The sequence below is a fragment of the Schistocerca americana genome, unplaced genomic scaffold (genome assembly GCF_021461395.2).
Source record: "Schistocerca americana isolate TAMUIC-IGC-003095 unplaced genomic scaffold, iqSchAmer2.1 HiC_scaffold_36, whole genome shotgun sequence".
Taxonomy (NCBI): Eukaryota; Metazoa; Arthropoda; class Insecta; order Orthoptera; family Acrididae; genus Schistocerca; species Schistocerca americana.
Window position 1 is genome coordinate 3904595 of NW_025726082.1, and position 72089 is coordinate 3976683.

Sequence of the window (72089 nt, forward strand, 5' to 3'; positions counted from 1 at the left end):
CTCTTAAGCCAGTAAAGTGCAGCTCTATAGCATACTGTTATGTCTATAGGGCAGGTCCCCATCACAATGCAAAGTGCCTCTAGTGACGTGGTGTTAAAGGCTCTGCTCATTCTCAGGAGTACACTATGTTGACCTTGTCTTACAGTTGTCTTGTTAATCTGTATATTCAGTCTGTGAGCCCAAGCACTTGTGGCGAAGCATGAGATCAATTCAGATATCACAATATGGTAGGTCCTTATCATCTTAATAGGTAATTTGTAGTGAGTTGTGTAGAGTCTTGCTAGTTTGTGCATAATTTTCAAGGCTTTGTGAGTTTTCAATTTGATATGATGGTTGAAAATCTGTTTTTCATCAAGATGCAGTCCTAGATACCGTGTGGCTTGCTTCCTCTGTATGCTTGTATTGTCTAATTTTAGAATTGGATTCCTCTGTAGTGTCCCTCTGAGCAGTAAATATACAGTTTTGTTGGGAGCTATTTTTAATTTATTTTCTTTGCACCAATTGTTAATTTTCTGAAGCAGTTGCGTGCCTTTTGTCTCTAGTGCTGTTCTCAAGTTGGCTGACACCACTACGAGCAGGTCATCTGCATACACCACCACACCTATTACCCTGTCGTCATTGTCCAGAGTGTTCAGCAAGGCCTCAATTGTGATGTCCCAGAATATTGGTCTGCAGATCGAGCCCTGTGGACATCCCTTTGTTATTCTCTTGACAACCATTAGTGTACCAGCCCTCCACTCTGCCACTCTGCCTCTGCAGTAGTCAAGGAGGCTATTGTAGAAGAAGCTGATAGCTTAATTTCCCTTGACCTGACAAAGAGGGTGGCCACCACATGTCATCAAAAGCCCCAGCTATGTCGATTAATATGGCAGTCACATATTTGTTGCTGATTCAATTTATAACTGTCAGTCCTTGGTTGACTATGTCTTCTATTGATCTACCTTCCCTGAAGCTAAATTGATGGGACGTTAGGCCGAGGAGGCATCTGTGCAATTGTAAACAGCCACACAGGGGCCTTTCATGTACCTTGCTGAGAGTGTTTAAGAGACAGATCGGTCAGTACATTTTGGAGTTGGTTGGCTCTTTGTCTTGTGAATTTCTGATTATTGCTACATTAGCAGTTTTCCAGAGGTTTGGAATTCTGCCTGTTAGTAGTGCCTCGTTGAACATGTTACTAAGAAAAGGTGTGATTTGTGTTACTGATTGTTTTGATGTTTCTGAAAGTATTTTGTCTGGCTGGGTGCTTTTCAGTTTTTAAGCCTCCGCATATGGCATGGTTACACTGTCACTGATGTATGGCTGCCTCATTCTCTCTCTTAGGTGAGCGCAGTGTTGCTCGTCTTGTGTATGGTCATCATCTGGGAGGAGCCTGTTCAGGAGATATCCGCTGTGCTTCTCCATCCTCTGGTCGTTGTGCCATCAACTTGTTTTAGGGTTGACAGAACTGTCGGTGTCTTAACTCATTCTGTTTCTATCTTGAATGTTTGTCCCCAGATGTCCTTCGGTAGCTGGGTTTTGACAAAACTGGTCCAGTAGTCTCGTCTTGTTGTCTCTAGTTGTTTTTTGTATTTCTGTTTAGCATCACAATACAGGTCAAGTCTTATTTGTCTTTCAGGAGCTGTCTCTGCTCAATGGCAACTCATTTTTGGGTATTGGCAGGGAGATTGAGCATATATTTCAGCTTCAATTGACAGCAAACAACGATGTACAGAAAAGTTCTTTTCCGTGTGCTTGAGCATAAGGTGTGGGCCTGAATACTGAAGGCAGTGCATTGGCTGGCATCCACCCAGAGATGTGTGTATGTGCAGAGGTCTTGATGCACAATGTACCTGCACTGACGGTGGTCTTGCAGGGGCACCAAGAGTAGGCACACAATAAAGTTGTGCAGCTGCTGTACGAAGGCCAGAGTGCAGGTGGGGCCAGCAAGGGCTGCGGCTTGATGAATTCACCTGGGATGGTGAGCAATTGCTCATACACAACTCTGGTGGCCGACACACCCAGGTCAGTTTTTTGGGCCACCCACGAGCCTAGGAGAACTAGTGGTAGAGCGGGAGACCAAATTATGGATTGAAAGGGAAGGGTAATTTTTAGGGTCCTGGGGAATCTCTCCATCATGCCGTTAGCAGCAGGGTGTTAACTAGTTGTGAAATCGATAAGCGTACTGCGAGTTTCAGTGAGAGTTTTAAACAAGCAAAATGTGAACTGTCATTCACAGTCTGCTGTCACACAGTGGAAGCAGCCAAAACGTGAAACCCAGGTGTCTGCGAAAGCCTTGGCCACTGAATATGCTGTGATGTCAGCCAGCAGCATGGGCTCCAGCCACCAAATGAACCTGTTGATGGTGGTGAGGATGTACGAGTGGCCATTTTATGATGGGCCTACAATATTAATATGGACATGGGAAAATGATGGTCTACCTGGAGGAAAGAAGTGATAGGGGCATGCGCATGGTGCCCTACCTTGTTGCACTGGCACAGGAGTCAGGTGAGCGTCCAGTTTGTGCAGTCCTGCTCAATACCAGGTCAGACAAAATGCTCCTGCTTGAGGGCCACAGATGCACAGGCATCACATTGGAACAGACCATGGAGCTGTTTGAAAGCTACCTTGCAGAAGTTGAGGGAGGGTAGGGGGAAAGGTAGGGGCAGATGCACTCCCTGAAGTAACCTGAGTGGCCGGGACTTGCACAAACGTCACACCAGACATGTAAGTCCACACCAAGTAGTGTGAACAGTATGAGGTTGTGGCTGGTTTTTGGATCACTGAAGGGGGGGGAGAGGCTGGGCACAAGAGCAGCTGACACAGTTGACAACAATAGTCTTGATGTCTACCATGTATCGTTAAGTCAGTTATGAACTACACTATGTATTTCCACTGACTGAACTGCTTAGGGAAAATCTGTGTGTCTTAATTTCAACAAAACCCTGTCATAAGAGGGCAATGGTTGGTGAGACCATGAAAGGGCATTCTTCCACTGAAGGGCAGAAAGACTTCAATGCCTCATATACAATGAGGAGCTCTCGGATGCACACAGTCCAACTCCGCTACAGCATAGAGAGCTTCATGGAAAAGAATGCCAGCAGCTTCAAGGAACCTTCAGTATGTCGTTGAACGACAATGCCTAGCACAGCAGGGCAGTTGGATGGGGATGAGGCAGGAGGTCTGGATACAAGAGGTCACGTTTTGTTTGTGCACAACTCTGTGTCATTTTTGCCATCTAGAGAATGTGCCTGATGCCATTAGTGCAGTTGCCTTGGAGTGCTGCCGTGAGTGTTGCTTGCTTGCTTGCAGCATTCTCCAGTTGGTGCAGGAAAAAAATTTCCATTCTGAGAGTTGTGGGGCGTAGAAATTCAGCAATGGCCTGGCCTTTCTGGTCCAGCAGGAGGGAGCCCATGATTAATATCCTGTGTCCAAGGAAGTCAATCCTCATATCCTTGAAAACATACTTCTCCACGTTGGTGATAACCTCCTGGAGGTGACGGCAGTACTCTTTGCGGGGCCAAAGCCCACCAGCAGTAGTGGCTACCTCTGTTTCAGTCTGTGCTGCTCTTCATTTACCCTGCAGTGAGGGTTGGGAGCATGATGCGGGCAGTACATGTGGGAGACTGTGCAAAGGAATATTGTGACACTGCAGAGCAGCAGCAATGGTGTGCAGTTCAAGGAACTCAAAGACCCTGTCCACCATGTCAGCTGCCATGTCAACATTCATACAGTCATGCACAGCTAACACCATGTGGACTGCAGTGAGCAGATGTACAAGCCAACTTGCCAGTAGCAGTGTTTTGTAAATGGTCACAGGCTCGGCAACTGAACAGACGTGCTGTAGGAGTTGCAAGGCAGCATGTCAGAGCATTCCTCTGATGAAAATACTGCACACTTCCACTGCATTTCTCAAATGGCCAGCCGTGCTATCTGATGGTCTTTCAGGGTACTGAATCTGCCAGACTGTGGCTCACTTGTGATGATATCATGTGCCATCACAGCAATTGAAGGCTCAAGCTGCAGAACTGGTAGGGAAAATTGTGTTGAGTCGCTGGTATTTGAGAAGCCTGAAAATATTGCCACTGCAGAAGCAGCCCACAGCTGAGGATTTGGGGAGCTGAAAGTTAGCAGCTGGGTGGCGGTACAGGCCAAGCTGAGGGGTGGGAGGGATGGTATTCGCCAGGTCACTGTGAGCTGTGCAGTGGCTAAGGAAAGTGTGAAACCCAGCAATATGCACTTGTAGATTTGGAGGGTGTGGTAGGGTTTGTTTATCAGCTAGGCCCAAATTCAAAGTTAGCAGTAAGCCAGAATCAGAGTTGCCATCTGATGTGACACTTCACTTGCAGTATTGCCACTGGAGTGGTGGATTAGAGTGGTGTGCTACAAACGCACCTTGGTGTGGTGAGTGCTATCCAGGTGGTGGGGGAACATGTACTGGCAGTCATTCAGTGCATGTGAACATGATCCAGTGTGGCATGAGTTAGCTGGATGGTTGGGTAACATGATGTCAGCAGCCACTCGGTGCAGATGGCTGTGGTGCAGAGCTTAGCCTGCAGGAGTGAGTTAGGTTGGGATCACTAGTGTGGGAATTGTGTTCCTCACTGAACACGACAGGCAAATATCATGTGTTTGCTAGGCATGAATGGTTAAACAGACAATTAATGCATGGGAACAATGTAACAAATAGATGTTAACAGGCCCATTTGATTACAGAATACATTCACAAAGGCAGATTGTCACAAAAATGTCTATGAACAAAAACTCTCAATCTAGTCAGTCCAGTAATCTCCACCTGTCATGAAGGTATTACAAGTACACATGAGCGATCCCCACCATCTGTGTATGGGGAATCAATTTACACAATTTCTTTTTAGACAACAAGAGAAACATTGTTAATGTTATTGAGGTATGGTAAATGGGGCTAATCTAACACAGTGATGAAGGAAATATTCAGATGCAAATAAATAACTTGGTGGTACTGTGAGTGTATCTAACCTAACACAGTGATCAAAGCAAAATAGAAGTACAAATAGATGAACTTATGGTGCCGTGGGTGAAGCTAATCTAACACAATGATCAAACCAAAATACAACATATAACAAATGAACTTAATGTACCTTAAGTGGAGCTAATTTAGCACAGTGACTAAAGCAAATACAAAATACAAACAAACTTGACACACCATAGGTGAAGCTAATCTAGCACAGTTGTGGATTTCAGTCTCTAATGGCTGCACATGTGGCACCGTAGTGGTTTGCATGTAGTTCACAAAAAGAGGTTGGGTCTTGCCACACTTGTTATATTTTAACAGGCTCTGTGAAGCAGGTACTCCACACTCAGGACATGAGACTTTGAGGTCGATGCTAAATAATGTTGCCCTGAAGTATGGTATCAATCTCACCTACTAGTTCTCCATAGGTGTCATGGGAGTCTGCAATGCTGTTTGCTTTATAGACACACAAAATTGACTCACCTTTGAGGTCTTCATGGGTCATGCAGCTATCTGGTAGCACGACAGCAAGAGTTGGGTTGATTTGGTGGAAGAGACCAAACAGCGAGGTCATCAGTTCATTATATTATAGAAGGACAGGGAAGGATGTCGGCAGTGCCCTTCCAAAGGAACCATCCTGGCATTTGCCTGAAGCAATTTGGGGAAATCATGGAAAACCTAAATCAGGATGGCCGGACACAGAATTGAAACATCATCCTCCTGAATGCAAGTCCAGTGTGCTAACCACTCCACCACCTCGCTTGATCCACAGCCAGCCGTTAAGTTGAATGCAATAACTTTAACATAAACTTAATACCAAAGAAACATTAAATCACTGCACTCATCATGTAGACATTTTGGCATCCACGCAGAAAGTGATCGGAGTCTGGGATGCTTCCCATAGCATGCTTTTGGGAGAAACCTCACATGCTTCAGCAAAGAGTCACATGACAGAGAAAACTTTTGTCCTCAGACGCATACAGTTTGTGATGCAGTTTTTGCCAGGCAGTGCATCATCTGCTACAGTGCAAGAGCATCTGCTAGAGCAGACAGGTGGTAGGCATGAACACATAGTAATGCATTGCCGCAGAGGCATTGACAGGCACACGAAAAGAACACTCACACACACACACACACACACACACACACACACACACACACACACACACAGAGAGAGAGAGAGAGAGAGAGAGAGAGAGAGAGAGAGAGAGAGAGAGAGAGAGAGAGGGAGAGACATTCAGCTAATCTGTACCAACTGAATATACTGGGTGATCAAAAAGTCAGTATAAATTTGAAAAGTGAATAAATCATGGAATAATGTAGATAGAGAGGTACAAATTGACACACATGCTTGGAATGACATGGGGTTTTGTTAGAATAAAAAAAATACAAAAGTTCAAAAAATGTCCGACAGATGACGCTTCATCTGATCTGAATAGCAATGATTTGCATAACAAAGTAAGACAAAGCAAAGATGATGTTCTTTACAGGAAATGCTCAATATGTCCACCATCATTCCTCAACAATAGCTGTAGTCGAGGAACAATGTTGTGAACAACACTGTAAAGCATGTACGGAGTTATGGTGAGGCACTGGCGTCGGATGTTGTCTTTCAGCATCCCTAGAGATGTCGGTCGATCACGATACACTTGCGACTTCAGGTAACCCCAAAGCCAATAATCACATGGACTGAGGTCTGGGGACCTGGGAGCAAGCATGATGGGACCAAGCATGATGAAAGTGGTGGCTGAGCACACGATCATCACCAAACGACGATCGCAAGAGATCTTTCATGCGTCTAGCAATATGGGGTGGAGCGCCATCCTGTATAAACATCATACATTCCAGTAGGTGTTTATCAGCCAGGCTGGGGATGATGTGATTCTGTAACATATCGGCATACCTCTCACCTGCCACGGTAGCAGTTACAAAACCAGAATCACGCATTTCCTCGAAGAAAAAAGGCCCCATAATGGTAGATGTGGTAAATCCCACCCATACCGAGACTTTCTCGTCATGCAATGGAGTTTCCACAACAGTTCTAGGATTTTTGGTAGCCCAAATTCTGCAGTTGTGGGCGTTGACAGACCCTTGGAGCGTGAAATGAGCTTCGTCGGTCCACAACACATTACTCAACCAATCGTCATCTTCCGCCATCTTTTGAAACGCCCATACCACAAATGCCGTCCACTTCACTAAATCACCAGGTAACAGTTCATCATGCCGATGGATTTTGTACGGATAGCATCGGAGGGTACACCTCAGTGCCAACCAAACAGTAGCGTATGGAATGCCGGTGCGACATGAGACTGTACGAGCGCTGACTTCCCCGTGCATAGACAAACCCGTTACAGTCTCAATTTCTCCCTGAACTGTCTCAGCAGCATTACGCCTTGTGCTCAGTTGGCCACTACAGAGTCTATCGTCTAGACAACCCGTGCTTTCGAGCTTCAAAATCATTCTCGCCACAGCTGCATTTGTCAATGGACTTTTACCCGTTCGAATCCCCTTCCTATGGCGATAGGATCATAACGCTGAACAAGCACATTCCCCATTCTGATAATACAGCTTCACTAAAAGTGCCTTGTCAGGTAACATCAACATGCTGCGACTGCTGGTGCATCTGACTCTCTCTCTCATTACACCTCCTTTTATACATGATTGTCATGCGCAGACACTGACATTTTGCTGTCCAGCATCATCTGTCGGACATTTTGTGAACTTTGTTTTTTTTCATTGTTCTAATGAAACCCTTTGTCATTCCAAGCATGTGTGTCAATTTTTACCTCTCTATCTACATTATTCCGTGGTTTATTACGTTTTCAAATGTATACTGACTTTTTGATCACCCAGTACATTATTAAGCCTGCAGTTCAGGAAGTAGACTGGGGTGAGTTTTTATTTCGGATAGAGAGGGAGAGGCAGCAGGTGTCTGGGATAGGAATGCAACACATAGTTGACAGCTTAGCCAGTGATTTCACGCAGTGTGTGATTGAATTGAATTGAATTGAATTTTATTTGATCCTGTAAGATTACATTGTGTATAGTAAATGTACGTGTAATATAGGACATGTCAAAGTATTAAAATTCTTTATCAATTATTTTTCTACACCTTTAGCTTACATTTTTACATCACTGATAATGAGTAACAATATATACAAATTTAATGGCATAAGTATTCTGCAACACTGTAAAACTCTTTTTCAATGACATAGTCTTTAAGTTTCTTTGTAAATTCATTGTGAAGTACACTATCTTGCAGGGTTTTGGGCAGACTTCTTAGTAGTCTGATACCAGAGTACTGGGCTCCTTTTTCTAGCATTGCCAGTTGGTGGGGTATGTTTCGTACTTCATTCTTCTTTCTTGTATTGTGGGTGTGTACACTAGCATTTGTAATCCTGTGCTCACTACCTTTTGTGATGTACATTATTGTTTTGTATATATACAACGATGAAAAAGTTAAGATACCTAAATTCTTGAAACAGTTTCTGCATGTTTCGGAGGTCTTTCTTCTTAAAATGGTCCTAATTGCTTTTTTTTGTAATGTGAACACTCGTTTTGTCTCTCGTTTGTTTGAGTTTCCCCACACCGTCACTCCATACTGTAAGTATGGTTCGAAAAGTCCATGATACACTGTACACAGAAGGTTCTTGTCTGAATACTGTGATAGCTGCATCATTAAGAATATGACAGAGCTCAGTTTCTTACAGACATTATTCATATGTTTTTTCCATTTCAGTTCATTATCCACAAGAATACCTAAGAATCTAGCAGATTCTACTTCTTCCAGCCTTGTTCCGTCAACCTCTAAATCCATGTCTACAGCCTTTTCCTTGTTTTTAAACACTGCATACATAGTCTTTTTTAGATTTATAACCAGTTCATTTTCCAACAGCCATTGAGCTGTGACATTTGCAGATATGTATGCTCTTCTCTCAAGCTGTTCCATATTTTGGTCACTATTTAGTATTGTCATGTCATCAGCATACAATATTTTCTTTTCTTCCTCCTCAACACCTATATCATTAACAAATACATTAAATAACAATGGCCCCATTACCGAACCCTGCGGCACTCCATATTTGATGGATTTGGTTTCTGATTGGTACGAGTTTCCTAATGATACATACTGCTTGCGGTTGCACAAGTATGATTTTATCCATTCACCTGGTTGCCCCCAAATGCCATAGTTGCTTAATTTTTGTATCAGCATTTCATGGTCAATGGTGTCAAATGCCTTTGAAAGATCCAGAAACATTGCAGAGACAACCTTTTTCTCATCTAAGGACTGTAAAATGTATTCTGTTAGACTGACAATTGCTGATTCTGTAGATTTACCCTGTCTGAAACCATGTTGTGAGGTCATGAGAATGTTATGTTTGTCCAAATAGTTAACTAATCTGGTATACATAAGCATTTCTAGGATTTTTGAGAAACCTGATATCAGTGAAACTGGTCTGTAGTTGTTGGGATCATCCTTACACCCATTCTTGTACACTGGCACTACGTTCGTTATCTTCAGTTTTTCTGGAAAAATTGCATCTCTGAAAGAACAATTTGCTATGTTCAGCAGTGGTGTTATTATCTCCTCACATACCAGCTTTATTACATGATTTGATATTTCATCATCACCAGCTGATTTCTTGGACTTCAGTTTCTGTATAGTTTTCCGCAATTCATCTTCCGTGACTGGTCTTAAGAACATAGTACTGCATGATTTTTTTGGTACCTTAATACCCTTCTGTTTTTGACTATTTCTTTCCAATTTTAGGTTTTCTACTACACTGATATAGTTATTATTCAGTATGTTTGCTATTTCCATACCATCTGTGACCACTGTGTTGTCTACTTTAATTGACCTAATACCTTCTTCTTTGTTTGACCCATCTTTTTCCTTTCTTTTCTGCTTAATGTGAATCTTTGTGTTGCTGAATGTGTGTGATGTATTCTACATTTCCGGCATTGTGATCGTGTAAGTGTATTGAGTGCTTCTAGGTCTGAGTTACTCCATTTCACTACTCCAGATGAATAGGTCAATATTGGTATAGCGTAAGTATTTATAGCTTTTGTCTTGTTTTTTGCTGTCAATTCTGTTTTCAGTATTTTTGTTAGTCTTTGTCTATATTTTTCTTTTAGTTATTCTTTAATATTTCTATTATCTATTCCTATTTTTTGTATGTATCCTAGATATTTATAGGCATCTGTTTTTTCCATCGCTTCTATGCAGTTGCTGTAGTTATCCAATATGTAATCTTCTTGTTTAGTGTGTTTTCCCTTAACTGTGCTATTTTTCTAACATTTGTCTGTTCCAAAAGCCATATTTATATCATTGCTGAATACTTCTGTTATCTTTAGTAATTGGTTGAGTTGTTGATTTGTTGTTGCCAGTAGTTTTAGGTCATCCATGTATAGCAAATGTGTGATTTTGTGTTGTTATGTTCCAGTAATATTATATCCATAATTTGTATTATTTAGCATGTTGGATAGTGGGTTCAGAGCAAGGCAGAACCAGAAAGGACTTAATGAGTCACCTTGGTATATTCCACACTTAATCTGTATTGGCTGTGATGTGATATTATTTGAATTTGTTTGGATATTAAGTGTGTTTTTCCAATTTTTCATTACTATGTCTAGGAACTGTATCAATTTAGGATCTACTTTGTATATTTCCAATATTTGTAGTAACCACAACAGGGGTACACTATCAAAAGCTTTTTGGTAATCAATGTATGCATAGTGTAGTGACATCCTTTAGTTTTAGCTTGATACGTCACCTCTGCATCTATTATCAGTTGCTCTTTACATCCTCGTGCTCCTTTGCAGCAGCCTTTTTGTTCTTCATTTATAATTTTGTTCTGTGTTGTATGTGTCATTAATTTCTGCATAATGACTGAAGTTAATATTTTGTATACTGTGGGTAGGCATGTTATTGGGCGATATTTTGCTGGGTTTGCTGTGTCTGCTTGATCTTTAGGTTTCAGGTAAGTTATTCCTTGTGTAAGTGTATGGGTCTGCAATGTAACTGTTAAATAATTTAGTTAGATGTGAATGTGTTAAGGTGAACATCTTTAGCCATAAATTTGCTACTTTATCTTTTCCAGGGGCTTTCCAATTGTGCGTAGAATTAATTGCTCGGGTGACTGCATGTTGCAAAATTATAACATCAGGCATTTGTGGTATCATCTAGTATGTGTCTGTTTCTGCTTGTATCCATGTCTGTTATGTTGTACCGGGTTTGACCATATGTTGCTCCAGAAATGTTCCATGTCTGTTATGTTTGGTGGATTGTCTATTTTAATGTGTGTGTTATCTATTGTCTGGTAAAATTTCTTTTGGCTTGTGTTGAATGTTTGGTTTTGTTTCCTTCCTTCCTTCCTTTTTTTTCAATGCTTGTAATTTCTGTTTATTTTAATCTAATTGCTCTGTCGCTTCTTGTTGTGAGATTTTACCTAACCTTTTTCGTTTTTTGTCTGATATTTCATTTCTTATAAATTGTGTTAGCTGTCTGATGTCTTTTCTCATTTTTTCTATTCTGATATGTAGCCTGTGTTGCCATGCTGGTTTTGTGGGTTTCATCTGTGTGTTGGTTGGTTCTGATCTTTGCCTAGTGTGTATATTTAGTGTAGTGAGTGCTCCTATATAAACCAATAGTTGTAACTCTTCCATAGTTGTATTTTCATTTATTTTGTTGTGTATGATTGTGTTGATAGTTGTTATCGTTGTTTCAACTTGCGGGTTATTTGAGGGTCTATGCAAGAATGGTCTAATGTCTGTAATTGTGTCTTTGTATTCTATATATGTCAGCTGAAATTTTTCTTCTATATCTAACATGTGTGTCACTTCGTGTTCTCTTTGTGCTTGGTCTGGTGGCTGTCTTAAGATTTCGTTTTCCTCTGATTATTTAATTGATGCGTGTTGTTCTTTGTTTGTTTGCTCTGGGATGTTTGAGTCCATTACTGTATTTTCTTCTTCTTCTGATTGCACATTATTTTGTTCCAGTATTTGTTGTACTTGTTGTTTGATGTTTTCTAATTCTGACTTGGGTATCCTGTTATTTTTGATTATTAACGGATTTGATCAGCTAGTTGTTGTTCTGTTAAAAATTTTAATTCTGGGTGTCTGGTAATAAATGTTGTGTATATTTGTAATCTGTATCCAGTTGTGTTGGTTCCTAAGTTTGTTGCTTGGTAATAACAGAACATGAGGTGTCGGTTAACTTCATCTGACCATCTCATCCTCTGTCTTTGTTTTCCTTCTAGAGTGGTTGGAGGAAGCATATCCTGCAAAACACCTCTATTTGGATTTAAATCATTTTCCATGTGGCTAGCAGTGTCGTTACCATTGTGGACGGGCATAGGGTTCAAGCATCATCCCGGACCATGACAGCGCTTGTCCGAGGCTTCATTAGTTCTGTCCTGAACCAACTAATCACACTAAAAAGGGGGTTAGCACTATTAGTGGTTTGTTCTTTTCGTCGCCTTTTACGACTGGCAGAACATACAGGAGGCCTATTCTTTTCTCAGGCCTCCACGGTGCTTATTATTATTATTATTATTATTATTATTATTATTATACACGATTAATTATTGCTATTATCAATTAATAGAAACATTTTGCTGTATTCCTGTTATCTACTGCCAGGTATCTCCATTCAGAGTATCCTTCTTTTGTATGATGCACTGCTCCATTATTTCACTCATATGATATTTTTAAGAACATTATGGTCTGCCACATTTCCATCTGCTAGGAGATTTCTAAAGAATCCCCCATAGGCAGAACTGAAGTCACTAATTTTCCACAAATATAGTGTATTGCAAAAAAAAAAGTACAGTCATCTGCTCCAATGAACCAGACACATTTAACACTCAAAAATAACTGACAGACTGAAGGCATTAGTTCAACAACTCAAAGTCTCATATTTACACAAAGTTCTACTGCACACAGAAACGAAGCTCCACAAGAGTTTACTTTCGTTACATGTACAGTCGTATAGATCCTTGGAAAAACAGAATACAGTAAATATTCTACCAAAGTTAGAGAACCAGATTATGACATCCAATCACAAAGAATGGACTGTCAGTAGAGCTGCAGAAGCCAGGCAGTGTCCATCGAGGAGGCAACTAGTCAGCAGCAGGCAATGGCATCATAATGGAGCAGATGTCCATCTGTAGGTCTGGCTTGACATGAACTGTCTCTACATAGCAGTGTGCAGGCTTAAGTACTGTCATGCGGCGGAGTATCGCAGGAAATGTTTTGTGTCACATTGGTCACGGATGTAAAAAGGTCCCCCTCTCACTCCTCCTGGACTACAACCCCTGGTGGTACCACTGGGTCTGCCTAGTGGAACTGCTGTAGAACTATTTTGTGGTGCAGAGTTGTTCTGTGGCATGCAGGCAACCAACGACATTGTTTTGCCAGATGGGTTGCCAGAAACAGGTGTAACACTGCAAAAAGTCAGTTTCAATTGAAAAATTTTCTTTTACCACTGATAATCTGGAATTCTCAACAAATTTCCACACCAAGTTAATGATTATCTTTCAATCCGATAGGAATAGGTTTCCAGATATTTGAGTGATTCAAAGACTTCTTGAGTATAAGAATCCAGTATGTTGTCCTTGATGGTGAGTATTCATGAGAGAAAAAGGTACTGTGAGGAGTGTACCAGGGAAGTGTGATAGAAACACTGTTATTCTCTATTCATTCTAGTTCATACTTCATCATTAGTTTTTTCTCAATTCTTGATATTCTCGCATTCCTTCATTGCAAATTAATTTCAACAATTATCAGCATTCTTTTGAGGACAGCATGTAAAACTCATAAGTCTGATCCACAATATAGGACAGATTCAACCATTAGCCACCTCACCAAAAAGAATCATAGAACCTTTTTCTTTTCTGCTTTGTGATATTCCACATTTTACTTCTGAATGAATTAGTCCACTTTTGGCACTATATGCCTCTAGATATTTAAATTATTCTAACTGTATCACAGCTTCTCTGTCACTGATGTGTACTTGTGTCACTATTCACTACCAGATACTCGGTGTTTGTTAGAGCCATCTGTAGATCCCATCTGTCATATTTGTGATAAAAATTTCAGATCACACAGTCAATAGCCTATTCATCTTGTGCCAAAATAACTTGAATATTACCAAAACTTAATGAAAACAGCTATACATCAATAACAATGATTCCAATTTCTCCACAGCTGGTTTCCGATCTTCAGAGGCCCACTTTGAGGAAAAATTGAATGAGATGGGTGACATACTGCAATCTTTCCTCAGCCATTTTGTGACATTAATAGGTTCTGATAACTTGGGTCTGCAAAATTACAGACCAATATCCTAACTTCAGTTTGCTGCATAATTCTTGAACCTATTCTCATTTGAATATAATAAATTTCCTTGAGACAGAAGAGTTTGTGTCCACAAATCAGCATGGATTTAGAAGGCTTCACTCGTGTGAAACTCAGCTTGCCCTTTCATCACATGACATCCTATGACGCAGTGCCTGACTGCAAACTGTTAACAAAAGTACAAGCATATGGAATAGGTTTCCAGATATTTGAGTGATTCAAAGACTTCTTGAGTATAAGAATCCAGTATGTTGTCCTTGATGGTGAGTATTCATGAGAGAAAAAGGTACTGTGAGGAGTGTACCAGGGAAGTGTGATAGAAACACTGTTATTCTCTATATACATGAATGATCTGCAGACAGGATGAGCAGCAATCTGCAGTTGTTTGCTGACGATACTCTGGTGTACAGGAAGGTTTCATCATTTAATGACTGTGGGAGGATACAAGATGACCTACACAAAATTTCTAGTTGCTGTGTTGAATGGCAGCTTGTTCTGAATATACAATAATGTAAGTTAATGCAGATGAGTAGGAAAAATAATCACATAATGTTGAACTATAGCAGTAGTAGTCCACTACTTGATACAGTCACATAGATTAAACATGCAGGAGTAACATAGCAAAGAGGTATCAAATGGAATGCACCCATAAGGATGTTGATAAGGAAGGTAAATTGTTGACTTCAGTTTATTGGGAGCATTTTTGGAAAGTGCTGTTCATCTGTCAAGGAAACCACATATAGAACACAAGTATGACCCATTCTTGAGTACTGATTGAGTGTTTGGGATTCCGAGCAGGTTCGATTAAGAGGAAGACCTTGAAGTAACTCAGAGGTAGACTGCTAGATCAACACATGAGTATTACAGAGAGATGGCTCATCAACTCATGTGTTCTTTTTGCAGAATGTAACTGAGAAAATTTAGAGAACCAGCATTTGAAGCTGACTGCAGAAAAATTCTATTGCCACCAACATAAATTTTGCTTAAGGCCCATGAACACAATGTAAGATAAATTAGGACTCATACAGAGGCATATAGACAGTCGATTTTCCCTTACTCTATTTGTGTGCCAAAGTGGAAAGAAAATGACTAGTACTAGTACAAGTTACCCTCAACCACACACCATACAGTGGCTTGTGGAGTATGCATGTAGATGTCAATGTATCTTATTACAATCTATAAATTTCAATAATAATCTGTAAAAATGGTCATACATATCTATATATTTAAGAGCCTTCCACAGTTTTGTTCTTGGATCCGTGTCATAATCTTTTGCTAAATCTGCAGATTCAGTATGTAGCTCTTTCTCTGCCACTACAAATTTCTGTGTTAGCTGTTGTGAAATAAATAGATTATCTGTACATGATTTGTTGTGTTCAAACTCACTCTGGTCTTCCCAAAAATGGAGGCCAAAACTGTGCCTTATTTCCTTATACATAATATCTCCAAATAAAAAGCTCATTGTGCAACTCATATTAATGACTCTGGAGCAGTTAATATCTATTCTATTCCCCTAGTTAAAAATGGAAAGCATATATGATATTTTTCACTCTGATGATATTTAAATCTATTGACAAGTTTTCCATAAGGTGTGTTATTCTTTTCTTCAGGTACTGCTTTCCAGCTTTCAAAAATTCATAGGTAAATTTCCAGGGCCAAATGATGACCAGATTTTAGTTTTAGTTAACTAACTGTTCACCTCCTCTATCATAACGGTCATATTTCAAACAGTTTCTTTAGTCTCACTTATTTCAAACAGTTTCTTTAGTCTCACATTCTTCTTGTTTTGGGTAATGAGGTCTAGCTTCAATTACAAAATCTGTATAAAGCTTTTTTCATTCCGTTAGAGGAATTATGTTGTCTACTCCTCTTTTACTGGTTTTTTTCCTCATACCTGTAGTTTTCCTCCTCTCTTCTGTAGCTTGTGATTCACCTATTAAACTCTCAATCTGAATGCATTTCTGTTTCTACATATTGTTCCTTTTTTCATTTAATTCTGTCCCTTGATTCCTGGTTTAGTTTCTGGTAATTATTTCTAAATTGTGGTCATTTAGTTGATAAGCATTTTTTATATGCATTCTACTTTTACATATCTACTTGTTTAGATTATCCAGGATCCATTAAGGATCCTGTTTGTCTACACTCACTCTCTCAGTCCCAGTATGTGTCCATGACAATTTTCCTAATTTCTCGTTTAATATTCTCATGTTTTTTAAACAGTGTTATCTACTAGTATCATTTTTAGTTTGCACTCTAATCTTCATTGAAGTAAATCCTTTATGCTGAACTGCTTCAGAAAAATGAGGTTCAATTGTGTCTGCTTCAGTTCTCCTCAGGGTTCTGGTTAGCAACTTGTCCATTAGTTGGTGATTTTCTCCTAAACAGATATATCACCTGCGATGAAACTAACTAGTGATTGATTTACTGTGCCCCCCCCCCCCCTTCCCCCCAATGACTCTACAGTCTTGAATTACCGTTTTGATCTTTGCTTAGTGACAGCAAACAGACTCTTATGAAGATGGTATTTGTTCTTTCGGACATGTCCGAAAGAACAGATACCATTGGTGATCTTGCAGCTCTCGAAGAATGAAATTACAATGAAATCTAGACCATTATCTGCTTACACCTGCATTGATAAATAGCAACAGGGACAGTTGACATTGTGTGCCCTAACTGGGACTCAAACCTGGAATCTCCTGCTTACATGGCAGACACTCTATCCGACTGAGCCATTGAGGACACAGAAGATGGTGCAACTGCAGTGACTTATCTCTGGCACACTCCCTCGAAGACCCAGATTTCCAACTTACTGGATGGTCTGGATATCATTGTTAATTTCATTCTTCAAGAGCTATAAGATTACCAGTGGTATCTGTTCTTGTGGACATGTCTGAAAGAACATATACTATCTTCATATAGATAAGGCTTAGTGATCAATGATCTTCTTTAGTGTGGATGCACTCACATTGCTCAAACTCTTATGGGATTCGGTGGGTAGACTGCTGGGAGTAATGAGTATAGTGGGCAGGGGCACTACAAATGCAATGTGTGGACAGTAAGTTGGAAATGTGGGTCTCACGGGGAGCATGCCAGAGATAAGTCCCTGGAGTTGCACTATCCTCTGTGAACTTGATGGCTCAGTCAGATAGATTGTCTGTAATGTAAGCAAGAGATCCCAGGTTTGAGTCCCAGCCGGGGCACACGTTTGTAGCTCTCCCTGTTCATATTTATCAATGCCTGTAAGCAGCTATTGGTCTGGATTTCATGTAATTCCAAACAGACTTCCACCAGTGGCAAGACACAGTCACTAGCAATGGTAATGTTATCACTGACAGTGCCACCAAACTGGAGTCACTAAACACAGTTTTCTGATATCTCATCACCAAAGTACACAAAGTAAATATTCCAAAATTCAAATTGAGGACAGCTGCAAAAATGAGACACTTTGAACTTGATATCCTCAGTGCAGTGAAGCAATTTAAATCACTTCATAGAGGCAATCCTACCAATTTATATTGTATAGCAATTATTTTCCTTTCAGAGTATACTGATATAATAGCTCCATACTTAGCAATCACTTACAACCACATGCTTGATGAAAGGCTGGAAAATTTTGCAACTCATAGAAATACACAGGAAAGGAAATAGAAGTAATCTATTGAATTGCAGACCCTTATCACCTGATGTTTACATGTAGTAGAATTTGGAACATATACTACATTCACACATAATGAATTACCTTGAAGAAAACAATGTATACACACATAGTCAGCACTGATTCAGAAAATATTGATCTTGTGAAACATAACTAACTCTTTACTGACATGTCATAATGAGTGCTGTCAACAGGGGATCTCAAGTCGATTCCATATTTCTAGATTTCCAGAAGGATTTTGACACTGTTCCTCACAGTGGCTTCTAATTGAACTGCATGCCTCTCGAGCTTTGTCTCAGTTGTGAGACTAGATTTGTGATTTCCTGTCAGAAAGGCTGCAGTTCAATGTAACTGATGGAAAATCATCAAGTAAAATGGAAGTGCTTATCTTAAGCATGGAAAGTTCTGGTTGAAAATTATGAATTATCTAGAAGTGAAGGAGATAACTCACTGAATACCAGAAGTGCTGTGTCACCGACAGGTACACAAACAAAAAGTATGGAGCTTGGCTAGCTTTCAGAATACACTTCCTTTTTCTAGTTGTAGGAAAACCATGCACATAGACACACACACACTTACTCACATACACATGCTTGTCTCCCAACATTGTGCTCAGTCAACTGCCAGCTCTTTACTAGCCCACAGTGAGTGTACTGGAGTGAGGTGGGGGTGTGGGGTGGAGTGAGGTGAGGGATAGAGAGAGGTGGGAGGCAGGGAGAGGGTTGTGGGAAAGCATCTAGCAGCTTGTGGGAGAGTGGGGAGCCATCTGTGGGCTAGGTGGGTGTGCAGATAGAGGCATCAGGTGGCAGACAGCTCAGCACATGATTCCATAGACTAGAGCGTGAGATAACAGCTCGTAACTAGCTGATGTGGGGATACAAATTGGGCAGGGATACTGGGGCAGGGGATGGTGTACACACACACACACACACACACACACACACACACACACACACACACACACACACTATCAAGCAGGTGGGTGGGAGGCAGTGAGTTAAGGCTAAGAAGGTTACGGGTGTGTGAATGATGTGCTATAAGAATAGCTCCCATCTGCACAGCTCAGAAAAGCTGGTGGTGGTGGAGAGGATCCAGATGGCACAGGTTGTGAAGCAGCCATTGAAATCTCACATGTGTGCTTTGCTGCATGTTGTGCCACTGGGTGGTCCACCTTGTTTTTGGCAACAGTTAGGTGGTGGCCATTTCTTCTAATTGACAGCTGACTAATTGTCATACTGTGCAGTGGTTGCAGCAGAGTTGGTTTATAACATGGCTGCTTTCACATGTGGCCTGGCCTCCGATAGGGCAGGATAAGCCTGTGATGGGACTGGAGTATGTGGTTCTGGGTGGGTGCATTGGGCAGGTCTTGCATCTGGATCTTCTACAGGAGTATGGTCCCTGTGGCCTGGGGATTGAGGTGGGATTGATATGGGGATGGACTAGGATGATGTGGAGGTTTGGTGGGTAGTGGAACACCACTTTGGGAGAGGTTGGAAGTATCCAGGGTAGGAGGACTCTCATTTCAGGGTACGATGATAGATAATCAAAACTCTGTTGAAGGGCGTCATATCTCGTGTTCCCCAAGAAGTGTTATAGGCCCTCTACTGTTCTACATCTATATAAATGATTTGGGAGACAATCTGAGAACCACTCTTAGATTCTTTGCAGATGATGTTGTCATTTACCATCTTGTAAAGTCACCAGATGGTAAAACCAATTGCAAAATTATTTAGACAAATTATCTATGTGGTGCAGAAAGTGGCAATTGACCTTAAATAATGAAAAGTGCGAGGTCATCCACATCAGTGCTAAAATAAATCTATTAAATTTTGGTCATACAATAAACCATATAAATCCTTTTTGACTATATACCTAGGTATTATAATTACAAACAACTTAAATTTGAATGATCACATAGAAGCTCTTGTGGGGAAGGTGAACCAAAGAATGCATTTTATTAGAAGAACACTCAGAAGATGCAACAGATCTCCTAAAGAGACTGACTTCACCACATTTGTCCAGTCTTTCCTGGAGTATTGCTGCATAGTATGTCATCCTTACCAGACAGGATTCATGGAGGACACCAATAAGTTCAAAACAGGACAAGCTCATTTTGTATTACCACAAAATAGGGGAGAGGGTAGCATGGATTTATGGATATGATACATGAGTTGGGGATGGTAATCATTAAAACAAAGGCTTTTTTAACTACTGCAAGATCTCAACACGTAATTTCAATCACCAACTTTCTCCTCTAAATGCAAAAACATTTTGTTGATACTCACCTATGTAGGCAGAAATGATCACTGTAGTGTCACTTGTCGATACCATCCCATGGGCATCACGAAATTGGCAATGGAATTGCAAGTTTCTGTCAGATGCCAACAGCACTTGCATAACATCCAGTGGACCCAATGGTGCACACTCACTGAGCCACACCTCCAATGGCTCTGTATCACAAGTCCCTTTTGCTACCACAATATGGGATGGCCAGTGGCAGCCACTCAGCCCCAATCTCACTTGGAACCTCTTCACAATGTGATACTACGCAGGCACCTCCTAGTCACAGCTTCAGCCTCACTTAGTACAGAAAGCCTCATCCTTGTTGACACTGAGAGCTGGACTTTATTTATTGCTGTAATATTTGTAATGAGTCTTTGTTCACTTAGAGAAGTACAAGTTAAGTAAATCTTCTGTTTACTGGAATAACTTGTTTGCTAATCATTTCTGTTCCTGTCCAGCTTTCCTATGATGACAGTTGCCACACGACTCTGCAGTCCATCTGTCCTTATCATTGTGTACAAAGTCATATACAAAAATCATAATAATAAAATGAGACAAATCTGTGCTTGCACAGAAAGAGTTAAGTGGTTGTTTTTCCCGTGCACTGTTCAAGAGTGTGATGGCAGAGAAACAGTGTGAAAATGGTTCAATGAACCCTCTGCCAGACACAAGTGTGAACTGCAGATGAGTCCTGTATTGTTGCCTGGGGAGTGTCTCATGGGATGGTCAGGAGACTTCTATCCTTCATTATAGCAGCCACTGAGCAGCTCTCTCCTCTCCCAAAAATCCTCCTGATGTCTCCCATATGAATGTACTTCCAGTGGAACAGTTTATGGTGGGAAGATTTAAGTATTCATTTTTCCTGTACACCATTTGGGAGTGGAATGGTAGAGAAGTAGTCTGAAGATGGGCTGATGAATGCACTGTGGGCAGTTACGAGCGAATTGCAGAGCAATCATATAGATGTAATGTTGTAACAAATTAATGATTTCGGCTATAATGAGGGTCTTTCCCCCATATATTTCTCAATACATTTATGCAAATAATGTTTGTTCAGATTACTCAAGTTATACGGCTTACAGAATTCTGTAAGACTTTCTCCAGAGCTGTTAACAACATTTTCTCCATATCTTCACACTACTGTGCCATTTACTTGTGAACCTATTCCTGCACTTAAATCTCTTGCTATTATTACTTCTTGGTGGATTTTAACTTTGTTGAGAAGATGGTCTAACTTCTGACAGAAATGATCTTTGGTTTTCTGTTGCATATTTGCTGCATATACACCAGTTATAACTGTTTCATTTCCATACAACTTGATGATGATGAGACAATTCCTTCACATACAAATATGTAGTCTTTGAAGGAAGTGCTTACAGCTTTGCTAATTAGAATGGAAACACCTGCTTTTACCCATTTATATCCATCAACCCCAGACTAAAACTCAATTAAATTTAGAAATTTCTCATTTCCTTGTCCCTTTCTTTTGGTTTCAGGCAAAATAATTATGTTCATTTTTGGTCATTCAATTCATTCTGTATTTCAGTTTATTTACTTTTAATCCATTGAACATCCATGTGTCAACTCTGAAAATCTTTTTCCTTGTCAATGATTGCCATAATGATTTTCTATCCAATTGCTGAAGCTTCACTTTAGATTCTTGAGCCTTAGAAAGTTTTTATGGAGAATGAGGCACTGGCCCATTGACCCTGCCCACAATGAGGATGACCACAATTTGAGATCAGGATTTACTCCCCTAGGAGGGTCGGCTTCACTGCCCTCAAAGAGACCCCCTTACCCTAGGTGGGACACATATCATTTGTGTCCTCTGTTGAGGCCAATCCAGTTTTGGTTCCCCTACTGGTAGCTGCACTACTGCCAGCATAGCCCTCAGCTTCACTGAAACACAAAAACCCTCCTGCATGGTACTGAAGGTACCTTTGATAAGGCAGTGTCTCCAGGGATCAATTTGATTGTTAAAATTTGACATCATTACACACTGTCTGGGAAGTGCTTTACAGAACTTTTGGGCCATATTATATGTGTGCTGGACAAATTGATTCTTCTTCTTCTTCTTCTTCTTCTTCTTCTTCTTCCTCTTCTTTTCCTGTTTCTTTAGCATTTGTCGCTCCTGGTGACAGGATCCGCTGAGTGGATTCACTGTCTCCATTTTGTTTGATCATGAGACATGTCTAGATGAAGATTTTCGGCCTTCAGGTCATTGTGTGGTATCGGCCCATCACTGACTTGGTCATCCCTTGGGTCCACTATGTATGCTGCCATCTGGATACAGCATATGTCCAAACCATTGCAGATGGCTTTATCACTTCTGGACTGTTGCAACCCCAAAATACTTCCTGTTAGTGTTATTCAAAACGTGATCCAGCCAAGTGATGACACCTCTCAATCTAAGACCTCTTAGTTCTCCCTAATCCCCATTCATCATTCTGTCTCCTTTGTGGCTGGTCAGTACTCAGTTCCATAGAGAACAATGGGATGAATGATAGTCTGGCAGCTGTTTTACTTCAGATGATCCTTTATCCAATGATCACAGGTAACTCCTGTTGTCATTCGTAATTTCATCTAGGGCACCTGTGTCCTTGTGTTGATGTCATCTGTAAACTGGCCATTTCTAGAGAGTATAGAACCAAGATACTTAAATTTTGTTACTTGTGGCAGATCCTTGCTATCAATGTTGATGGTCCCAACTTTTCATGGATCTGATGTCATGCACTGGGGCAATATCGTGCAAGTCAGTCATTCCAGTCTTGTGTTTGGCACTGGAGATCAAACTTGTTCTCTGCAGCCAACATGACAGCATCAACACAGAGAAGTAACCATTGTAGTGGCATCTGCAGGTCTAACATGACAGTGTCCATGACAAGAATGAACAGCAGTGGTGATAAGGCTGAGCCTTCATGGACTCCTACCATTATGTAAAAGTCATTGGATGCCCCTACAGCTGCTTGAATAAACTGATTGTGAAGTAAATTTTGTCATTGACTTATAAAGTGTCCAACTTTGTTAAATTTAAACCGATGGACCATCATAGTGACTCCTTATGATAAATATTCAGTTTCTGTTACTTTGATTAATACATTGCAGAAAGTGCAGAAGAAAGAGAACAATTGCAATTAAAATATATTTGCTCAGTGCATTTGGTGCAAGTAATATATCACAAGCAGCGACAAAAGTCTCATGTTAATTGCCAGCTGGTGGTGAAAAGTGTTGGTCTAACACCTAAGTTCTCTCTCGCACCAGCAGCCAGATAGCTATGGTGTGATAACCAGAGGAAAGAATGCTTCTTTTGAGATAATGATCCTTTCAAATTTTCTACTTTGCCTCCCTGTCCATGACCATTTGAAACATATATCACTAGATTCATTTTCATTTTTTTGCTTGCCAGTTTTTGATACTCTCTGTCCTGATGCACGTATCTTTGTATGTTTGCACAGTATGACAATATTTTGCATAGGTCTGGATTTTCTTCATAAAAGAGTATGCTGCAGCTGGGTGTGTATCACCTTGATCTACTATGACTGTGAGGGTGCCTGAGAAGTTTTACTTTCATGATAAAAAGGTCCACTGGATAAAACTTGATGAAGGGAGCACACTATTCTCTCTTGATTTAACAGCATGAAACTGAGAAACACTTGAAGGGCTATCCCTTTTATTTATATTTGATCCCGTGGAAGCTTAGCAGTACAACTGGCAACTTCACTGGCACAAGAAGTTGAAAGTGTTCTTATTACTTCTCCCTTTTCTCATGTGTTTGTTATTACAATATTTTTGTACAATCTGAAGTTCAATTTCTTGTCCAGGTGTAGTCAGTTATTTGTGTAATCACTTCTTTCTAAAAAATAAATTTACATTAACTACATCCACCTGAGCAAACTAGAATGATATTTACATAACATATCTAATGTACTTATCCACAGTTTATTTGACTTGTAATTTGTCATAAGAGTATGAAGTGCTATATAACACTATTTTTATATGATGAAGTCCTGAAGACAAATTTTGTATACCAGCATTAAAGTTAATTATTTGCCTCACCCCTAAGTGTAAGCATCTGCAGTGTGTCTGACTGCCATGTGGATAACAAGAGTTGGATTCCTAGTATCCCCAGCAATTTTTCCTTGATGGAAGAACTGGAACAGGGTTCACTCAGCTGCTTGGGACCAACTGAGCAGCTAATTAAACAAAAATAGTGGGATAGCAGAAAGTTGACACCATGCCCCTCCATACCACATTCAAATTATGCCATTCAGTAGATGACAGCATGGCAGCAAATTAGCATTGCATGGTACTGATCATGGAGGTACTTCTTTTTACTCATTTTTTAGTGGAGTTTTGTTGTACTTTAGTGATGGCTGTATTTCTTATGTCTTGGGAGAACTAAACTGTTTTACCAATTCCATCGAATAGGGCATTAAAATGGTTGCTTGCGTTAGCATGGTTTCAGTTCTGATACATAGTTATCTTGCCATCAAACTCTTGTCTTAAATACAAAATTCACTTTGTTGCTTTTGGTGCAAAATACTTCTCATATTTGGTTTTGATATTTATATTTCTTGTGACAAAACTAAAATTATTTCATCCTTACTATCTTTATTGTTTAGTTTAGTGATAATTCTTGTCCACATACATGATTATCACATATTCAGATCTTTTGTTTTTTTTTTCTTTGGTCGACGTATTCAAAGCTATATAAGTAAACAACTTTACATTGAAAACATACACTCTAACAGAAAAAACAGTGCACCATGAAGGAATAATCCAAATGGAATGGAAATTGGTAGGTGTGATGTACATGTATAGACAAACAAATGTTAACAATTTCAGAAAAATTGGATGATTTATTCAAGAGAAAGAACTCCACAGATTGAGCAAGACAATAACAAGTTGGTCCACCTCTAGCCATTATGCAATCAGTTATTCAACTTGCTGTTGATTGACAGAGTTGTTGGATGTCCTCCTGGGAGATATCATGCCAAATTCTGTTCAACTGGCATGTTAGATCATGAAAATCCCACTATGGTTCAGAGGCCTGCTCATAACACTCCAAACATTCTCTGTTGGGAAGAGATCCAGTGACCTTGCTGGGCAAGATACAGTTTGGCAAGCACAAAGACAAAGGGTAGAAATTCTCACATAGTGCAGGTCAAAACATAAGCTCAGGATGGATTGCCACTAGGGGCAACAAAAAAGGGCATAGAATATTGTCGGCATAACTGCTGTTTTTTAAGGGTGCCATGGATGACAATCAAAGAGGTCCTGCTATGAAAATAAATGGCACCCCACGCCATTGATCCTCATTGTCAGGCCGTATGGTGGGCAACAGTCAGGTTAGTATCTTACCGCTGTCCAGAGTATCTCTAGACGCATCTCTGGCCTGTAGTCTCACTGACTGGAGTAGAATTGTCTTCAGTGATGAGTCCCACTTAGAACTGAGCCCTGATGACCAGCAAAACTGTGTCCAGAGATGCCCTGGAAAGTGGTAGGATACCAAGCTGACTTTCACCCACCATACGGCTCAATAACCAGGACTGATGGTTTAGGGTGTCATTTCTTTTCATAGCAGGACTCTCATGGCTGTCATCCATGGCACTCTTGTGGCACAGCAGTATGTTGACAATATTCAGTGCCTTATTCTGTTGCCCTTGATGGCAACCCATCCGGGGCTTACATTCACCAAGATAATGCCTGTTTGCACATGGTGTGAGTTTCTACTGCTTGTCTCAGTGCTTGCCAAAGCCTACCTTGTCCAGCATAGTCGCTAGATCTCCCCAGTTCAGAAGGTTTGAGGCATTATGGACAGGGCCTTCCATCCAGCTCAGGATTTTGTTGATCTAAGATGTTTACATCTACATCTACATACATACTCCGCAATACACCATACGGTGCATGGCGGAGGGTACCTCGTACCACAGCTAGCATCTTCTCTCCCTGTTCCACTCCCAAACAGAATGAGGGAAAAATGACTGCCTATATGCCTCTGTACGAGCCCTAATCTCTCTTATGTTATCTTTGTGGTCTTTCCGCGAAATATAAGTTGGCGGCAGTAAAATTGTACTGCAATCAGCTTCAAATGCTGGTTCTCTAAATTTCCTCAGTAGCGATTCATGAAAAGAACGCCTCCTTTCCTCCAGAGACTCCCACCCGAGTTCCTGAAGCATTTCCGTAACACTTGCGTGATGATCAGACCTACCAGTAACAAATCTAGCAGCCTGCCTCTGAATTGCTTCTATGTCCTCCCTCAATCCGACCTTATAGGGATCCCAAATGCTCGAGCAGTACTTAAGAATAGGTCGTATTAGTGTTTATAAGTGGTTTTCTTTACAGATGAATCACATCTTCCCCAAATTCTACCAATGAACCAAAGACAACTATCCGCCTTCGCCACAACTGCCATTACATGCTTGTCCCACTTCAAATCGCTCTGCAATGTTACGCCCAAATATTTAATCAACGTGACTGTGTCAAACATTACACTGCTAATGGAGTATTCAAACATTACAGGATTCTTTTTCCTATTCATCTGCATTAATTTACATTTATCTATATTTAGAGTTAGCTGCCATTCTTTACACCAATCACAAATCCTGTCGAAGTCATCTTGTATCCCCCTACAGTCACTCAATGACGACACCTTCCCGTACACCATAGCATCATTAGCAAACAGCCACACATTGCTATCCACCTTATCCAAAGGTTATTTATGTAGATAGAAAACAACAGCGGAACTACCACACTTCCCTGGGGCACTCAAGATGATACCCTCACCTCTGATGAACACTCACCATCGAGGGCAACGTACTGGGTTCTATTACTTAAGAAGTCTTCAAGCCACTCACATATTTGGAAACCAATCCCATATGCTCGTGCCTTAGTTAGGAGTCTGCAGTGGGGCACTGAGTCAAATGCTTTCTGCAAGTCAAGGAATATGGCATCCGTCTGATACCCTTCATCCATGGTTCGCAAGATATCGTGTGAAAAAAGGGCGAGTTACGTTTCGCAGGAGCGATTCTTTCTAAAGCTGTGCTGATGCATGGACAGCAACTTCTCTGTCTCAGGGAAATTCATTATATTCGAACTGAAAATATGTTTGAGAATCCTGCAACAAACCAATGTTAAGGATATTGGTCTGTAATTTTGTGGATCCATCCTTCTGATATACAGACATCACCTGCACTTTTTTCCAGTTGCTCAGGACTTTACGTTGGGCAAGAGATTCACGATAAATGCAAGTTAAGTAAGGAGCCATTGCAGTAGAGCACTCTCTGTAAAACCAGTTTGGAATCCCATCAGGATCTGGCGATTTATTTATTTTCAACCCATTCAGCTGCTTCACAACCCCAGGGATGTCTATCACTATGTCCTCCATACAGGAATCTGTACGAGACTCAAACGGCGGTATGTTTGTACGATCCTCCTGCGTGAAAGATTTCTCAAATGCTAAATTTAAAACTTCAGCTTTAGTTTTGCTGTCTTCCATTGCCAGGCCAGACTGATCAGTGAGTGACTGAATGGAAGCCTTCAACCCACTTACCGATTTTACGTAAGACCAGAATTTCCTTGGGTTTTCAGCAAGATCTTTTGCTAAGGTATGACGGTGGTAGTGGTTGTATGCATCGCGCATTGCTCTTTTTACAGCAGCACAAATCTCTACTAACTTTCTCCTGTCCTCATTCTCCCGATCTTTCTTGTATCGCGAGTGCAACTGTCTTTGCTTCCTGAGCGTTCTCTGAATTGCGCTGTTAAACCATGGTTGGTCTTTTCCATCTGTAACCCACTTTTTCGGCACATACTTGTCCAATGCGTGATTTACAATGCGTTTAAAATTTGCCTATAATTCTTCCACGTCCATCATACCGGACGTAAATGAAGTCGATTCATTTACTAAGTGGGATGCTAACAATGGCTTATCTGCTCTTTCTAGTAAGAATACTTTCCTAGCCTTCTTGACCGACTTTTTAACTTTTGTAACCATAGTCGTAATGACAACATCATGATCACTAATCCCTGTCTCAACACTGACACCGTCAATGAGGTCAGGTCTGTTTGTGGCTACCAGATCTAAAATATTTCCATTACACATATGCTGTCGATTTAGCTACTCAAGACAGTTTTTGGATAATGTGTTCAAAAGTAATTCACACAACGGCTTGTCTGTACCACCTGTAATGAATCCATAGATATCCCAGTCTATACTAGGTAGGTTGAAGTCACCTCCGACTAGTATATCATGATCTGGGTACTTCTGCGATACAAAGTGTAGACTCCCTTTGAATGACTCTAGAACTGTCACGGTGGAACCTGGTGGCTGGTAACACCACCCAACAATTAACTTTATTTCTCCTAGCCCTGTTAAATGTGTCTAGATAATTTCACAATCACACTCTACTTCGACCTCAGTAGACACAATATTTTTGTCAAGTGCAATGAAGACACCACCTCCTACCGTGTCTAATCTGTCTTTCCGATGCACGTTCCAACCCTCACTAAATATTTCAGAACTTCTTATCTCAGGGTTCAGCCAGGTCTCAGTCCCAAGAATAATTTGCGCACCACACGCTTCCTGGAGGGCAGTAAATTCAGGAACTTTATTCCGACACTCTGAAAATATACTACTAATATCTTGATAGCTGAAGTGTCTTTACAATGAGCACGTACTGATTTCCTTGCCTGCACGTCGACTGGTGAGTGTTCATCAGGACACCTCGCACTACTGCCTAGCCTAAAAAAACCCCATGTGCACACCACAAGTACTCTGCTACCCGAGTAGCCATGTCCTTTGTGTAGTGCACCCATGACCTATCTAGGGGCATACTACAATTCCCCACCCAATAGCGCAAGTCTAGAAATCTGCAGCCAAGACCATCACAGAGTCGACGAAGCCTCTGGTTGAGACCCTCCACTCGGCTCCAAACAAGGACCCCAATCCACTCTGGGAACAATGCTGCAAATAGAGAGCTCTGCTTGCACCCCGCGTGCAAGGCCAGAGGTCTTCACCAAATCTGCCAGCCGCCTGTACTAACTGAGGATCACCTCAGAACCCAAGTGACAGTCATCATTAGTGCTGACGTGAGCAACTACTTGCAGACAACTGCACCCCGTACGCTCGATAGATGCAGGCAAGGCCGCCTCCACATCTTGGATGAGGCCCTCCGGCAGACAAATCGAGTGCACATTGGAATTCATTCCAGCCCTGTGCGCTATTTCCCTAAGGGGCTCCATCACCCGCCTAATGTTGGAGCTCCCAATAACCAGCAAGCCTTTGCCCCCGTGTGCCTGTTCGGACCCTGCTGAATGAGCGGCCACCTGCCCACTGACAGGATGAACGGGCAAGGCCAGCCGGCCAATCTCCACATTGACCCTCCGCCTCAAGCGACGCAAACACATTACAGTCCACCACTCACCATGAGGTGAGGGCGGCCGCAATGCACCGGGTACACTAGAAGGTGCCTCGGCGGCTGAGTCAGCGGATGCAGCAACCAACACCTGGGGTGTGTCAAGTGTCGCGCCAGACCCTCCAGCGTCGCTGCACCTCAAGGCAGCAGCCTGAAGGTGGCTGACCATGGCCAACAGCACGCTCAGCTGCTCACAAACCATGGCCAGCTCCTCCTGCGCCCGCACACAGCATGCACACACCCTATCCTTCCCACTGCTAATATCTGGACGTATAGAGTTGCGACAAATAAAACAGCAATATGAGACTGCACAGTTGCGTCACCAGCCCCAGATTGAGCTGTGATATATGAACAATTACTTACAAACTAAGCAATGAAATGACCATGACTATGCCACTATACAGATATTACAAGGCGATCCTACCCCTGTCTTAGTACAAATAACAACTGCCTACGCGATGTTACACTCTACCATTATTAAAATTTGATACTGCCCCTTTCTAATTCGAAAATATGCAAAGATCCAAAATATTTCACCACACAAGCACACAAACACACAAAGTAATTTGAATTAAACCTGCGGAACTAATATGAAAAATTGAATATACGACTAGTTTCTGCTACTGCTGTTCGTACACGTCACTCTGTAAGCACAGATGAAACTGCACTGGCCTCTGTCTGCTGCTAACTGACTCTACGAAATAAACAGAAAGCACTGGCTGTCCAAAACAAACAACTGACTAACGACTCCACAAATTTATACTTTACAGCTATCAATAAGCAATATAACTCCTCTCAAATACGAGAATACGCAAGGATTTTATGTAATTAAATATGTAAGTGCACAAACACTTGGAAATAAATTACGGATCAAACTACAAAACAAATATGAAAGCTAAATATTCAACTCCCTACTGCACTGCTGCTGCACTGATATATCACCAGCGGCTGCTCAAGGCTCACTGCACTGCATCAAAAGCCAGCTGGACAGAATTTGGCATGTTATCCCTCAAGAGGACATTCAGAAAAATTGGATGATTTATTCAAGAGAAAGAGCTCCACAGATTGAGCAAGACACTAACAAGTTGGTCCACCTCTAGCCGTTATGCAATCAGTTATTCAACTTGGCGTTGATCGGCAGAGTTATTGGATGTCCTCCTGATATACATCATGCCAAATTCTCTTCAACTGGCATGTTAGATCATGAATATCCCACTACGGTTCAAAGGACCTGCTCATAACACTCCAAAAATTCTCTGTTGGGAAGAGATCCAGTGACCTTGCTGGGCAAGATACAGTTTGGCAAGCACAAAGACAAAGGGTAGAAATTCTCACACAGTGCAGGTCAAAACGTAAGCTCAGGATGGATTGCCACAAGGGGCAACAAAACAGGGCATAGAATATTATCGACATAACTGCTGTGCTTTAAGGGTGCCATGGATGACACTCAAAGAGGTCCTGCTATGAAAATAAATGACACCCCACACCATTGATCCTCGTTGTCAGGCTGTATGGTGGGCAACAGTCAGGTTAGTATCTTACCGCTGTCCAGACTATCTCCAGACACATCTTTGGTCTGTAATCTCATTGACTGGAGTAGAATTGTCTTCAGTAATGAGTCCCACTTAGAACTGAGCCCTGATGACCAGCAAAAATGTGTCCAGAGATGCCCTGGAAAGTGGTAGGATACCAAGCTGACTTTTACCCACCATACGGCTCAATAACCAATACTGATGGTTTAGGGTGTCATTTCTTTTCATAGCAGGACCCTCATGGCTGTCATCCACAGCACTTTTGTGGCACAGCAGTATGTTGACAATATTCAGTGCCTTATTCTGTTGCCCTTGATGGCAACCCATCCTGGACTTACATTCACCAAGATAATGCCTGTTTGCACATGGTGTGAGTTTCTACTGCTTGTCTCAGTGCTTGCCAAACCCTACCTTGTCCAGCATAGTCGCTAGATCTCCCCAGTTCAGAAGGTTTGAGGCATTATGGGCAGGGCCTTCCATCCAGCTCAGGATTTTGATGATCTAAGATGACAGCTGGACAGAATTTGGCATGATATCCCTCCAGAGGACATCCAACAACTCTATCAATCAATGCCAAGTCAAATAACTGCTTGCATAATACCCAGAGGGGAACCAACACATTACTGATTTGCTCAATTTATGAAGCTCTTTCTCTTGAATAAATCATTCAATATTTCTGAAATTATAATCATTTGTTTGTCTGTACATTTACACCACATCTACCAGAATGATACCAACAACCTCTTTTGTACAATGATATTATTCTTGAGCTATTGCTTTTTCATGTGCAGTTTTGTTGCTATGTGACAAAGTTAATGTTACCCAGTTAAAATCTTTTCATGTTATTTTACACATATGGTGTTTCATTCAGTTGCTTTATCAGTTATATTACATAACATGTACTTTCTGTCTCAAAATAAATCATCCATTTTACACTGCACATGCCATATATTTATTCAGGTCTTTTCTTTTATTCGCAAAGCTTAGTCCTTTAGTTCGTGTGGTGTCATCTTGGTACACTCTCTAAAACACGCATGCAAATCATGTTGGACTACTGTTCAAGTGTGTGGGTCCCTTGATAAATAGGACTATCAGAGAATATTGAATGTATACAAATAAGGGCAGCACAAGTGTTCAAAGATTTGTTTAACCTGTGGCAGGGCATCAGAGAAATGCTGAAAAATCTGAAAAGGTAGATGCCTGAAGATAGACATAAACTATCCAACAAGGGCCCACTTACAATGTTTTAAGAACCAGTATTAAATGAGGACACTGCCCCTCTCTCCAGCATAGGCTTAAAATGCATGATTATGTTAATTACAGCAGGCACAGAGGCATTCATGTAATCATTCTTACTGCACTCTGTATATGAATGGAACAGGAAGATGTTACATTGTGAAGTATCCTCTGCCAAGCACTTTGTAGTGGTTTGCACAGTTTGGATGTTAATGCAGATGTTGATGGTTGTCTAGTTAGGCTTTACATCTTCTCATGTGGAAGGTATCAATTGCACTGATTCCTCAAAGAAACCCTACAAAAAACATCAAATACTTTCACACACATGGCTGCAGTTTTGTGGTACAGCTAAAACTATATACAGAATAAATATTTACAGCAATTTACTGCAGCATCTGTCACCAATAACATGGTAGACACTAAATTTGGTATGGGTGTTCAGCTAATAGCATAAATTCAACAACTCATCAATGCAGTAAATTGTCATCTGTTGTGAACAACAGACTTTATGTTCCAAATAGTAACAAAAAATATAAAGACAAGAGCTACACATTCCTATGTACCAGTAAGACATGAACTATGATGCTGATAGTTTTATCTTGGCAATAACAAAAGTATAAATGCATGTCTTCATTTTCTGATGTACCAATAAAACTTGAATTGTAATCTCTATTACTTTGTCTGTCTTACAATTTTCTTTTATATGCCAGGCGCTGAAAATGAATTACACTATATTTTGGACCTTAATAGTATTGATCCAAGTGATTGAATAAGATATCATTTTCTTTAGATTCCCCCCAGTGCCACATATTTATTCAGATTCTTCTAACACCTATGTGATATTTTGTTTATGTCTTTCAGTCTAACCCCTGAAAAAAGAGGCCAACGTTTTACCACAGTAGTCTTTGCAGATGACACTAATATTCTAATTAATTAACACAGTGAGGAAAACCTATAGAACACTACATAACTGCAACATTGGTTATGTATAGTTTAGAACAGTGGTTCTGGAGCAACAGGCTCATCATAAAATCTGAAAAAATTATGGAAGTTAACTTTCACATCAAACAAAACCTCCATCATGAAAATGCTGTTTACAACACTGAAGAAAAAAATGTGTCAAATGTGAGTCATACAGAATTTTTGGGCACACATACCCAGGAGGATTTGAATCCAAATAACAAACTGAACACTCTTGCATGTGCTGCTAGGATTCTCACTCAAAATACAAGCTGCTCATCAGTGGTGACAATGTAACATGGTAGCACACACACATTACTGATGTATGGAATAATTTTTGGAGTACTTCCACATTAATAATAATAATAATAACCTTCAAAATACAGAAAAGGTTCACAGGACAATAAAGAAAGCTAAATTCAGGAATTCCTGTAGACCACTTGTTAAAAGCCTGGAAATTACTACCGCTGCCTTTTTTGCATATATATAAAATACTATTTTTTTGGAAGGGAGTATCTTTAAAAAAGGAAACATCTTCAGATATAACTATGATTTACACACGTATGAAACTAGGAAGATGTTTACACTATATGTAATCACAGTAAGTGCAAACTTACACAGTTAGTCTCTGTTGATCCATTGTGAACATGGGTGAGTGGCTGGTCAAATATTTAACAAAGAAATTCACCAAACAGTTGTACAAATTAAGAACTTATTTTATTTTATCTTCGGTACCAATTTCAACAGTACAATATGCCATCTTCAGGTTCCGTATGCTCCTCTGAAAAATTACCGATATTGGCATACCATTTCTGGATGACAGTTCTTGCTTGACCACTGCTTTTGCTCTGTCTCTGAATTTCTGGGACATAATAATAAGTAAACCTCATTTATCAAATACTGTTAATTTTGTGTTATATCACTTTATATTACAATTCACTTTGATTGTGTGGATCATGTAGTCTCATTAATAACTGCTGCTGTCATACTTATAAGAAATTCAGTATGTCATTTTTTATGTACTTTGATTGTGTTGATCTTGTAGTGACAATGACAACTGAAATCTTTAATTATATTACCCCTTGTCCTATACCATATGCACAAACAATATACTAAAAATTTTTTACTGCACCAAATAAAATAAATGGATTGAGGCATTGTGAGGCCAATGGAACATTATACATACATCACTTAACTGCATGTAAGTGTCTGCTTGTTATTTATCCCTTGGAGTGTAAGGAAGAAATTATGAAAGTTTTAGTAGCACCTATCTGTGTAACCAGACCTATGTAATATTAGATGGAGGAGTAACCAAATCTGACTCTATCTGATCGAGACCACATGCTCTGCTCATCTTAAAGAGGTATGTGAAACACTTGCTTTTGCTGTTTAATTATGTACATTACAAACTAGAGTTATTCTTGAGTATACACAGAATACAGCCAAGTACAATTTATTTTGAAAGTGTGTTCCAAAATTCAGCAGTCTGAAATTTTTAAATTCTTAACCAGTCCATGTTATCCCTCCATTAAGAGCTGAATATCTCTTTGCTGCAATTTTTTACTACAAAATATGAGGGACTTAATAGCAAATCCATGAATTTCTAGGGGAGCATTGGTGTGATGTGGTGAAACACCTCATTAACAGTATAGCATGACAAATTTACATGTCATAGAGTTTTGAAACATTTCTCAGAATTTCAGGAAAATAATTCTCAAAAGACTTTGGAAAGCTTTTGGTCATTAAATATTCATATGTATGTTCAGAATGGCAACTCTTCTTACATACACTTTGTATCAAGATTGGATATCCTGGTACTTTCAGGTGTTTGAGAGAACTCCCAAATAGTGTACATGTATCCAGAATGAGATTTTCACTCTGCAGCGGAGTGTGCGCTGATATGAAACTTCCTGGCAGATTAAAACTGTGTGCCCGACCGAGACTCGAACTCGGGACCTTTGCCTTTCGCGGGCAAATGCTCTACCAACTGAGCTACCGAAGCACGAGTCACGCCCGGTACTCACAGCTTTACTTCTGCCAGTACCTCGTCTCCTACCTTCCAAACTTTACAGAAGCTCTCCTGCGAACCTTGCAGAACTAGCACTCCTGAAAGAAAGGATATTGCGGAGACATGGCTTAGCCACAGCCTGGGGGATGTTTCCAGAATGAGATTTTCACTCTGCAGCGGAGTGTGCGCTGATATGAAACTTCCTGGCAGATTAAAACTGTGTGCCCGACCGAGACTCGAACTCGGGACCTTTGCCTTTCGCGGGCAAATGCTCTACCAACTGAGCTACCGAAGCACGAGTCACGCCCGGTACTCACAGCTTTACTTCTGCCAGTACCTCGTCTCCTACCTTCCAAACTTTACAGAAGCTCTCCTGCGAACCTTGCAGAACTAGCACTCCTGAAAGAAAGGATATTGCGGAGACATGGCTTAGCCACAGCCTGGGGGATGTTTCCAGAATGAGATTTTCACTCTGCAGCGGAGTGTGCGCTGATATGAAACTTCCTGGCAGATTAAAACTGTGTGCCCGACCGAGACTCGAACTCGGGACCTTTGCCTTTCGCGGGCAAATGCTCTACCAACTGAGCTACCGAAGCACGAGTCATGCCCGGTACTCACAGCTTTACTTCTGCCAGTACCTCGTCTCCTACCTTCCAAACTTTACAGAAGCTCTCCTGCGAACCTTGCAGAACTAGCACTCCTGAAAGAAAGGATATTGCGGAGACATGGCTTAGCCACAGCCTGGGGGATGTTTCCAGAATGAGATTTTCACTCTGCAGCGGAGTGTGCGCTGATATGAAACTTCCTGGCAGATTAAAACTGTGTGCCCGACCGAGACTCGAACTCGGGACCTTTGCCTTTCGCGGGCAAATGCTCTACCAACTGAGCTACCGAAGCACGAGTCACGCCCGGTACTCACAGCTTTACTTCTGCCAGTACCTCGTCTCCTACCTTCCAAACTTTACAGAAGCTCTCCTGCGAACCTTGCAGAACTAGCACTCCTGAAAGAAAGGATATTGCGGAGACATGGCTTAGCCACAGCCTGGGGGATGTTTCCAGAACGAGATTTTCACTCTGCAGCGGAGTGTGCGCTGATATGAAACTTCGGTAGCTCAGTTGGTAGAGCATTTGCCCGCGAAAGGCAAAGGTCCCGAGTTCGAGTCTCGGTCGGGCACACAGTTTTAATCTGCCAGGAAGTTTCATATCAGCGCACACTCCGCTGCAGAGTGAAAATCTCATTCTGGAAACATCCCCCAGGCTGTGGCTAAGCCATGTCTCCGCAATATCCTTTCTTTCAGGAGTGCTAGTTCTGCAAGGTTCGCAGGAGAGCTTCTGTAAAGTTTGGAAGGTAGGAGACGAGGTACTGGCAGAAGTAAAGCTGTGAGTACCGGGCGTGACTCGTGCTTCGGTAGCTCAGTTGGTAGAGCATTTGCCCGCGAAAGGCAAAGGTCCCGAGTTCGAGTCTCGGTCGGGCACACAGTTTTAATCTGCCAGGAAGTTTCATATCAGCGCACACTCCGCTGCAGAGTGAAAATCTCATTCTGGAAACATCCCCCAGGCTGTGGCTAAGCCATGTCTCCGCAATATCCTTTCTTTCAGGAGTGCTAGTTCTGCAAGGTTCGCAGGAGAGCTTCTGTAAAGTTTGGAAGGTAGGAGACGAGGTACTGGCAGAAGTAAAGCTGTGAGTACCGGGCGTGACTCGTGCTTCGGTAGCTCAGTTGGTAGAGCATTTGCCCGCGAAAGGCAAAGGTCCCGAGTTCGAGTCTCGGTCGGGCACACAGTTTTAATCTGCCAGGAAGTTTCATATCAGCGCACACTCCGCTGCAGAGTGAAAATCTCATTCTGGAAACATCCCCCAGGCTGTGGCTAAGCCATGTCTCCGCAATATCCTTTCTTTCAGGAGTGCTAGTTCTGCAAGGTTCGCAGGAGAGCTTCTGTAAAGTTTGGAAGGTAGGAGACGAGGTACTGGCAGAAGTAAAGCTGTGAGTACCGGGCGTGACTCGTGCTTCGGTAGCTCAGTTGGTAGAGCATTTGCCCGCGAAAGGCAAAGGTCCCGAGTTCGAGTCTCGGTCGGGCACACAGTTTTAATCTGCCAGGAAGTTTCATATCAGCGCACACTCCGCTGCAGAGTGAAAATCTCATTCTGGAAACATCCCCCAGGCTGTGGCTAAGCCATGTCTCCGCAATATCCTTTCTTTCAGGAGTGCTAGTTCTGCAAGGTTCGCAGGAGAGCTTCTGTAAAGTTTGGAAGGTAGGAGACGAGGTACTGGCAGAAGTAAAGCTGTGAGTACCGGGCGTGACTCGTGCTTCGGTAGCTCAGTTGGTAGAGCATTTGCCCGCGAAAGGCAAAGGTCCCGAGTTCGAGTCTCGGTCGGGCACACAGTTTTAATCTGCCAGGAAGTTTCAGTGTACATGTATTTCTCATATAAAATCTTTTTTTTCTTTCTCATTTATTTATTCATTTATTTTGTTCATTCCTCCATCATGGCTGGCTAGCAGCGGCAAAGTACCTGCTTCTCTGCTATACAGACATTTTGTTGTTACAAATTGAAATTTAAATATATTTTAAACTGACAAATATGATTGATTTCAATTTAAAAATACACTGATCAGCCAAAACGTTATGTCCACTGACCTACTATCAATATAAATGCATCCATGTGAGCAGCATCACCTGGTGAGGAATGGGTACTACTCAGGCACACGCACCATGCATGTAGTATCAGTGAGCGTGCTGACCATGTGTAGAATGTGGAAGGTGTGCAAGCTATTTGAGTTTGACTGTAGGCAGATTGTGATGGCCCGGAAGCTCACCATGAGCATTTCAGAAACTGCACAACTTTTGGGTGTTCAGGTAGTGCTGTGGTAAGTGCCTTCAACACATGGCAAAACCATGTCCAGACATCATGGGGTTGGGCAACCTCCCCTCATTACAGATGCCAGACACCGTAGGCTGGGAAGACTGTGGCTGAACTAACATCAGACTTTAATGCTGGGTAGAGTACAAGAGTGTCTAAACACACAGTGCACTGCACCAAACACTCCTAATCATGGGCCTCTGCAGCCAATGACCCATGCATGTGCCAATGTTAACACAACAACTTTGGAAACAACAAGTGAAATGGGCTTCATGGAATAGAACATAAAGCTAGTGTGATTTGTTGATGTATTGGTGATAAGAGGGATGGATATTATGAAGAATAATACTGACAAAATGCATAACGTTTTAGCAGTAGGAGCATGATGTTGCATGCTCTGCATGTATATAGATACTCCACAAGCCACCATGTGGTGCATGGCAGAAGATACCCTGTACATACTATTCATTTCCTTTCCTGTTCCACTTGCAAAGTCAGCAAGGGAAATTGACTGTTTATATGCCTCTCTATGAGCCCTAATTTCTCGTATCTTATCTTTGTGGTTCGTAAGTACAATGTATGTCAGCGGCAGCAGAATCTCTAAATTTCCTCAATAGTTTTTATGGAAGAGAATATTTCCTTCCCTCCAGGGATTTCCATTTGAGTTCCTGAGCATCTTTGTGACACATGTTGATCGAACCTACTGGCAACAAATCTGGAAGCCCATCTCTGAATTGCTTCAATGTCTTCCTTGTCTCTGGACTGATATGGATACCAAACACTTGAGCAGTACTCAAGAATAGGTCACATCAGTGTCCTGTATGCTATCTTGTTTACAGGCAAACTACTCTTTCCTAAAATTCTCCCAATAAACCAAAGTTGACCATTCGCTTTCCCTGCCATGGTTCCCACATGCTCATTCTATTCCGTGTTGCTTTGCAATGTTCTGCTCAGACATTTAAATGACTTGACTGTGTCAAGCAGGACACTGGCAATACTGTATCTTAACATTACAGGTTTGTTCTTCCATGTTATAACAGTCAGTTGGTGTATCTATAGTGGCTGACAAAATGTGGAGTACCCAGAAGACATAGCTGGATGTCAATGTAATTTTGCACATGTGCACACCATCACCAGGTATGTAAGTGATTATAGTTACAGTTCAGGGAGGAAATGGCATCAAATGTTGAGTGATCACTGTGAAGGGCTTGGAGATGCCACATATTCATGTGTAGTGGGTTATCAAATCATACCGTATCCAGATTTGTAGGGTATTGGGATTTGACAGTGGCCCAACATTGGACTGCATGTCTTCATCAATGTTTCAGTCAAACACATCTGACCACTCAAGAAAGGTAGCTGCATTGTACACCAAGCACATGGTAACTCCTTCATGTCTGTGCTTGCCATCCAAGAACAAGTAATGGACTATGTGCAACATTCTGTCATCCCACACCACTGGTTAGAGACAGCAGCAACCAGACTAGGGAATTACTGTCCAATACACAGGCTACCATTAACATCACAACACAAACCACTTCATTTTAGGTGGTGCCATGACTGGAAAGCATGGATTATTAATGGATCATATTGTTTTGTATTGTATTCAGCAATGGATTGTGGTTCTGCACTACCCTCTGCCATGCACATTCATTGGAAATTATGGTGGTGACCTGGAGAGAGACTCTATTCTCACACTGTTTAGGAGAGGCACAGTGTTACTTCTGGTGTCACGGTGTGGGGAGCTGTCAGGTATGACTTCAGGTCATTACTGGTAGTGATTGAGGGAACTCTGATAGCACAACAGTAGGTCACAGATATCCTGCATCCTCATGATTGTATAGTATTTTGGTTCCATTTTTCTTTAGGACAATGATCATCTACACAGGGCACACATCTTTATGGGTTGCACACGTAATGCTAAGATACTCCTCTGGCCAGCAAGATCCCAAGATTTGTCCTCAGTAGTGCATATGTGGAATGAGCCCAGATGTCAACTCCATCCCAGTACTAATATCCAGGATATCAAGGACCAGTTACAACAGTTGTGGGTCAGCTTGCCTCAGGAGAGGGTACAATGGCTTTACGACACCCTTCCTAACAGAATTAGAGCATGCATCCAAGCCATAGAGGATGCAAAGTCATACTGGTAAATGGGTTCATACTTCCAAGTGGTTTTTAAATTTGACTCAGTGCTATAATAACTGCAATAATATAACATATCCTCTCAGCTGATGAAGTTTCATTTCATTTCCTGCCCCCATTCTGGGTGCCTCATGTTTTTTCCACATTCAGTGTATTAGCTGAGTGGGGAGAGTTATTTTAGGTTAAAGAGACTGTGCTTTACATTTATGGGAGTACTGAATTGAGATTAATTGCAGGTATTACATATGGTTGGGAACTGTAGTGAAGAAATGTGTTGGATTTTTTCACTCTGGCTAATGTGGTCATTATATGTAAGACATTATTGGCAAGCGTATGCATGGCATTGGGATCAGGAAGATTCATTATGGTGTCTACAATAAAAAAAAGTGATGTTGATAATGAGGTGATCAGTGAATGATGGCGGTTCTAAGAAAATGTGGAACAAGTATGTGGAACATCTTTAACGATATGGATGTTACAATTTAACTTCCACTAGAGGTCCTCCTGAACCAAATCACATGCACAACCCCTTTGATTGCACCGGCAATGGTTGGAAGACAACAGCGTTTGGAGCTGTCTACATCTACAGCTACATCAATACTTGCAAAGCATCATGAAGTGCATGGCATAGGATACGTCATATTGCATCAATTATTAGTTTCCTCCCATTCCATTCAGGTATGGAGCACGAGAAGAATGATTGCTTGAATGCCTCTGTGTGTGCTAATCTTGTCCTCACGTTTCTTATTTGAGTGATGCATAGGAAGTTGTAGTACATTCCTAGAATCATTATTTAAAGCCGGTTCTTGAAAATTTGTTAATTAACTTCTTGGGAGAGTTTACATGTGTCTTCAAGAGTCTGCCAGTTCAGTTTCATCAGCATCACTGTAACACTCTCCCACAGGTCAAACAAACCTGTGGCCATCCGTGCTGCCCTTCTTTGTATACATTCAATATCCCCTGTTAGTCCTGTTTGGTACAGGTCCCACACACATGAGCAATATTTTAAAATGGGTCACACAGATGATCTGTGTAATCAATCTCCTTTATAGACTGACAGCACATTCTCAGTATTCTACCAATAAACTGAAGTCTACCACCTGCTTTACCCACAACTGCACCTACGTGATCATTCCATTGCATATCCCTACAAAGTGTTACACCAGGGGCATCCAAGATTTCTGCTTGTTGGTCATGCCCTGGCATGATTGCAATAGCATCTGGCCTCAATGCACATTTCCCTACCACCACACGTGCTGTCTGAGGTGAGTGCACTGTATTTAAATGGCAGTACCATCACACTGCATACCATCAAATGGGGTTACTTGGAATAGTGGGGTTACTTGAAATGCTTGTGTCATGTCTTGCTCCTACATTGTTGGCAAATCTGATTTGTCATGTATTTCATTTTCTGTGTGTTCAGAGAGCTGAAGGAAGCTTTGTATTTAATTTCTGGAATAAATTCGTCATAAACTACTACAGTAAGTATTTTTATGAAATTTTTATCACAAAGACATTTTTTAACCTAAAAATAGACCTCTGTAAACTTCTGCTGTAAAACAAAATAAAGACGAGTAAGATTATTAAAACTCTGAAGGTGCCTAACCTCCCTTATTCTCAAAATAGCTACAGTGTAAATATTTCAATAGCTCTCCATCTTTTTGATATGTATTTCATTTTAAATTTTAATGGCAGGAGTGGGTAACTTGAAATGGCTGTTTCAAGTATCCCTACACATTTCAATTTGCCCCAGATTGAAATGTAAATACTATTTCACACTGTAATTACATAGATATATTGACAGAATATCGTTATTTGATATTTTTCTTTTGTTTTATTTTAGTCGAAGATGCCAAGAGTGTATAAAACTACCCCTGATGCTCGAAAATGCAGAAATTATTCAGAAGAAACCTTACAGGAAGCTTTGAAGGAAATACAGAGTGGTGTTATTTCATTGTATAAGGCAGCACAGAAGTATGGAATCTCTGCAGGAACTCTTAGCAGAAAATTATGTGGAAAACATACAAAAAATGTTAGCCGACCAACAGTATTGACACCTGAGGATGAGAAATGTCTTGCAGAGGGAGTTATTTTGGCAAGTGAATGGGGGTTTCCGTTGGCTCAGTTAGATGTTCGTCTCATTGTGAAAGGGTTTTTAGATTGAAGAGGCATTGTAGAGAATCGTTTTACAAAAAATATGCCTGGCATTGATTGGGTCAGACGGTTCCTTGATAGATATTGATCAGTTCTGTCAGAGTGTTTGTGCCAGAATATAACTTGAGCAAGAGCAGCTCTTACTGCAGAAGTTATTCTAGAGCATTTTGAGGAACTGTGAAATGTTCCCACTACCTTGGGAAGCATTCCAATTTCTATCAATGTTAAAGATTGCATCAAATAGTAATATCAGCACATACCGAATTAAGTGCACAGCTCTTTGTTGCTGGTTAAGGAATACTTAACCTAAATTGCTTTGGGTGTAGCTTTCTTCGCTAGCAAAGAAGATCCTTAGTCTTACTGCAGCTGGTCTTCCTATATGTGTATGTTGCAATAATACACTGCAGAATTATTGAGTCATTGACATTTATTCATGAAAAATACAAAACATTTTCATTGTCCAACCGTTCCATCCACACCAACCATGTGCATTCAACTGCCATTCCAACTTCCCTCCAAAACCCATCTCCTCCAAAACACAAACAATTTACAAAACATCAACATCTTTGGAAATGGAAGATTAATGATTTAACCACCAAAATTAATATCAATAAGTCCACTAAAATTAATCTCAATAATTCTGTCACACTAGAAAATGCGTAATTAAGATTTGATTAACAATTGACATAAAACAAAGTAGACGCTAAGATCTGCACATAGTAAAATGCATAGTTAAGATCTGCACATAATTTGCATATAAACAAAAGTAGACACTAAGATCTGCACATAGTAATTGGTAAAATCTTGTACAACCAGCAGGTGGAGTGGATGTGAAATTTGGAAAAGTAAGCAAAATTCCAGCACCAGTGGTAGATGAACAAGAGTCAATGAGTTTAAAACCTTACATAAAAAAAACTTTCAAAATGCAGATTGAATTATGTGCAGCACATTGTCAAACATAAGGCATAAAACAACATTAAAATGGTGTTCAGCAGCTATTAATGTAGAAATACAAAAGGTGTAAGCACAAAATCATACATAAACGTTATAAATGGTGTGACACACCAATTAAATTAATAAATGAAGTAGATGAGAGTCATGTTGTGTGAAACACAATTACCAACATAAATTACCAAACTATATTAAATGGTGTTAAGCACCTGAACAAAAGAAACAAAAATACAAAAGTTACATGAAACTAGTGAAGTGGCATAAAAAAGTTTGTTCTACAATTCTATAAAGAAATTGTCATAACACAATGCCCTAAAGGTTTTCATACATTGGTGTGAGGCAATGAAACATATTTTATCAAACAAGTTAAACAATGAAAATTTACTAGAATTAATGTACCAGAAGTTAATGAGTATAAACTACATTGTAAATTTCTTACAAAGGTTTTCTCTTTACATAGATTCAATTTTGCCAGAGACCAGATCTCTTGCAGAGAGGTGTCTGCTCTCAAATTTGGTCCTTTTTATATTAGCTGGTATCAGGTATATTACTAACTTTTCAGTTCCATAAACTAGTTTTATCAGGTTCCATTCCATTTGAATATAATGCATGCACAATCATTTAAATCAGTGTCCTTTTACCTTAAACATAACATGTTGCCTATTTATCATATATTGTCCTTCATGGTATACTGAACTCTTTTTTTTTTTTTTTTCTGCATAATGTCTGTAGTTCTGGCACAAAATCGGCCAGACTAGCCAAATCCAGGTATATATACAAAATATAGAAAATACACTAACCAAGATAAATGAAAATGGCACAAAATACAAATAAGAAAAATCATCATAGGATAGTTCTCATTCTGACATGTCCTTCTCAGTAATTATGGAGGAGTGAAATCCAGGTATGGGATCAAATAGCTAAGTCAAGATAATCTCTACACCCCGAATTTAAATAGCTTGCTCAACTCATCTCTAGCAAAATGTTGTGTAAACAGTATGGACAGTGCAAATGTGGGTCTATTATAATCAATGTAGTTAGTGTGAGAGTGTATTTAGAACCAATAATCACAACATTGTTTCCATCATACGTTAAACTCGTTAATACCATGGCATGTTTGTGCTAATTGCACAGTCTAAGTAAAGGTGTATTTTTTTCCAATCTCAGTAGTGTTAAACTTGTTTCTTTTTCCTTTAAGGAAATCAGTTCTTCCAACTTACAATATCTCTCATATGTACTAAGCAAAGCTAAAATCATCTAACCTAAACACATCATAAATCCTTAAGTTAAAACTACCCCCCAGCCTCTTGATAAGGGTGGAACAAGATGCAATTTGTTACCACACCATGACAAACAAGATTTGAAAAACCACACACACACGTGTGAACCAATCCTAACAAGTAAAACAAAACTCAAGTGATGTCAACCAATGTCACCTCAATCTCCCTATCTGCTGCTGTCCCCCTGGATCAATTATCAATAATATTCATATCTTCACCATAAAGCAGTGTGTTCAAGCAAGCATAGAATCATGAAGGTGTTGAAAAGCATCATTTGAGTCAAAATTCCTGATAGGTTTGTCAAATATCATAAGCTGAAGTATAAATGTGAAACACTTACTTCATCAACCTATATTCTCCAATTCTCAATCTAATTTGTCTCAGTATGGGAAAGTACTTTTCAAATGTATCACTCAGAGGTTTTCAGAAGACAAAATTCACCACTTTCAAATGTATGCAAAACAACAACAAAAAAAATCAAATGTGTCAATCTGTATATGAGAGATGTGGTACTGAAGTGTAACTTTATCATACATATGGTTTAAGCTGCGCTACGTTTCTCAATCCAAACACTTCCCTGGATCTAGGATAGATGAGTGTGTATGCATTGGGATGTGGCATTTCACTAATTTCAAAAGGACCTACATAAATATCAAAAAACTTTTTCATCTCCTTATTTATAGCTTTTGATTTCTCATAACTTTTTGTGAACACCAGCTCACCAACCTTGTACTGAATCACCTTAACATTTGTGTCATGCCTTAACTTTTTCTTGCTGTGACACATCTCCATATTCCTCCTCACTATGTCTTCTCTCTCATCAGGAGACAACTCAGAACACTTGGGAAACTTTACTAGTTCATAAAATAAATTAGTTGGTTTATTATTGTAATGTATCTCGTAAGGAGACAATCCAGTTGTTGTATGTTGCAGATGGGTGAGAATATCCTCAAATTGTGTTACATATGTGTACCAATTTGAATGATCTTTGGAATAGTAAGTCCTACAAAGTTGACCAACCTAATGCATGTATCTTTCAGTAGGATTGCAAGAGGGCAAGTAAATGGAAATGCAAATATGTTTGATGTTCTGATTGGTCATAAACTGTTTCCATACATGTAAGATGAACTGGCTTTAGGTTTGCCAGCAATGGTGAAATAATCATTTTCAAAACACTGTATAATTTTCGCACTGGTAGCCTTTTTCAATTGGTACAACTTAACTAATTTACTAAACAAATCAACCACAACAAAGATGTAACTGTCTCTTTCTTTGGAATGAGGTAATTGTCCAAAGAAGTCAACCCCACCTAACTCAGATTTTGCCTTTGGGTATAATGCTATTTAAAAAACCTTTATGACACTGATTTGTTACCTTAGCTCTCTGGTATCCATCACAAGAAGCTATCCAACACTTTACCCTCCTGGATATATTATTAAAATAAACATTTTATTATAGCTTTTGAGTGCATTTCATACTCACACAGTGGTCAAAACTGTCATGTACAAACTTAATGAGTTGTTTGGGCCAACATAGCTTCGAGATATCAGAATCTGGTCTGTGTCTCCTGAACAAAATACCCATGTGCACCTGGTAATACTGTCCAACTTTATCCTCACCTTTCTTACTGAGTAGGTTTTCGCTAATTTCAAGTCCTCATCTTGGTTTTGGTGTTTCCATAATTGTTCACAAATTTTTCTAATTTCTCTCTCACACTTTACTCCCTTAATAAACACAATTCTAAAGTTCTTGTCCTCCTGAATCTCAACATTCTCCTGATCATTACTAACTGGCAATCTAGATAAGGCATCAGCAGCTCACCTTTCATATGGGAAATAGTGTAATCAAATTGCTGAAGAAATAATGCCCAGTGAGTGATTTGGTTATGGTATAGCTTAGAGTCCTGAAAATAGCTCAGGGCTTTGTGATCAGAGAATACGATGACTTTATGTCCAGTGAGATAGTTCCTAAATTTCTTGAAACCCCACACAATTGCGAGCAACTCTTTCTCAGTGACCTTGTAATTCCTTTCGCGTTTAAGTAAACTCCTGATTGCAAGACTTATTGCACATTGTTCCATCAGACCATCAACCTCTTTCTGCTGAAAAATATAGGCACCAAGTCCATAATCACAACTATCTGTCATAAGGCAAAACGGTAAGGAAAGACCAGGCCTACATAGAATCTGACTATTGCAAAACTGTATTTTGATCTCATCAAAAACTGTTTGACATTCTGTGGACTATTCCCATAACGTGTTCTTTTTCAATAAATTCAGAACTTGTGATCTTATGTATTTATGGTAGAAGTTACATAATCCATAGAAGGATCTTATTTCCTTTTTATTTCTGGGTCTGGGAAAATCGGCAATAGCTTTGATCTTATCTGCATTGGGCAGAATTCCTTCCTCACTGATGGTGTGACCCAAGAAGTTCAAAGATTTAGCCCCAAATCTACATTTAGCCAATTTGAGGGTCATACCTCCATTTCTGAATTTCATTGGTACCTCCTTAATTGTCTTGATATGCTCATTCCAAGAATTACTTGTAACAAGGATGTCATCAACATAAATAACCAGCTTTGATAGTATATCACTACCTAACACTAAATCCAAGGCTCTTATAAATTCTGCAACTGACACATTGAGACCAAATGGAACTACACAGTACTGGTAACTTTTTCCAGAGAATAAAAAGGTGGTGTGTTCTCTGGAACTAGGAGTGAGAGTGATCTGGTGGAAGCCTGATGTCAGATCCAAACAGGTAAAATACCTGGCACCGTGGAATTTATTTAATAATTCTTCCATTGACTCTGAGTGATCTGTCTCCCTATCCAAATATTTGTTTAGATGTCTGGAATCAAGTACAAGCCAGACTCCAACATCTTTTTTGTATATGACAACTAGAGGATTGTTGTACTGTCTTATGCTTCTTTCAATAGTTCCCCACTCTTGTAACTTTTGGAGTTCCCTCTCCACAATTTATTTCTTACATATAGGTACTGAGTATGGTCTTATGAAGAATGGCTGATGCTGCTTCAGCTGAAGCTTACAAGAATAATTCTTAACTCTACCTGGCTTTTCACTGAAAATATCTTCAAACTCTCTCAATACACTTTCAAGTTCAGATTTTTCATATTCAGTAAGCCTATCAGCCTCATTGACCTTATCACTAAGTAAATGATCAAAGTCTTTAACAGTAACATCAACAACTGTAAGATCATCATTTAAAACTCCTTTCGTTACTTCTATCTCATAGCCACACACTTTGTTAGTTGTAGTATCACCAGTTCATAGATATAGCTTAGTATGACCAGAAATGTGAACTTAGCTTTCACAACGGTCAATGCCATACCAGACCTTTGAATTAACCCAATCAAAAGATATATTATTCTTTAGGATCCAATACATTCCCAGGAGTATCTCCTCATTGGATCACTGACAATCAGGCAACCTTGCTCAAACACAGTCTTTCCTATATGGAAGGTAATTAATGCTTGTTTATTAATTACTTAGCTGTAGTTGCCAGTTGCACCTTTAATTTTAACTCCGGAGATAGGAAACTCAATGTAGTCAGGATTATTCTGTACTCTGTCTCTAAATTTCTCAAATATGATTGAAATTGCACTGCCAGTGTCAATTACACATAAACCTGTCCAGTTACCAACTGATATCTCTATGTATGGGCTACCCAGAAAATTATGCTGTTCTGTAACATTATCTTCTCTCAATAAATCACTCTCAACCTCCGTAAAGGCTAAGTCACATAACTGGTTCACACTGTTGTTGGACATTTGTATAGGATGAATGGGTATCTCTGTGTTAAGAACATCTTCACTTAATTGATTTGATTCACAATTAAAGATAGAATTGGTGTGAGGATTTAACTGACTGTTCACATCAAATTGAGGATTATTCATATTATCTGTTGCAACCTCCTCACAGTTTCTGAAGTGATCCTTAATTCTACTGTCAATTTCAGTATGTTGACTTCTTATGCCCTGGTTTGCCACAATGTCACTACATCAATGGGGATAAGTTGGCTTTCCTGCATTGAATGACTGGTACAGTTATTATTGAATATTTCTAAGTATATCATTCCATCCAGCTCACTCAAATCTATTGTTTCAATCACTGCATTTTCAACAGAATCGTGTGTGTTGTTACCGCTTTCTTGAGTGTCACCCACTTCCAACAAAACAGAGTCAGGACAGGCCCTCCTACCTTCATGAGCATAAGTTTCAGAATTTGCATGTTTAGAACACATAAGATTAGCAATCCCATAGAAATCACAGTCTTTGCCATCACTACAGGAAGAACAATCAGAAAATAAATTTGTTAAGACACCCTCCTCCAATTCACATTCATGTACAATACTTTTCTTTCCACCATACATTTCCTTTAGGTACATGTTCCAAAATTTATCAACAACAGTTAAACTTACTGGGTACTCATAATTATCTGATACCTCCATACATGTATTCAGAGTTCCCTGGTCATAAAATCTATTACTTTCCTCCACTTGACAGGCCCAAGTGAAGGAATTATTGGTTTTCCTGGTTGTGGGAGTTGTTCCTATTACCATTCCAATTTGGTGGTTCCTTCTGTCTGTTGTGAAAGTTCCGCTGGTTATGATTATCAGAACCACCATTCTGGTTACCATTTGAGTTATGTGGATTTTTGTATCTGTCTTCCTCATCTAAAGCTTTCCCTAATTTATCAACATGCCATAAGAAATTATTAATTGAGTCATCGGGACCACAGGCTAGACCCCATTGAGCTCTTCTGGGCACACGTCTTCTTAAAGCATCTATAAGTATTAAATAAACTAATGGTTTGTCAAGATGTGCAAGCTTACACAGCTGTCTTTCGCAAAACTCCGTCATTGATATATTACCGGGCCTGTAATGGGTACCATTTAAAAATGCACTTTTAATGCCGGACTGTTTGTCTGCCAACCAGAATTTGTTTAAGAATAATTTCTCAAACTCTTTAAATGTAATTTCAGCTTTAATATGCTGATTGAACCAAGACAAGGCTTCACCATCAAGAAACCATTTTGCTAATTTTATCTTTGCTGAGTCAGGCATGCCAACAGGAAAGCTATCCCTACATTGACAAATAAAATCTGCTGGGTGCATCTTAAAATCCCCAGGAAAATACTTAAGCAGTAAGTTGCAGGATGGTACAAAGCTACCGTTAACTTGGTGCACCGTAGCTGATTCTACATTGTTCAGAGGAGATTCAAAAGTTTGAATATTGTCTGAAACAACATTAATTTTATAGTTAACATTTGAAAAATGTTTCTGCATTTGATTATCATTCTGTTTTAGTTTCTCCTCAATAAAGGCGCTTTCTCGCTTGATGTATTGATTCATGACCTTAAACTCTACATTGCATCTATCGACTTCTTTGCAAATGGTATCCTCAGTATTCTTAAGACAGGATTCTACATTTTCCAGTCTGTCATTAACTGTTTGAAAATTTAATTCAGTAGATTCGTGTAGCTGACTGATTTCTAACAGAGTGCCTGCTACACGTTCATTAATGTTTTTAATATCTTGCATAATTGTTCTAACAGATTCATTCAGGTTATCAATAGTATGATTTAACCCTTCAAATTTGCTATCAATATCCTCTTTCAGGTCTTTAATGTCCTTTTGTAAACCTTGTTGCAGATCCTTGTTAATTTGTTTTAACAGTCCCGCTAAGTTTGCAAGTAAACCAGATGCTTGCTCACTTGGTCCAAATCCCAAAAATGGCAGGCTTTCCAACGATTGCTGCCGGTTTGGTGTTGACATGTGGATTTGTTGTGTTGGAGTAGATGTTTCTCCTGTAATGTCTATACTCTCAGAAGTAGACATGGTGATTGCTATAGCAGGGCACAGCATACACAACAGCCAGTCCTAACCTCGAACTTCCTCACACCCATTTCACACCTTAGTCTATCTACAATATAGTCACTCACAAACACTACAAAAGGAATTGAAGAGGAAGTTACTGCAAATTATCGTACTCATCTTTTGTATGGCAGTCCAGCAATGATTTGGTCACCCTTCACTTATCATGTTCTTTTATCCATAAATCCTTGCTCGCATTTTGTTCATGGCAACACTCACTTTTAACTGCACACATACGAACATATTTAAGAACAGTTTTGTACAATCCCAGGTCCTCCACTATATTGAAATATTCCCGTTACCTTGGGAAGCATTCCAATTACTATCGATGTTAAAGATTGCATCGAATAGTAATATCGGCACTTATCGAATTAAGCGCATGGTTCTTTGTTGGCAGTTAAGGAATACTTAACCTAAATTGCTTTGGATGAAGGTTTCTCCGCTAGGAAAGAGAATCCTTGGTCTTACTGCAGCTCGTCTTCCTATATGTATATGTTGCAATAATATACTGCAGAATTATTGAGTCATCGACGTTCATTCACAAAAAATAAAAAACATTTTCATTGTCCAACCGTTCCATCCACACCAGCCACGTGCATTCAACTGCCATTCCAACTTCCCTCCAAAACCCATCTCCTCCAAAGAACAAACAATTTACAAAACATTAACATCTTTGGATATGGAAGATTAATGATTTAACCACTAAAATTAATATCAATAATTCCACTAAAATTTATCTCAATAATTCTGTCACACTAGAAAATGCATAATTAAGATTTGATTAACAATTGGCATTAAACAAAGTAGGCACTAAGATGTGCACATAGTGACATGCATAATTAAGATCTGCACATAATTTGCATAAAAAAAGTAGACACTAAGATCTACACATAGTAATGGGAAGGATAGAAATCGGAAATTCAGTATTTTTTTAATTATTTTTGGTGCGTTGAAGACATAATACAGCCTAACTTTTGTCTGATACAAACTGTCAGCAGATGGTCAGATGCAGATGATTTCACAGATTTTTGCACTCAGGTCGCCACATAATTGTGACTTATTGTGTTCCATAATCGAGGAAAGGTATTTCACATAAATATATAATCAAAATATAGTTGTGCTTTCGCACACTCAGTGTTGAGACATGGAAACAGTACCTGAGAAAAGCAATTCTGATGCCTTGGACAGTTTTAATGTAAAAGGGTTTGTCATTAAAATGGGAAGTAGTTTGCAGGTCAGTCAGTTACTTCTCCACATTCACAAGGTGCTTTCAAATGAAATGGCAAACTGTCTCAAAAACAGATTGAAAGTAGATGTAAGACTGACAGTGTCCTTAAAATGTTTAGGAAACTGAGCTTGTAATTTTTTCAAGGCCACAATAAATGCCTCAAACCTCATTTTCTCTAATGACAGTGAGCTTAGGGAACTGGACTGTGTTTGTCAAAATATGTCTCTTCTATAACACAATTTCCTTTTTAAAATACAAGGTCTACAATCCAATGCAGATGTTTTAATTTTCGTTCCTGCTCTCCTTTTTCCTTCATAACTTCAACAATAGTGAGCTTTACATTAAAAAAACCATTCCAGACATGCCCTTTGACTTAACCAACAAACTTTGCAGTAATATATAGAGCCTACATACTCTTCATTCAGTTCCATTGAAAACTATTGCAGTGGAATGATGCATGCAACTTCAGAAATTTTCCTGCTCATACCACCAATTTCTTCATGTGCTGCATGCCTGAAAATTTTTCACAAAGTACATCTTTATGTACTGAAGAATGGACGCCATCTGTTGACCATTGTAATTTTTTTGCTCTTTCATTTTCAACTAAATCTTTAAATTCTTTCAGCAAGGTACTGTAATAGTGTTTCAAAGCATATTTTCAGTAGCTGTTGCTTATGCAACTGCATAATATACTCTGAAAATTTTCATCTCTCTCTTCTGTCAATTCCATTCATTTGTAAAGGCTTTTGATGATAAATTGCTAGAGTGCATCTTTTTGTGCAAATATCCGTTGGACCTTTGAATGTCCTTCGTACCACAAACAAATAGCAAAGGGTAAACAGTGCTGACACCATGATTCTGCCAAACTGAAGAGAGTTGTGTTGACCAAAAAATCCTACACTGTAATACTAAATTAAATGTCACACTGTACTGAGTACTTCTAGGAAGGAAAAAGCAAGGCTGAGACAGTTAGAGCTTTGGCCCACACGCAGCCCACACATCAGGCCCTCATCAAGTCTGGCATGCCCTATGCTACATCCAGATATTTGTACGAGTTGGGCTATTCCAACTGTTACTCATCAACATTGTAGTCATTTTATACTACGTTTTTTTCATTATGTTATGTGTACAGTTTTATATTTATAAACATTTAAAGCAAGTTGCCAGACTTTACACCACTTTGAAATCTTATCAAGGTCTGAATGAATATACATTCAACTTCTTTCAGACAGTTCTTCATTATAGATAACTGAGTCATCTGCAAAATGTTTGAAGTTACTATTAACATCGTCTGAAAGGTCATTAACATGCAATATGAGCAGCAAGGGTCCCAACACACCTCCATGGGGCACACTTGAAGTGACTTCTACATCTGACAATTACTCTCCATTCAAGAAACATGCTGTGTCCTCCCTACTGAAAAGTCCTCAATACAGTCACAAATTTCACTTGATACCCCATATGATTGAACTTTTGACAATAAGCACATGTGTGGTGCAGAGTCAAATGCTCTACAGAAAAGAAGAAATACTGCATTTACCTGATTACCTTGATCCAAAGCTTTCAGCATGTCACGTGAGAAAAGTGTGAGTTGGATTTCAGATGATAGATGTTTTTGGAATCCATGCTCATTGGCACATAGGAAAAGATACCTCACTTTCCTGATTGCATGAGAACTAAAGGTTACTGAAGTAGTTTTACATAGCTAGAGTGAGTGGAAAACTGAACAGGAGGATTTGATGATTCTGTAATCTTTGATGGGTACAAGTTGAAAAGTATTTAAGTTAGAGTGATATGTTTCACATCAAAGCACAGAGTTTCGGGATTTAAAAACTATGATGGATTGCTATTGGTACGAGGTATATATATTAGAAAAGACATTCATGAGGTGATGGGAGGAGATACCATTGGCTTCTTGAACTTTTTTTTGTTCATGGACAGGTGGGGGTCAGAGCTTTCATTAAAGATTGAGTACAAATAACTTTCATTCCTGTAAGTCGTTTGAATATTTTACATGCCAGGATAAACTTAAGTTTCACATGGAGTATAAGCCCAGATTGAAGGAAAGTATAGGGAATGAAATCACCCACATCATTTTGAAGGAAAGTATAGGAAAGGAAATCACCCATATCCTTTTCAAATGAGCCACCTGACATTTGTCTCAAACAATTAAGGAAAATCAAGGAAATCCTAAATATGGGTGGCCACACAATGGTTCACACCCCTGACCCTATGAATGTAGGTCTAGTCTAGGGCCAGTTCAAGAACATTTTTCCACACAAGCAAATTATCATTCCTCCCTCCCCCTCCCGCACCCACCCAGTTACAATTTATCCTCACCCAAGTCAGTTTTCATTACTAATTGTGATATGCATTGTATACAAATCATGCACCTGAACATCCCCAGCATACCTCTCAGTGTGGCACCCCAAGTCCCCACTACTAATAATGGTATGTCTTGCATAGAAACATTACAGTTGTTGCATCTCTGGTACTGCTATCAGCTGGCTAGTGTTGCTTGGGCCTTAAACTGGCCTGGTCTAGTGTGATAATCAACCACCTTAGTCAGTATATGATCAATTGGTGGAATGGAAGTAATGCTGATTAGCTTGAAGTTGATGCAGTTGCTGCATATGTGCATGCAGCTAGTGTGGACTGATGTGCCACACACTGTTGCAGTTGGACCTCTAGCAATGTTGATAGTGGGCATTGGGATATAGTGCACATTGGAGCTTCAGTAGCTGCCAAATAAAAGGATGGTGAGTTTAATAGATGTGAGGATGTAGACAAAAAAAAATTGAACTGCCTTGGTAGTGGAGTCAATGGAAGAGGTGAAAAGATTAAACATGAGTAAGTAAAATGGAAGGTGAATATGTGGATGCAAGAGTGTGGTAGAGTTGCATGCATATGACTGTTTTGATGGTAAGATAACACATAGTTCACTGGGGAAATAGCTAACAGTGATTATAAAAATACTGTAGGTGAGGACTTGGTTAAAGTAGATGATGAAAGCACCAGCAACAATAACTCAGGCAAAGACACTGAATATAGTGTTGGTAATGGCAAAGATGATGATGATGACGACAATCATAGGTGATGAAAGCACATGCAATTACAGGTAAATGGGTTGATCATCACTGTGAAACAAAAAATTGCAACAAATTGGAAAATGTTATCAGATATTGAACAGCACCACAGAGAATAGCCCAGATTGCATTACTGGATGAGGAGTTCCAACCCTCATATGACACTGTAGAAAATATCTATGATTCACATAATCATGATGCTACTGATTCTCCTTCAAGTTTTAAGTCACTGGAAAATTTGAGAAGCAGAATTGAAAAATTTCAATTAAAACCTACACCCTACATAATATCATAGGTGTGCATAGTTAGGAAGAACAGAACATATATTTTTGGCTCCATCCATTTATCAGCATTAGAAAACAATCATGTATATGCATATTTCCCTCTCATCGCTTACGCAAAATCTACTAGATGACATAAATGCTGCTCATCACTTACACAAAATCTTCTAGATGGCATTACTCTGAAAAAAATTGTCCTGCCTCATTTCCTCATGTTTGGACATGTACCAAGGACTTTGCCTAGGTGGGGTGTTTTGCATGCCTCAATGATGCAAATAGCTGTACTGTTGGTGCAACCACATTTAGGGCTTATTTGTGGAGCAGTCAGACTAACTTGTGGTTCCTGAAGAGGGATGGTAGCATTTTCAGTAGCTGCAGTGTGGCATTTTGGATGACTGACTCACCTGGCCTTGTAACATTACACAATATGGGCTTACTATGATGGTATTGCAAATGACTAAAAGCAAGGAGAAACTACAGCTGTAATTTTTCCTGAGGGCATGCAGCACTACTGTATGGATTACAGGATAACATCCTCTTGAATAATATAATCTGGTGGTAAAATAGCTCTTCCATTCACATCTTCAGGAAGAGACTTCTCAGGAGGATATTGTTATCAGGAAATACCAAACTATGGGTCAGAGCATAGGAAGTTAGATCCCTTAACTAGGTAAGAACATTACTGAATTTAAAAAGGGAATTTGAGAGATTGAAGCTACATCTTGTCAGATGAAAGCAGGGTTATAAATACAAAATCAAGAATGTAGGAATGTTGGTGAGGTACTATGAACAATATAAGGAATGTGTTATTACAGCCAACACAGGCATGAAGCAAATATTTTCCACTAAAGTACAGGTTCACATGCCTGCCAGCTCCCAGATGATGAAGAGACTGAAAGAACCTATAATGACATCAAAAATATTATTCAGATAGTTAAGGAAGACAAAATTTAATTTTGATAAAGGCTGGAATTCTATAGTAGGAAGAGAAAAAGAAGGAAAAATTGTACTAGAATGTGGACTGATGGAAAGCTACATGACATAATTCTGCACACAGAACAATTTAATGATTGCTAACACTTGGTTTGTGAATCAAGATAGAAAGTTGTATGCATGCAAGAGACTTGCAGTTTTTCCAGCTCTATATGTTTCTCAGTAGATTAATTGAGGTATGATCTGCCCATATACTATGTCTTAGAAACAACTGAGCAGCTGACTGTCCTCTTTTAGGATACAGTGTTTGTCTGTAAAGTAATGTGACTGGGTCTGGTAAAAAAGTTATTGATCCAATCAGTACCCTTTATTAAAATTCTTCAAAATAGTGTTCTTGGATGTTGGTACACCACTGCTAATGTGATTCTCACACTGCAAAGGCACCCTGTAAAATAACTGCTATAACCCCTTTGAGAGACAGCCCGTTGGATGGTGGGAACACCATCAAAATAGCGACCTTCCAGGCTTCTCTTCAGTTTTGAAAACATTAAAATGCCTGGTAAGCTCATATCAGGGCTGTACAGTGGCTGCATCAGGGGTGAAAACCCTATCTGTACCAAGTAGGTGGCTACAGTGAAGATTGCATGGGCTCAAGCATTGTCATGGTGAAGCTTCCAGCACTCAACATTTTCCGGTCATTTCTGTTTGATGGCTTTGTGCAAACATGAAAGCACTTCTTTGTTGAAAACAGTGTTGATGGTTGGAGGTTAGGTTGTTTTTACTTTGGCCATATTTTTGTCCAAAGCACTTGTTGAAGGGCATCCAGGTTACTCCATGACTTCAATGGTCTTCTGTCCAAACTTTAACTCACTGAAAAAACAGAAAATCTGGGCCCTTGACAGGGTTCATAAACCTCCTTAACCAAGGAGGAAAGCCAAATTTAATCATGTAACACTGCTCCAGTGAACACTCCATTTTTCACATTTTATGCCATGAAAAAAACTCAAAAACAGCTTTTGCATCATGCATGATCCTTGCTGTGTGAGAGTTCAGATGCAATTGCCATACAGTGTATTTCTTGGCTTAGATCCTTCACCACAAATCCCTTGCCAAAGAGTGCACTGCTAGTGACCACAGCACTGCTCGGCAGCCAGTACCATTGCTTTATGGACAAACCCTGCATTTCTGAAGGTATTTATTTAAATTTGTTTGCAATAATCCTATTCTTAGGACATGGCACAAGGAGCATCATATATTGTCTACACATTATGTTCCACTCAATCATTTACCACTAGATGATATGAAGGGCTTATTTCAATAGTGGTACAAGTCCATTATTGTTCATTTTGAGATACAGAGTCCTAAAGTTAAATGAGTGCTGAAAAATCTGCAGTTGAGATACCAGAAATATTCAAGCATATGGCTTCTTGTTGAGATGAACCTTTCTCTCTATTTGACTGACTCATTAATTTCAGAAGCATTATAGGTAGAAAAGTGGAGGTAATGGACTTGTACCACTATTGAAATAAGCCCTTCATATAGTGTCGTGTATTTATGAAAGTTTATTCCACTAGACAGTAAAAATATCTTTCATTCTATGCCTGTAAACTGTGTTATATTATCTGTAAGAATTGTGACAGGCACCCTTTATGTAGCAAAGACATTGTCCAGTACTGCAAAAGATGAAGTTGCTGTTGTGAAGTGAGTTGCTCTCACCTCCAGCTATTTTCATCAGGTGTCAATAAGATGAGTAACATTATACCTGTGACTATTCCTATGTAATCTATGTGTATCCCCTCTCATGGTCATATAGGATATTTTCAATGATGGTCTTCAAGTTTTGGAGGAGAAAGTGTGTGTCTAGTACATTTGCTGCAAAATTTGATGGCTGGTTTAACAACTGCATTGATGCTAGACCAATAAACCTCAGAACAAGTAATTCCCTTAATTTGAAAGATTTGTAGATGAGCTACATGTAGATTATCTAGAAATCTTTTGTAGAGACTATTTGGAATGACAGCATGATTCTGAAATAGTAAGAATTCAGCTACTAATGTGTACTTAGCATCTGGTGGGTCATAACCAGTAAATACCAAGTTTATTTCTTCCTCTAGCATTTGCAACAGCATACCCAAGTAAAAGTCTCTCCTCGTCTTCTGAATCACATATTCCACTCATACCAACAGTTGTTCAGTTTGGCACAATACAAATTGACCAAATTGGATACAAACCCTTTCTTCTTTAGCTGTGCCTCTGAACAAGTTCTGTAGTTGTAAGTATGAAGTATGAGAACAAAACTCACACATCTGAGTGCTACTCTATTCATTTGAATGTAACAACAAAGTAGAATTGAGAAGCATACTTAGTGTAGTCTGGTATGTGACTGAAATATAATATTGGTATAGAATACTAGGTATAAAGTTGATGAGGAGACTTATGATCAACTATCAGTAAAAATGATGTGCATATATGTAACAGAAGAATTTCTGTACAGTACATAAAATTGCCAATGCCTCATTGTCAGGACTGTGTTGCTCAGTAATGGTTAATGCATGGCTGATGAAGGCTATCAGTCATTCTTTGCCATCTCTAAGTTCCTGCAGAAAAACACAGGTTAGACCTGCTTTACTTGTGACCGTTGTTAATACCAATGGGAGTACAGGATCATAAGGCATCAAAAGGTTTGGAGAAATGAGTATATTCTTGACCTCATCTTAGGCCCTTATTTAGCTGTTGCCCATATAAAAAGGTCTGTAAATAGTGCATCTCTTGGTGGAGAACTTCTTCTCCAGAATAAAGGAATTTTATTACTTAATTTTGCTTAGGAATAGCAGTGCTTCTGGTTTTGGGTCACTTTCAGTATACTCACCATAAAATGCTAATCTGATTCTTGTATGCCATTGGAAACAACTTTGTGACACAAAAACTGTGTTGTTGAAATGGCCAATATATCTTTTTTGTAGTTGATACAAAGGTCATGTGACTGCAACCTTTCTAACATCTCATCAAGAATTAGCATTAGGATGTCAAATTCCTCTATAAACATCAATATCTTTCAAAAAAATTCAGTGCCAAAGGTAGAATCTGCAAAATGCTTTCCATGTGACATTGCCAAGTTGTAGGTATATTAGCCACACCATAATCTGCTCATTAAGGATATATTGATCAACAATTGGTGTGTACAGTGTTAGTGCATGATGAAATCTTGATCCACATGTAGGTGGTTTAATGATCCTGCTTTCAAAATATAATATAATATCTTAAAAGTTTTGAAGCAGGAAATGTGACATGATTTCCTGTTTCCTTAACTTAAAATTGATGCTGTCGTTGATTAGTGGTTGTGATAAGTCTTCATTCTTTTTTATAGTAAATGTCCTAAGTTTTCCTTTTGTCAATTATGTACATGATGCATATTAGGTTTTATAGTTCTTGAATAAATTTCAATATTCAGGTTATATAATTTCCTCATTTATTAATAATATTGACTTCCAACAACTCACATACTGGTCACAACAACTGCTGCCTCACAACAACTCTGCAACATCTGTGTAACAATTGCTACTGAGTAACTGCTGAACTCCTTTGCCCTTATGTAGATTCATCACAATAAATTATACTCACAGTATTATTCTAATTAATGTGTCATTCCATTCACAAAGATAAAAGATTAATAAAAATAATTTCAGATTTGGCATCAAGTTCTAGAAAAAGTATAGTTTTAAGCAACAGTTTTGTCAATTAAAAGTTTTCTACACTAACTTTGACAAAACAAATCCCTTTAACTGATAATATGTAAATATATAACTTTCCATCAAAATCAAATTAGCATTCTTATTCCCTACAATAATACTAACTCCAGTGCCAAATCTATATCATTCCATAAAAATAAAGGTGCTGCAATGCATACTAATACTATAAGTGTAAAATTTGTTTGTATAGTAATCACACTGTCCTGTCATCTTATAAGATTCTATTAAGGTATGTGATTCTCTAATTCAGCTACAGTAATTAGTGTAAGCTGGTAACCAAGACATTATTAAACTTTGTGCAAGCAACATATAGTGTATCACAATGTTTATTACAGGCACATGTCAGGAATTATTGTATTTTTTTTAAGGATATACACTCCTGGAAATTGAAATAAGAACACCGTGAATTCATTGTCCCAGGAAGGGGAAACTTTATTGACACATTCCTGGGGTCAGATACATCACATGATCACACTGACAGAACCACAGGCACATAGACACAGGCAACAGAGCATCCACAATGTCGGCACTACTACACTGTATATCCACCTTTCGCAGCAATGCAGGCTGCTATTCTCCCATGGAGACGATCGTAGAGATGCTGGATGTAGTCCTGTGGAACGGCTTGCCATGCCATTTCCACCTGGCGCCTCAGTTGGACCAGCGTTCGTGCTGGACGTGCAGACCACGTGAGACGACGCTTCATCCAGTCCCAAACATGCTCAATGGGGGACAGATCCGGAGATCTTGCTGGCCAGGGTAGTTGACTTACACCTTCTAGAGCACGTTGGGTGGCACGGGATACATGCGGACGTGCATTGTCCTGTTGGAACAGCAAGTTCCCTTGCCGGTCTAGGAATGGTAGAACGATGGGTTCGATGACGGTTTGGATGTACCGTGCACTATTCAGTGTCCCCTCGACGATCACCAGTGGTGTACGGCCAGTGTAGGAGATCGCTCCCCACACCATGATGCCGGGTGTTGGCCCTGTGTGCCTCGGTCGTATGCAGTCCTGATTGTGGCGCTCACCTGCACGGCACCAAACACGCATACGACCATCATTGGCACCAAGGCAGAAGCGACTCTCATCGCTGAAGACGACACGTCTCCATTCGTCCCTCCATTCACGCCTGTCGCGACACCACTGGAGGCGGGCTGCACGATGTTGGGGCGTGAGCGGAAGATGGCCTAACGGTGTGCGGGACCGTAGCCCAGCTTCATGGAGACGGTTGCGAATGCTCCTCGCCGATACCCAAGGAGCAACAGTGTCCCTAATTTGCTGGGAAGTGGCGGTACGGTCCCCTGTGGCACTGCGTAGGATCCTACGGTCTTGGCGTTCATCCGTGCGTCGCTGCGGTCCGGTCCCAGGTCGACGGGCACGTGCACCTTTCGCCGACCACTGGCGACAACATCGATGTACTGTGGAGACCTCACGGCCCATGTGTTGAGCAATTCGGCGATACGTCCACCCGGTCTCCCGCATGCCCACTATACGCCCTCGCTCAAAGTCCGTCAACTGCACATATGGTTCACGTCCACGCTGTCGCGGCATGCTACCAGTGTTAAAGACTGCGCTGGAGCTCCGTATGCCACGGCAAACTGGCTGACACTGACGGCAGCGGTGCACAAATGCTGCGCAGCTAGCGCCATTCGACGGCCAACACCGCGGTTCCTGGTGTGTCCGCTGTGCCGTGCGTGTGATCATTGCTTGTACAGCCCTCTCGCAGTGTCCGGAGCAAGTATGGTGGGTCTGACACACCGGTGTCAATGTGTTCTTTTTCCCATTTCCAGGAGTGTATTTTCTTGTCTTCAGTTGAAAAATAAATTGTATTACACTTTACCAGTTTCAACAAATTAATGTGCCATCTTCAAAGCCTACAAAATTAGGGATATTATAAATTAACTAGACAAACATGCACAGCCTAGGTTTCGGGTTATAAGACTATTTTCAAGTGCATTATTGATTCCCAAAGATGATAATGCACAGATAAACATGATGACAAGGTAAAGATAATCTCAACTTCTTAAGGTATCAAGCCATAGCTTAATGTACAATTACATCAATGACCATTTTTTAACAAATTACATACATTATTACACATTTACCAATTATACTACACTGACCTGACTAAAGTTATACATCAGCCAAGATATTTTTAAATATGATGGACTGGGACCCAAAAGTTTTGCTTCTATCCTGGGGTTGTGATCTCATCTAAAAGAAGTGGATAGTTGAATTGGGTTTGCTCATTTAATAATAGGTTTGCAGATATACCCAGATGTTTTTTAATTTCTAAAAGTTCCAATTGGTCCAGTTTCACCCCCTTTTCCTCTGTGTGTGGGACTTGTACATCTATTGTGTATTTGGGATTCTTGTTCAGGCAATGTTATGCAAAGGATGAATCAGGCTTCCTCAATCTCCAGCTTCTGTGGTGTTCCTTAAGCCTTGCAGAGACTGAATCTCCCCCTCTGTCCAATGTAGCAAGACTGACACTCACAGCATGTGATTTTATAAACCCCACTTTTTTTATAGCTAGTTGTTAGTCTTTTGCATTGAACAAGAAACTACCTATTGTCTGTGGGACATAGAAAAACGCAGAGAAACCCTTTGCCTTCAAGATGTTACTTATGCTATTTGATTTTTTCCTTATAAAAGGTAATCTGCAATATTTCTTTTCCTGTTTCTCTGTGTTTTTCATTTGGGATCAATTTGATCAGTGGTGTTGGGGTCAAATTCATTATTTATGGCTATCGTTTTTATTGTGTTAAGTTCCTGATCAGTGTCTTCTTGTGACATAGGTATAGAAAGAAGACAGTGATGGAATGCTGTGTATTTGTAGGTTGTAGGATTTTGCAAGGAACCAGGGATAAATCGGTCAGTGAAGGAATCTTTTTGGTAAATTTTAAATTTATGGTTACTGTCTTCTATCTTTAAGCTAATGTCCAGAAAAGCTGGATATTGAGGAAACCTGATTCAGCCTTTGTAGAACATTGCCTGAACAATAATCACAAATACACAATAGATGTAGCAGTCCTACACACAGAGGAAAAGGGGGCCAAACTAGACCAATTAGAAATTTTAGAAATTTTAAAAAATATGGGTATATCCGCACATCTATTATTAAATGAGCAAATCCAATTCAATTATTCACCTCTTTTGGATGAGATCACAACCCCAGAATAGAAGCAAAACTTTTGGGTCCCGGTCCATCGTAGTTAAAAATATCTTGGCTGATGGGTAACTTTAGTCCAATCATTGTAGCATAATTGGTGAATGTGTAATAATGTGTGTAATTTGTTAATAAATGGTCACTGATGTAATTGTACATTAAGATATAAATTGATACCTTAAGAAGCTGAGATTAGCTTTGCCTTATCATCACATTTATCTGTGCGTTATCATCTATGGGAAACAGTAACGTACTTGAAAATGGGCTTATAACACGAAACCTAGGTTGTGCAATAACATTAATAATAAATTGTGAAACAAGGCTAAAAAGCAGTGTTTGTTTATTTAATTTACAATATTTCACCAAGAACCCACAGTTGATTCAATTAAAATGATAAGTTATTCAATTAAAATGATATTATAAATCTTTAGACCTTGGCTATGCATTTATGTGACATATAAAAAGTATAGTACAGAAAATTACTTACTTTAGCAGACAGTCAATATCTTCTACATTGAAGGATAATGCCACAGTTATGTTCAGAAATTGATTATTTTAAAACTCTCTGATGATTTACAATAACTGAATCACATCTATGTATCTGTTGTGCTAACAGCAAGGATCATATACAAAAGCATATGTAAAAAAATATAACCAAGGCATATAAATGAGTTATATATAACACATTTGAAGAAAAACGTGACACATAATCCAATATATTAAAGGGATGGGCTAATTTCTACATTTTATAGGTATTTAAAATAAACACATATAATACACACATTTCTGAACATACCATGCCACTCTCCTTCTATGAATAAGATATTGACTGTTTGCTAAACTAAGCAAGTTTCTCTAATGTATTTTTCATACTATCTTTAGACATACCCTATGTCTAAAGATTTACAATGTCCTTAATTTTGTAGACTTCTCAAGATGACAAATTAATTTGTCAAAACCATAAAGCACAATAAAATTTATTTACAACTGATGACTGAAAATTTACCCTGAATAAATAATATTACAGTTGCTGAAAATTACAGCCATGACTAAAATAATCACATAGTTTGACTGGTAAATCTGTCTGTTACATTACACACCACCAACTTCATGCAAAATATTTATTCATGTGACTCTAACACTGTTACATATAACAAAAAAAAAAATTTTACATGTAAGAATTATGTACTGTAATGTAACAGACTAGTGTAACAATCAATCCTTATGTTTAATGAAGCACCTGATCTGAGGTCTTGAATATGGAAGTGCTTTGTAATTGCTTTTAATACACTGTCAGTAATTTTTTACTGTTGTAAGAACATACATATGCTATCAAACTCAAAAGTATACTGTTATTTTAAATTTTCTTTTGGAAAATTGACATAATACTAATTTGGTTTAATAGTACACTCAAACTGTATATTTCCAAAGCAACTGTAGTAAATTCTAAACAACTGACCGAGAGTCTGTGAAAATATTAGTCATCATAATCATCCTGTATTTAAGGTATAACTTGAAATTAATCAAATGCATTTGTTAATGGTTCCTAATTTGAAAATTTACATAGTGAAAATGCACACTAAACAGAATTGTAAATATGGCAAACATATTGTTGTTAACAGTAAAGCTTAAACTTGTACTCAGACATTTGTCAACTCATAATTTTCCGTCACATATTTACAAATACACATGTTTAAATAATGGATTTGTAAAATGGTATTGTTATGTATTTATTTACAGCATGGTGGCTCCACTCAGCAAAACCAGTGCATACTCAACATCTGTTAAATTGTAGTCTAATTGTTGCTGTAAAAAGTTTTGTAATGACAGTAAAAAGTAAAAATGAGGAGTGTAAGAAGTTTTGTGTTTAATCAGTGTAATTGGAACAAATAGAAAGACCAAAAGAAAATAGTTGTTGGGTCAGAATATACGTACAAAAAAAAAAGAAGAAAAGGAACAGTGTATGAGCGTTCTACATCCAAAAACTTCAATTAAAATTAATTAAACTCTATGTTACTATTTCATGAAATTGTCTTTCAAAGACATTTGTTTGCTATCTTTTCCAATTAAGTCACCTGAAAATCACAAACTTAATTTTTGCTAATGTCAGATAATGGCTACTATTACTAGAAATTATTGGACATAAGAAGTTGTGATGTGTACCTGAGATCTTTAAGTATTTGTTAATAATGTGATGTTAAAAATGCACATGCAATTTCTGCAGCAACTTTGGTTTGAAGTAAAACTAAAATTAGTGAAGGATTGCATGGATAAAAAGGGATACAAAAATAAGATGAAGACCTGGAATGGAAACAAGTATTACCAGCAGCCTGAACTGGAACTTCAAGCACAAAAATAGATAAGTACAAGACACCATTTTTATCTTGTGTGCTGTGAAAATGACTTTGCATGTGATGATCATTTTTATTTTGAAATTTTGGACTACTAGAAAATTTAAATATTAGAACTCGTTGCCATGTTTATACATAAATTGTGCTAAAAATGATGTGTAGGGAGACATGTAGAACGAAACACTATTACACTGTCTGAAAACGGCCTTATTAAAGTATCAACATTAGTGGAAACAGGAAGAGCTGATGTCCCACAATCATTGGTAGCAACAGAAGATTCTTTGACGTTAGAAGAAGTAAAAAAATCTGAAGTGTCGTCCAGTACAGCAGCCACATCAGCCAAATTGTCAGTAGTGTCGAAATCATCAAAAAGAGCTGAACCATTATCATCAGCAGCAGATGTACCACCCTCCCCAGCAGGTTCAAAATCAAGTCCTGAATCTGTGACTAGTCCATCAATCAGAAGAACAGAGGCAAGAACAGTGGTACAAAATGCCACTCAGATATCATCAACAGAAGAAAAATCAACACCATCGGAGCATCATTTATCAGCTTCATACACAGCTTCAACGTCCACAGTAACGTCAGTGCCAACTGTAGTTCAAGATTTAAACGAAAATACAGTTTCAGCAAAAGTTCCAGTATCAAATGGAACATCCCTTACAAAACCAGATTCAGCATCAAAACTGGCAGCATCTCCAACATCCACTGAATCATCAGCTTCAGAAACACCTCCAGCATCCAGTGAAACAGCAGCTACAACTACAGATACAACAAGTATGGTGACACGTCCAGGGGTAAGAAATACAAGGAGCAGGAAACGTGTAATTCTTAAGGATTTTTGGTACCCAGCCTCAGCAAGGAACAGCCGGTAACATTGGGAAACATGAGTACAAACTCCTCTCAATCTAATGTCAATAATTTAAAAATAATGAGCCTTAACATACAGTGCATTAAAAATAAAATATTAGAACTTGAGATTGCAGCCAGTGAAGCTAGTATAGATTGTATTTGCATTCAAGAACATTGGTGCATGAGTTATGAACTGGAAAATATTTGCATTTCTCCATACAAATTAGTAAGCCATTTTTGCAGGAAGGAAACAAGACATGGTGGTGTTTGCATTTATGTAAAACCTGGAGTAAAGGTTAAAAATATGACTGTAACTGAATCCTTGAATGAAGAAAAACATTTTGAGGCTGCAGCAATACAGTTGAATATGCAAAAGAGTAAATTAATAATAATGTCAGTGCACAGATCACCATGTGGTGATCCTGAAATTTTTAGAAATAAGTTAGAGGCATTGCTCAAAATATTACATCATAAAAAATCAACAATAATTATAAGTGGAGATTTTAATGTCAACTTATTGACTGAAGGTGCATCCAAAGATCAGTTCCTGAATGTTTTACATAGCTTCAATTTGTATCCACATGTAACTAACCCTACAAGAATAACAAACTCTTCAAAAAGTCTCATAGATAATATCTTCACAAATATAGATGCCACAGATATAGATGTAATAAATGTTGACCTAGGAATATCTGATCACAATGCACTTATCCTTAAATTTTCCATAGCCCCTGTGACCAAAAATAGTTCATACCAAATGTACAAAAGAACCTTCTCCACAAATAGTTGCAGTCACTTCATAAATACACTGACTAACCAATCATGGGCAGAAGTACTGTTACAAACTAGCACAAACACTGCATATAATGTTTTTTCTTCCCTGTTTATGTTGAATTTTGAAATGTGTTTTCCTAAGAAACTTGTCAAAACAAACACATTTGGGCATACACATGCTAACTCCTGGATCACAACAGGTATTATAAATTCCTCCAGGACCATGAAAATGCTTAACTATAGACTGAAAAGTTGGACTGACCCCAAGTTTAAAGAATATGTAACAAATTACAAAAAAATATATAGAAAAGTAATTACAAAAGCAAAATTACTAAGCAATGATAAATTAATAAGAAAATCAGACAATAAATCAAAAACTATTTGGGAAATTGTGAAAAGGGAAACAGGTAAGGGCCTCAAGGATCAGGAAATAGTACTAAAAAATAGTGAAAATATTGAATTAAAAGATGAAACTCTGGCAAATTACATTAATAATTACTTTTTAAGTGTACCAGTGTCATTAAGTAAAAACTTTACCAAACATGAGACTTTAACAGCCCCAAAAGTAGACAGTAGTATGTTGTTAACTCCCACAAATGATAATGAAATATTAAAGGTGATAAAGAGTCTAAAATCAAAAATGTCTGCAGGTGTGGATGAAGTGCCTGTGTCAATAATAAAAAAAGTTGCCAATCAAATTATAAAGCCCCTGGTACATATTGCCAATTTGTCTTTCAGTGAAGGTGTTTTTCCTGAGAGGTTGAAAATCTCTAAGGTTAGACCTCTGTTTAAAAAAGGAGATCCATACAAGGTAGAAAATTATAGACCAATATCCCTTCTCCAATCATTTTCAAAAATTCTAGAGAAATTAATGAAAACCAGACTCATAAATTACTTAGATGCTCACAAACTTCTAAACTGCAATCAACATGGCTTTCGCTTGGGCCACAGCACAGAATCAGCTATCCATGCCTATACCAAAGAGATTGTCAGGAGTCTCGACACTAAAAAATGTGTAGTGGGAATTAACTTAGATTTATCTAAAGCTTTTGATACAGTAAATCACAAAATTCTGTTAAACAAGATGGAGGCAATAGGTGTAAGGGGAGTTGTGAAGCAGTGGTTTGAATCTTACCTTCAAGATAGAACTCAGGTAGTAGAAATCATCGCAGAACATAAAAATCAGAAAATCAAGTGGGTCTCAGATGCAAAGAAATTGGAAATAGGTGTCCCACAGGGCAGTGTTTTTGGTCCCTTATTATTCTTGCTTTATATAAATGACATAAAAAATCCTAATATTTCTACCAAAATAATGTTGTTCGCAGATGACACTAGCATAATTATAAGTGATGATAAAAAATCATTAACTACCACAACTGATATAGTCCTGAAATATATTCAACATTGGTTTAATGCTAATGAGTTAACACTTAATCTAAGTAAAACAAATTATATACAGTATGGCAAAGCAACTCAAGATATGGACCTCCAGTTAAAACTAATGGATAAGAAGATAGAGAGTGTACAATCCACAAAGTTTTTGGGAATGCACATTGATCAAAACTTAAGCTGGAAAGACCATCTCAAGTACTTATCCCAAAGGCTCAATTCGGCATGTTTTGCATTGAGGATATTATCTAGAGTATGCAGCACAGACTGTACTAGACTAGTGTATTTTGCTTACTTTCAGTCCATCGTGTCTTACGGCATAGTGTTCTGGGGTAAAACTAAATCAAGCTTAACAGATATCTTCAAATTTCAGAAACGAGCAATACGAATCATAACACATAACTCTCCAAGAACTCATTGTAGGCCCCTTTTCAAAGAACTGCAAATACTCACAATACCATCACTGTATATTTTTAAAAGCATTCTGTGTACAAGAGCACATATGAAAAATCTACGTACAAATGAGGACTGCCATAATTATAATACTAGAACTTGTAAGAATTTGTATGTAGAAAGGGTAAGGACAACACAAACCCAAAAGCATGTAAGTTATTTTGGAATAAAAGTTTACAATGCTCTGCCAGTGTACATGAAGGCAATAATAGATGAAGTAAAATTTAAGACTGAGCTTAAAAATTACCTTTTAAGCAAAACTTTCTATGATGTAGATGAGTACTTTGATTATGTGTAAATTTATTGCCAAAAAATTTAATTTATATGTCTAAATTTGTACTTTTAAAAAAATGCCTTGAAAGTGATATTCCATTATTATGTCTGTAGTACTTGTACTAGTATGATAACTTTGTTGTGACAATTCCTACATCATGTAAATGATATACAGGAAGATAATAAAATGATAATGAAATGAAATGTCTAACTGAAAAATAAATGGAAAGAATTTTAATGTCAGAGAAACTACCGATAAACTTGACAAAATGATTAAAATCATAAAGTGACTGGTTAAGAGACTTGACTGAAGGTGTAAACAAAACTTTGCGGACAATATGTGAAATCCAGAATAATTCATATGGTAAATGTCAAGTTAGCAGTTTGTGAACAATCAGTAACTGTCAATAGGGACTCTGTTTAAGTAAATGAACAAAATATTGTGGTTTAAGTAGAAAATGTTAACAAACATGATGTAGTTAATATTAATGATAAGTAATTATTTCACATAATGACTGTGCAGAAATACATGTTTTGAGTAAGGATAATAATAGTAACAATGAGATAAAGTGTTTACTTGTATTAAACAGAAATTTTTTGAGGGGGGAATCTACCTAAATTTTGTAAAAACAATTATGTATGCAGAATACTATACAAATTTTGTAGTCAGCTACAAGTTTACTGGTGGAAAACGTGTTGAAGTGAATTTTGCAACCATTATAAAATACAATGCAAAAGATCTTTGTGATAATGTTTTTAATTCGTGTAAAATGTTTCATTTTAATTTAAAAACTACTTAATGTTCAGCTGTCAATTACCTTACAAGAAATTATAATATTAGTTTGTACAAGTGGAGTTATATTTGTTATCACCAAATATCACATATCTTCCATTTGAAAGCAGATTCCAGGAGATGTAAGATGTGAAAGTAGAATAATATGAGAATGTCATGTACCACAGATTGTGTTAATTAAGAAGGCTAAGGAGGCAGCAGATAGATTAATGTATAGTGTAGAAACAAAAGTGCTAAAGCAGATTTGACTCCACGTGATATATGAAAGACTGCTTCTTTACTTTGTTCACTGCATGAAGTTGTAATTTTGCTCTGTTCAGGTTCATGTCAGAATTTATGCCATACTAAGACAACTAGATGTTTACTTGATACTTTTGTCTGTTTATGTTACGATTTAAATACCACTTTTGTTTGTTTCTACATCTACATCTATACTCAATAAACCACTGTGAAATGCACAGCAGAGGGCATGACCGTTGTGCCATTTATTAAGTTTTTTCCTATTCCATTCACTTATGGAGTATGGGTAGAATAATTGTTTAAATGGTCCTGTGTGTCCTGTAATTAATCTTGTCCTCATGATCCCTATAGGAGTGACACCTGGCAGGTTGTAGTATATTACTAGACTCATCATTTAAAGCTGGTCCTTGAAACCTTTTAAGTAGTTTCCTTGGGATAGTTTACATATATCTTCAAGAGTCTGCACGTTCAGTGGCTTCAGCATCAATGTAACTCTCTCCCATGGATCAAACAAATTTGTGACCATTTGTGCTGCCCTTCTTTGTTAAAATTCAAAATCCCTTGTTAGTCCTATTTGGTAAGAGTCGCACAAACATAAGCAGTGTTGTAGAAAGGGTTGCATGACTGATTTTTAAGCAATCTCCTTTGTAGACTGATGGCATTTCCCCAGCATTCTACCAAGAAACCAAAGTCTACCACCTGCTTTACCCACAATTGAGCTCGTGTGTTCATTCCATTTTATATCCCTACAAAGTACAACACCAGTTGTCACTCACTGATATTATAGCCATAGGCTACTACTCATTTTTATTCGGTGAAGTGCACAGTTTTACATTACTGAACATTTGAAGCAAGATGCCAATCTTTGCACCAGTTTGAATTCTTATCAAGATCTGTCTGAATATCCATGCAGCTGCTTTCTATTATAGATAACTGCACGATCTGTAAAAAGTCTGAGGTTACGTTAATATTCTCTGCAAGGGCATTAATAGATAACATGAGCTGCACAGGACCCAACACACTTCACTGAGGCATGCCTGATGTTGCTTCTATCTCTCAGGATGACTGTCCATCCAAAATGACATGCTGCAGCCTCCCTACCAAAAAATCCTCGATCCAATCACAAATTTTGCTTGATACCCCATATGACCATACTTTTGACAATGAGTATGGTACTGAATCAGATGCTTTTCAGAAATCAAGAAATACTTTTGTCTACCTAGCTGCCATGATTCAAAGCTTTTGGTATGTCATGTGAGAAATGTAGGAGTTGAGTTTCGCATGATTGATGTTTTTGGAATCCATGCTAGTTAGCATGGAGGAGGTCATTCTGTCCAAGATATTACATTATGCTTGAGCTGAAAATATGTTCTAAGATTTTATAACAAATCAATGTCAAGGACATTGGACAGTTGTTTTGTGGGTCGCTTCTATTTCCCCTCTTGCAAACAGCTGTGACCTGTGCTTTCTTCCAATTACTGAGCATTGCTTTTTGTTTGAGCAGTATATGATAGATTGTAGTTAGAAGAGGGGATAATTCATCTGTAAAATCAATATAGAATCTGTACCCAACACCACTAACATTAGTACTTATTTCACTCACCTTTTCAGTGCTACGAGGATTAAATTGGGTCATTTCTCCTGGTTTTTCCTTTGTAAAGGAACATTTAAAAACTGTGATAAGCATTTTTGCTTTTCTACCCTCAGTTTCAGTTCCTGTCTCATCTGTGTGAGGCTGTACTCTAACTTTGGTGCCACTAATACCATTTACGTATGACCATAATTTCTTTGGGTTTTGTGAAAGATCATTCAAATACCTAT

The 72089-nt window shown here is 39.1% G+C and overlaps 8 non-coding genes across 8 annotated transcripts; 4 read left to right on the forward strand and 4 right to left on the reverse strand.

The window, feature by feature from the left end:
- Positions 1–35330: 35330 nt before the first annotated feature.
- Trnas-cga lies at positions 35331–35405 on the reverse strand. The gene has a single exon. It is a non-coding gene; the product is annotated as a tRNA-Ser (tRNA).
- Positions 35406–35631: 226 nt separating this feature from the next.
- Trnas-cga lies at positions 35632–35706 on the reverse strand. Its single transcript has one exon. It is a non-coding gene; the product is annotated as a tRNA-Ser (tRNA).
- A 226-nt stretch (positions 35707–35932) lies between these two features.
- Positions 35933–36007, reverse strand: Trnas-cga. Its single transcript has one exon. It is a non-coding gene; the product is annotated as a tRNA-Ser (tRNA).
- A 226-nt stretch (positions 36008–36233) lies between these two features.
- Positions 36234–36308, reverse strand: Trnas-cga. The gene has a single exon. It is a non-coding gene; the product is annotated as a tRNA-Ser (tRNA).
- A 503-nt stretch (positions 36309–36811) lies between these two features.
- Positions 36812–36886, forward strand: Trnas-cga. Its single transcript has one exon. It is a non-coding gene; the product is annotated as a tRNA-Ser (tRNA).
- Positions 36887–37112: 226 nt separating this feature from the next.
- On the forward strand, positions 37113–37187 carry Trnas-cga. The gene has a single exon. It is a non-coding gene; the product is annotated as a tRNA-Ser (tRNA).
- A 226-nt stretch (positions 37188–37413) lies between these two features.
- Positions 37414–37488, forward strand: Trnas-cga. The gene has a single exon. It is a non-coding gene; the product is annotated as a tRNA-Ser (tRNA).
- A 226-nt stretch (positions 37489–37714) lies between these two features.
- On the forward strand, positions 37715–37789 carry Trnas-cga. The gene has a single exon. It is a non-coding gene; the product is annotated as a tRNA-Ser (tRNA).
- Positions 37790–72089: the final 34300 nt, after the last annotated feature.